We start from the raw sequence: 69,397 nt of genomic DNA on the forward strand, positions 1-69,397 counted from the left end.
TTATCGATCGGTCAGAATCATCTGAAAGTGGCACCTCTTAGTCTATTTGTCCCACCCGGCGGGAGCTCTTGGGCCCTGATGTCACAGAAACTCTCCAGCCCGTCACGCTCATTGAGCAAGACATACATTAAATGGTATTAATAGCGCTCCGCTTAATGGACCAATTCCCTCTGTTTATGTAAAGTGGAGTGCAAAGAGAGAAGGGAGTGGAAGACAGACAGAGAGAGAGAGAGAAAAGGGAGGGAGGGAATGAGATATGGTAAGATAGGGAGAGATATTTCTGAGTGGGAGACGTGCGAGTGGAAAAAGCACCTTATTAAATGACAAGCTTTTCCTGGTTTCTGCTAATTAATTGCGCGCTGCCAATGCCTGCTAATTTGCTGGAAAAAACGCAACCCATGAGCAAAAAAAAGGGAGAGGCTCCTGCTTGAACTTTGCCTCAGAGGCACCTAATTCACCTGCGACTGCAGCTGTGCCCCTCTCCCGGACTGCAACACGATTAAATTAGAGCGCCTGGGCCATCAATTTAATAAGCGCTGGAGCAGATCATTTGAATAAGGACAGTATTAGTATTCTAGCCAGGCGCAAGCAAGAGCAGCTGACCTTTTCCACCGTCGAGAAGATCCTTGAACACATCCAGCTGAATCAGAGAACACGGTAATAAGCCCGTCAATGTTTAACAGTGTCAAAATGAAGGGTTTTTTTTTTTTTTTTTGTGTGTGTGTGTGTGTGCGTGCCCCCTCTTCCTCAGCACATCAACCCCTCTTCCCATTGGTAGAGCCGGCTATTGTGGCCTATCAAGCCAGCAATTCAGAACATAGGGGTAGAAGAGTGGAAGGTGTGCGTGTGTGTGTGCGTGGGGGGGGGGGGGGGGCCTTGAGCCCACAAATGGGCTCAAGCCCATTTGTGGATGCGTGTGCATACCCACACATCCACGTGCACCCCGTGTATACTGTCTTCCCATATGTAGAATTGATTTATGTGCATGTCGGGGCGTGGACTTGATCAGCGCACATCAGAATACCCTGTGAGCTCCCACATAACAAATCAGACCCTGACCTTTGGCCCTAGCATCTTTAGCCGAGGATGCACACCTGGGGTGGAGCCTATTAAGCTCCATTTTGTCACAAACTGGAGCCGCTGTTGAACAGCGCCAGTGCGAATTGGCAGGATAGTGAAACATAAGTGGTAGTAATGCACTGGGTTGCGAGATAGATCATCGGCGGCGACAGTTATGATGCCTGTCGGGCGGAAGAGGGAAGAGATTTAACTAGCCTCTCGTCTGCATGGGAGGTCAACTGCACCAACATACGACTGTTTCCAAGTACCTGCTGCAGCAAAGGTAAATCACACCACAATGCCAAAGGTGTTGATTCTGCTCATTTTAGAGGAGCCAATTCCATCTGAATTATTTCACAAGACTTAAAACTCATGCTATTCAAGAATTCTCATTCTTCACGAGCAGCCGTGACTTTGCAGAAATGCCTCGAGGTGCAACGTATAGTAATCAATAAAGGGCAGCGAGAGCAACGCACCAGGCTCCAAGGCCAAGATGGAAAACAAGGTTTAGCGACTGGCCATATACGAGAGCCACAACCTGGGCTCAGTCCATGATTATAATAAACAAACAAGGACGCCGTCTCATTCACTCAACATGCAGCACTTAAACGCGAAGGACGAGAGATCCATAAATAATGGCGGGGGGGGGGGGGGGGGGTTAGACTCGAGGTAGGTTTGGCCTGGGAAACGGCCGGAGCTGTGTTTTTATGGGGCTGGTTGCAATGTTGATGAATATTTGCCGGTTCGGCGTCGTAGCTTAATGTCGGCCCACAATTTGTTGCAATTAGCCGCGTGATTTATAGGAACGCTGGTCTGAATGCATGGCAACAATTAACACGGCTTTCTCCGGGCTTTCTTATTAATGGGGTGTCGCAGCAGAAGAAGGTTTCAACTAAAGCGAGTACATCTGCAGGCCTCTGTGCGCGTGTGTGTGTGTGTGTGTGTGTGGCACCACCCGGACACAAAGATGGAGGGCAGATTCGCACGGTTCAGCATGAGCCACACGGGCAGGTTCACGCCGTCCCTTTTGCGTGTGTTTCTGTGTGTCCTCACACAGTCTGGTGCATTTTATTTGTATACACTAGATAATTTGACAAATCAAACATCGGTCTGCAAAATTTTGTTTTCTAATGGCGATAAAATTTATCACACATATATAATAATCAAAACAAATTGGTACTTTTTTCAGTGCACCAATTAAATCTAAAGTTAGGCTATAAAAATTTCATGAATGAAAAAAAAAAAGAGCATCATTAAATACAGTATATATGTGCACGCTGAATCAATTTTTTTTTCCACGTCTCATAAGCAGCATTTGGCATTTAAGTGTGCACTTTTTCAAAACTATACAACGAGACAAACAGTGAAAAAAGGCACCAACAGCTGTTCTGTCTGGCAATAACAGGGTTCAAGTGGAGCGATGTGCCCCTAAACGGCTAATAAACGGCACAAAATGAGCCTGCAATTAAATTTATACACTTGATTGCACTGCTGTCATGTCCACTACAGGCTTATCGAACACCTGGGATCTATTTCCTAATAGAACCTTAGGGAGAGTGGGAGAGAAAGAGAGAAGGGGGAAAAGGTTGGGGGGGTGGGGGGAGAAATGAACAAAGCAATCTTTTCTCCCTTGTATTTTTGGCTGCTTTCTCAGACGTTTGTCGACGATCCCCTTCAAACACGGCGAGGGTTTGTGAGGTCTTGAAAAGGAAAGACAAGAGGAGGGGGTCTTCAATGAACAATGCCGCACGGCTGTAGCAAATTACTTTTTCTTTATGCATTTAAATAGCAGTATTCATTAATAAGCAGTGTAGTGACACTCTAAGGTTTGTTTATGGACGTAATCAAAGGGGGCATTTAAAGAAAGAAGACCAATCTGTAGAGAAATACTGGCTCTCCTGATCTTACATGTCATACCTCTCTAATTTTCCAGCGCTTTGAACAATGGCACATTCGAACCGTGGCATGAACGTCTAATATGTTAACCAGTCCCGTCTCCTGAAGTTGCGTGCGTACGTCCATACATGATAATGACTAATGCGCTGCAAAATAACAGATTCTCTTCTGACCGACTCCGTAAGCGCTGACGCCGCGCTGCGATCACTCAACGCCCCGCTTCATCAGGCCAAAATGTGTCAGCACAGCAACTTAGAATACTTAATAAAACTTTATTCGACGGTGTTTTGACAAAACAGATTTCCCTGTGAAACTCTTTCGCGTCTAGTTACACTTACTGGATCCAACCAAACATTTAATGCCCTTTTCGGAGCTACAGATTCAAAGAACTGACAAAAATTAACAGAATATGTTTATTTTTGGGTATTTATTTTTTTCACTTTAAAACTGTTGTAATATTTTTTTAATACCAGAAACTTAACATTTTCAATACTGCAATTAGTAAAAAAAATCTAAAACCTGTAGATGGGCCGTGCCTGAAGGACAAACATTCAATTCTGTTAACAATAGAGGCGTTCATTGACTTTGATTTAAACTTTAAACACATATTTCCTCATCTGCAGTGAGACTTCGTCCTTCGTTCAATCTGCTAATTATGTAGGGGTAATTTCAGAGCGAATTGATAGGAAAAGTCACGTTTTGGAGACTGAGCCCACAATCTGTCTCTGACCAGCGCTAAGTCACATTAAATATGCGGCAGGGGGCCCAACAATAATTTTGCTAACCCTTTTTTAATTGTGGGGAGGGTCATTCACAATGCCCGGTAGAAAGCATTAACCGCTGAACTGCGACTGACAAGGGCAGACTTCCCACCAGCGAGAGGTACCTCACAAATCCCAGACTGGAACCCCCCCCAATATATTAAAACCTTTGTTTCAGTCAGAGCTGGTTCAACTTTTATAAAACAATAACCTTTAAATATCAGCCTCGTCCTGAATGTAAAAGTCGAGCTGTTACTATTGAGTGGGGACTTTGTGACGATTCACTGTTGGGAAGCAGCATCATAAATAATTCAGTTAGCTCCTTATTTGATCATGTTTGCTCATTTTGTGACCTTGTCAAGCAATTATTTGCCAATCTGTCTTTTTCTCTACTTACCTGGTTCACTGAGTGGCTAATGGCATTTTAACTTGGCCAAATTATGGGAGCCTTTTTCCCCCAAAAGTGGCCGCGACACAATTGGTTCAATATGTTTGACGCTTAAAATCTTAACCGGAGTAACTCCTGAAGGAATTTGCTGATTTTTCTTTAAAGAAAAAGAAAAAGGGACACATCATTCGAGGAGGCGGAAATGAAGAAATATACACTCTCCTCTCACACTTACTCTTGCCTTAAATTATCCTTCCTTGACAGCCAACTAACAATCATCATTACAGCTCAAACCGTTACTTGCGAGAATGGCCATAAATCTTGTTAAAATAACCCAAACCTTCTCTTGCGCCCCCCCCCCCCCCCCCCCCCCCACATGACGCAACCTGTCTGCGAGCGCACACACCATCTGTACATAGTTAGAGCCGTACGCACACAGACGGCAGCCAAACACTCCGAAAGTTGCCCGGTCCGTCTAACCTTACAAAGCAAACTAATTAACAGTAAAACGCAGAGGAGGAAGGAGCGCTATGAAAGCGTTTGCGATGGCTCTAATGAGGAGAGTAACGGCAGGAGGACGCTGTGGCTTTCGACTGAGGTCCAGTCGTCTAAGATCCACGTTATACGAGGGCTACTTAGCCCCGAGCCTCCGTCCCTGCACACGAGCCTTTAACAGCTTGGGGCAAGCATCTGGGAGCGCTACCTGTTTTACACTTTATTCTAAGATGCTGCAGATCAGCAGGCATTCATTGGTAGACTGGGTGCGGAATCTCGACGCACCTGTTGGGACTGAGCAACTTATTAGACGAAAAAAAATATATACATTTCCTTTGCATGACGAGGAGCCGGCATATTTGAGCCGTCGTTTCACCGTCCACGCCGACAAGACAAGTTGTTTTTTTGTGGGAAAGAGGACAACTCCTTGGAAAGTTAATTACGAGCAAACAAACCCGAGCTTCTCTCCTTCCATCCTCCCCTTTTCCTTTAATTGTTTCGGTCAGGTTTATGGTCGTATTCGGAGCGCTGCTCCCCGCTAGCCCTGCAGAAAAATTATCTTAGAAAAGGTGAAAAAAGAACAACAAGCTGTAAAGCATCATCGTCTTGCGCCAAAACGTTGAGAACCGTATCGTAATAATCGCCGTGGCAGCCACTTAAAAGAACTGCTCAGTTTTCCTAATAATAAAGTGAGCCGTCCATTTGTCCCTGAGAAAACGACTAATGAAGCACAGAATCAATTAGACGTCCCCTCGGAGGGCAGACTTTGTGCCGTTCCGTTGCACAACTCCGTTTCAATCCAAACATTACTCTGCATGATATTCCCTGATCTGGCCTGTGTTTGCTTTCTCACACTGTTTACTGCAACAATTCCAGGCCAACTTGAATTTGATTTCCCCCCCACTGAGAGTCCAAACACACTCCCGGCGTACGATCCGGAAGAAAAAGAGGCTGGAAAGGAGTAGCGGGGCAAACCATTCAATGCTTTCTAAAAGATCTCCATTACAAAAAGCAGTTTTTATTTCCACTTCCAACACGGACACATCTGATTAAATAAAAAGCATGTCAGAGGCAAATGGGATGACTAGTTTTCCTCTTGACGTATTATTTTTTCCCCACTTATCAAATGCGTGTCCCTGACCAGCCTCCCAACCAACCGCAACCTACCCAAATTCCTGCCTTTCATATATTAAAGAAAATCGGGAACGGATGGCAAGAGTCAGAGTGCCTCATTGGATCAATCCATCTATAGATGGGGTGGATTAATCTGTGGGCGTAAAAATGAGAGGCTCTGCCTTTTACATGAAGCGTTCCTTACGGCCATGTGTGAATAATCACGCAGAGGGCCTCAGAGGTGCCCTCGCCACCTTACACGGGGGTGGGTGCAAGGGCAGATGGAGGAGGTGCCGGTTGAAGCCGAGACATGAGGAGGAGGAGGTGTGGGGGCGTAAACGTTAGCACGTTGAGGATTGGATAGCCTCACAAGCTTGACTCATTAGCAGCTAATTGGCAGGGCTTTCCCCTCATCTTTTGTTCTGGGTAATGTTTGTTTCTTCTTTTTTTTTTTTAAAGCAGGAGGAGGAGGACGGCTGGTTACATATTCCAGGTGATCCGGGCTTCGCCGAGAAAAAGAAAGAGCCCGGATCGAAACAACAGAGCGTTTCTGTCCTACGATTGACCTCTAAAAGCGAAGCGAGTCAACCTGCTCGGCCAAATTAGCGCAAAGATCAAGGGGGGATAGCAAGAAAGAGAAAGAACAGTGGGTGAGAACACAGAAGAGTGGAAAGCAAGTGGGGGTTATCCCCCCCCCCTTTTTTTCCCACTCATTCACCTTTCTCAACTGGAAAATTGTAGAAAAACAACACAGCTAAACGGCAAATTATTACCAAAGCTCCCCTCAGCGCCGGTCCGGAGCAGACATATTGGAGTTGTCATGCGGGGGGGGGGGGCAATACTTTCCGGGCAGTAGTTTTGGGTATTGCACTCCTTGACAAACATTAAATAAGACAATAAAATACACAGGTAAAGGACTATTTCCCAAAAGGCAGAGGTGAGAAATGCGAAAAGGTCTCCATATGAACGAAGGCATCCTGGCGGTCCGGGTGAATTATACACTTATGGAAGCGGCAGAACCCGACCAAGACGGCGTTATTCGACGGTGAGAATCCTGCATGCGCCTGAAGGGGGTTTTTTCCACCATCACGACAGCCCGTACTTTTCCACCCCTTTGACTCGGCGGAGACGCGGCGACGCCCTGAATGCCAATAAGGATCGGGTAGATGGTCAGGTTAATCGTCCGTTCCAGTTACTTTAGAGAAAAAAAAGGTATTGAATTCCAGGTCCAAGTCATGCAGAGCAAACCAGGTCTGCTGTCGTATATTTTAATGGACGCCGTTAAACGAACAGAAGCGGCCGCACGTCTCTCGCCATAGACGTTCAGGGAGGGATTTTTTTTTTTACGATAAATCGGAGGAGAAACGGAAGGAACATTTTACTAACAGGTGCATGACAGCAGCCGCTATAGGGCGAGACGGGAAGTGTGCGTTCACCGTCGGTATCAGGCGAGCATCTGAGGTTCATTCATCTAATGAATTTTGGCGATCAGGCGGTGCATGCAGCCGGTAGAGATCTGGCAGCACTCTTTAAACTGCGGGAGACATCCCTCCATGTCTCTGCTATAAATATAGATATTTGAGGCAGACCATCAGCTGCCTCACAACATAATGTGATTTGGTTTAGCAGGACCGCATTCTGCTGTCAGAGCAACAGTTGGCAGTGGAAGTGCAGCTCTGATTCTGATGCGTACCGGCATTTATTGCCACCTGTCGCCTTAAAAATCGCAAAACATTTGAAAGAATGTTGGTGGTTTTTCTTCTCCAGAGGTTTGTGTTTGACTAAAGTTCCAGCAGCTGTTGCCGCTTTGTTTAGACGCTACGAATCAAACGAGGAAGTAATGAAACATTTCTTCCGTTACTTGCAGCAACGTGATTTGCACCGATACGCAAACTGAAGGAAGATTTCGGTCACGCAGCACACCCCTTCAGTCGGTCCAACCAATAGCATGCAGACAAAAACGCTGGGAACTGTGCAAAAGTAACACCGTGGCTTCAATTACAGCCGAGTTGAGGGTTCCTGTTTTATGTTAAGAGAGATGTCAGCAAGGAGGAGAGGGTTATGAAGACGGGTCACAGCCCTCGTATGCCGTTTAACACCTGACGACGCCGAAGCCTGACCGAGGTCCATAACTCACAGAAAAAGAAGAGGGAGTCAAAAGAAAAGACTCCCCAGCTTAGATCTCGCAATCTTTTTGGCTAGATCATACAAACTTTGTCTCACAATTATCAAAGAAATAACTGTTAAGTATATCCTGTGTAAATTTTATTCCAACATTTTAAGACATAAATCAAAGCAACCACCTCAAGACATCCAACTCCTAACGCCGTAGAGCGAAGCCTCCTGCGGAAAACAAGGGCGGGTCGCAACCGGCCGACACGAGTCCATGGCTTCACCCGACATCCAGCGATCAAGGGCCTCCAACTAAAACAGTACCGACACTGACCTCGCCGAGACCCAGCAAATCAAACAGTCCTAACAAGGCATTAGCAGGCACCTCTGTAGATCCTCCAAGTCCCAGCCCAGGTCTGAAGAAACACAGCTGCAGAGGGTGGAGGGCAAACTCGCAAGCAACGTGGCGCCCCTGGCTAAGCTCAAGGGCGCAGCTGGAAGTTCAAGATTTCAAAGTAATGGGGGGGAAGGGGGGGTAAAGAGTAAAAGGATGTTTTTTTTTTAAAAAAAAAAGGTATTTTTCTTTCTCCGAAAGCAAAACGTATTCTATCTCAAATTTTATCTTATTTTTGAAAAGGCCTTTTAAATGTTTTTTTTATGTATTGCATCCTTTTGTTGCCTTTAGCTCAGTTTGCCCTTTATGATACGTGTGCATGTGGGCGTGTGTGTGTGTGTGTGTGCGCATGCACACGTATGCATGGTGTTCATCGCTGTGTGACCGCCGGTGTCTGGAGGAGAGAGAAGCCTCATCTGTTACCGGCCCAGCTCGGCCGGCCCGCTGCATGAAGTAGAACGACAGGGTGTCACCGCCGACGACAGTGATGGATGCCCCAAATTCTGCAGGCAACTTGGGCAATTGGACACATTAACAACGGGCACCTGCTTTCCCCCCATACAAATCTATTAAAAGATAACAGCAACAGCGGCTCCCGTACTATTAGTAAATTATGACTCTGTCTGAGTAAGAGGCAAGCGTGGGCCTCCCTTCTCCCACCTGCCCTCCGCCCACTCCACTGTGCCACACGTTGTAATTCACAGTCTCATACTGCCACCCAGTGGCGGGGACTCATAATGGAGTCTAAAAATATGGAGTACCGGTAATATATTTTAACAGTCAAATAAGTTAGCAGAATTGACTCAGATGTAATTATTTCAAACCTGATAATGGTAATGGCCATATTACAATTACATATACATATTTTATTTTATTACATTCAGGAAAATAAAAAAATTATAATGAAATTATTATTGAGGCGAGTTGCATTCACTTGAGAAAGAAACGCCCCATTCTTCTGAATTAAGGGGTTACGTTTAACAACATTGTCCATCCGGAATCAATGAGATAATTTTCTCAATAAATCATAAAAAGAGAATGTCTATTTATATATACAATATTGGATACATTTCAATTCTGAAAACAATAATTTCTGAAATAATTATTTAAATATTCTGGAAAACATTTGCATGGAAAAATTACATTTTGGGCTTTTCCTAATCAATTGGTGGGGGAAATTTCTTTTACATTTTCACTTCATTAAAAATGAAAATCTGTCTGGCGTGTTTAAATGCTGTTGATAATTGTCGGTGACAAACTTAAATCAGCTTGTTGGATATGTGAGGGTGTGTGTGTGTCAGTTCTTCACCATTTTGCTCACCTCGTGGAATAAAGGAGACCACAGACCTTCTCAGCATGACATCATGACAAATCTCAGGCCTGAGCTCAGGTACGCCACATAAAAGAGGGTCACATAAATTTGAAATTTGCCATGTGGGTAAATACTTCTGTGTCTATGGTGGTGGTGTTGCAAGCCAGTCAAGAATAAACGGAGGACAAGACCAGTAAATACTTTTACAGCGGGCAATTTGTCAGGATGCGTAAACGTCTCCAATTCCCAACAGCACCGGCGTAAAATTTACAGTCACTCGGGAAGTGACAATGCACAAAAAAGGACCACTTTCTGCTCTCTGGCATCACCCCCCCCCCACCCCCCGACCACTAAAACCCTCCCATAAATCTCCCCCGGTTCCCCCAGATGTCTGCTGTTGTCAGATATCACGCCTTGACAATGCCTTCAACCGTCATTGTCTTGACAGAAATATGATATGTGAAACTGCAGTGTCACATCGCTTAACATGATTTAGCCTAAGCTAGCCTGTACCATTTTAATCAATCAAAAATGTCACCCCCCCCCCCCCCCCCCCCCCCCGTAATGATAGTGGAGCTATAGGATTCCAGTGTTGGAGTGATCTATAAGACTTATCTGGGCTACTGATTTATGACTACTGCCGGCTAATGCTCCAAGAGGAGCCCTCCTACATCCCCGTCGTCAGCGTTTCCAGCAAACTGGCGAATAAGGAGGCCGGTGTTACCTCATCGGCATGGAGGAGGGTACTTCAGATCCCGTCATACATGACATTGTGCGTGTTTTCAGCTAAGATGCATTGCAGTTGCTAACAGAGTCCAAGGATTCGGCTGCTTGCGCATCCTTTGATCCAGCGTCCCGCTAAGATAATGGTTCTGTAAAACGCTCTGAAGCCCGATTGGCTAGCAAATCAACATTAAGGTATTCACAGTATATCAGGCTGGTCACCACGGCGATCACATCCAAACATTACATTACATTCAGCAAGTCACAGCAAGTCACAGCATCGTGCCAGGAGGAAGCACGGCTCACGAACAATGACGGCGAATAACTGGCGAACAGGAAGCATCAAAGATTTACTTCCTTTATTATAAATGATGAAATAAATCTATTTCTATGAATGGCAGTGGAAGCCAAGATAACTGGGATGTCTACCTGTGACCGCAATGGAGTGACTGGACCCACACGCCAGCAGCTTCACCCTGCCCGGCCCACCCCGGGTGAACCCATCCAGACGGGCGTCCCCCGGACCGACATCGTCCAGGCCGCCATGTCCGGTCTGGCCGAGCTCCCCGTTTCCCCAGCAAAGCAGATCCATGCTCGCCTCGCACTGTACGTCCTGAGAACACAGAGCGATGGGACATGCAATAGGCTGTTGCATCATTTTGTTTGATTAATAAAGTAGACGTTTAGGAGACTCAAATTTCTGCAGCTCAGGCTCAGTCTTCCATTTCATCGTTCATTTACCAGGTTTAAACATTCCAGAAAGTTCTGATCGGGAATAATATCCGGATCCAGATCGCACTCGCTGTGCAAGTATAGATCCTTGGAGCATTTTAGCATGTCCAGATTGCTATTAAAAATCTAACGGACTGTTGTAGCTGGACACCGGATAGAAACCATATTCATGTGCTCAAGCATTTATAGTAGCGGCAAATTTTCCAGTGAAGAAATGGGTGCAGAAAAAAAAGAAACAATAAAAAAGAAAATATTTGTTCGCTGTAGATTTATTTAAACGTCATCCACTCAGTATTAAGCCTCCATAAAACCAATCGGAAGTATTTGCAAATGAATTGCGAATCAGACTCAGACCACCAATACTCTCCCGATTGTTTCAAAAAAGAACTGCAAATTAGAATGCAACCGTACACACACACAGAGAGACCTTTTGTGTGTGTGTGTGTGTGTGCACGCGCACCCAGACATATGCTCACGTTGTAGAAAACGTTGGCGGTGCAATCCCATCCGAATGATATTGGCATTTTTTTTACGAAAGAGCAAACCAATAAATAACCTATTAAAAAACTATAAGAGATCAATAGCTAATTTCTTTGCATTGATTACCACTCGGACATTTAACATGCACCCTGTGGCTACAATGTGTGTTCTGCGAGCTTAGATCCCCATTGGCCCTCGTGAGTATTAAAATTATCGATTCAGACAGAGGACTAAAAATGTCAAGATGTTCATTAATCTTAATAAAGACTGGATCTGACCAAGGAACCCCCCCCCCCCCCCAATGCAGGGATACAACCTATCCAACCAGGAGCACACACACACACACAGAGATTAATGAGCTTCCACTGAGGGCTGTGATTTAAGTCTTTCCCATTAATAGATCAATTACAAAAGAAGTCATTTTAGTACAGGGCTCAGTTTTACCTTAGCATGCTAGCTCCACGTCACATTTCACATTCTGCAGCGACCGATCGCCATCAGTTATTTGTTGATAAGTTTCAAAGAAATATTCCAAACGAAGCGGCGCAGCAGTAATGAGGCCTACATGCAGCCGCAGCTGCTGTTGCGCCGCAGATGGCCCACCGCAGCCCATAATGGACAAATGTTATCAGGCGCCGCCGCACAGCCAGCTTCAGCTCCGCTTTATGCAGATGAGTTTCAAAGCACGCAGGGTTGTCCTCGGCTTAATGAGGGCCCTAAGCCGGATTTGATTTGTTCACTTTTTTTTACACTCTTAATTACTTTCATATTTCTGCCAAAGTTACTCGTCCCCCACCCCCCTCCCTCTGATTGGCATTTGAGCTGCTGCCATCATTTTCTACAAAGGAAGAGATAGCAGCTCTCAATAAGTTATACCAAGAGACTTTTCAAACCAAACTCTATTATTCAAGAAAGAACATTTTGCAAAGCGTGCCACATTTGGCAGAATTGAGGAGTTGGACATTTTTGGTCAGGATTCCATTATGAATATCCTGGAAATGTTACACGGAAGAGGTAGAACGTGCATCGGATCCAGAATGACGTTGAGAAAAACTGACATTTTAACAATGAAAACTCCATTTATGGATCCCAAACTCTGTTAAAAATACACATCAACTCTGATTCACTTTTCATGGTTGGTGTATCAAGATACCAAAAACAGTTTAGAACCTTTTGGTGATGATCCAGATCACCAGGTGGACAGTGTAAATCTAATTAGGAGGGGAATGAGCTGCTCAGCAATTGGTCATCTATATGATGATGGAAACGCAAACACATTACACTTTCCTTCAGAAAGTATTTCCCCCTAAACTTGCTGTTGATATTCTTCTTCAGAAGTTTGGGCAGAAACTCAGAACAAATGCACAAACAAACCTCACATTGGTTGTAGCCCTGGCTTCAGTTCCCCCCCTCCTCCCCTAGCAGAACTCTCTGTATTGGCATGGTAACCATCGCCATAGCGCCGTCTGTTGACAGCGCACCACCTGACTGAGCCCAGGTCTTTGTGTAAATTAGGGCCAACTTTGAAACAGACAAAGAGTCTCTTAGCGACGTTAGCGGTGCACAAAAAAACAAACCCAGAGTCGAACAATGAACTGTCAGTCCGTCTGTTCAAACCAAAAGAGATCTCAAAAAGCCGAGGCGAGAGTTCCGTTTTTCTTTCTTTGAGGTTCTTGAGTTACGGAGGAACTATTTTATTATCATGAGGCCAAGTCAGGTATGGATCCAGATTCAGGTTCTTTTTCATATTTGTCAGCAAAATGGAAAAGAATGAAACTTTTACTTGGAGATAAAATAAAATAAAAAATAGCAGCACACAGAGAATTAAAATCTCTGCAGTTTAAAGCTAATCCAGTATGATTATTAACGACAATCCAGACCATCACCGAAAACCTAATAGATTGTTCCTGGCACTATAGCCCTCTAAAAAGTGCATTTAGTAAATCCAATCTGTAATCCTTGCTGACAGATAAACAAACAAAGCAACATTGTGAACATATTAAACTGCGTGACGTGCCTAAATAGGCTATGCAGAATGGCTTTAGACTCACTTTGACCTGAAATCGAGACCCCAAACGCTTCACTTACACTAATCAAGCCAATATTTTTAGGAGATGTTTATGATCATACGAACCGTTTCAAGTTCCTCACAGTAGCCCATTCCATTTTGAAAACCATTTAAATGTTCCAATTTGTTTTCTTTCCAATTGAAAATTCGAACTTAAGATGGCGGTGTTTTTCTTTTTTTTTTTTAATCAATTAAGATTACTTTAGGCACTAATAATCCATAATAATCAACCATGCACGTAAAGCTACGGCTAGGTGTGCGAGTAATAGACTGTAGAAAAAATAAATACATTTACTATCCATAAAAAAAAGACAGAAAGGTAAAGTTATAGGACTTGAATACAAAAGTCACTTGAATTAAAAAATAAACAAACGCCACAGTACCGCCACGCCCACGTTACGTCGCTGGGTTGCTGAATAAAAGGGTTAGTTTTTTAAAACATACACGTCAAACTGTATTATACCGGAGTAAAAAAACAAAACTTTAAAATGACTTACAGTCCACAGAGAAGCAGCCTACCGGTTCGGTCCAATGTGACGCCGCTCGGAATGGCTCCACCTCTGACAGGTGACTGTAATCAGAGGCCACGCCTCGGTTTCTACACACGTGTGTGAAATGTTCCTGATTGCATTAATGTAAACGTAAATCCGTTATAAAAGCACAAATCATAGCAAATCCCGACATGAAATTAAATGAGAGATTGGACAACTCCATATTGGAAGCTGCAGAGTTTTTGCTTCTTTCATACTTTCAATCAATTTCTGGAAAACAAAATGTCCCGCGGATGAATCCTAAAGCCTGCAATGATCCCACATTATTAAGCCTTAGTTTGAACAAAGTACAAAAGACATCCGACAAGCCAAGTAGTGACGTTGCAGTTCCTGTTTTGTACACTCGGTGTCAGTAGAGGTCTTTGATCAGACTTCACTGGGCGTGTTGGGAAACGCCCCAAGACAGAATACAAAACACCCCCCCCCCCACCCACGGATTTTTTTTTTTACATTTCCTTTTGAACTTCCGTGAACGTTTTAGATTTATATGCCCCCGTCGATATGAACATATTTAAACAACTAATTATCTCCGCCTATCAAAGATTACCCATAATTCCCAGCAAAACACGGACGTCACTTTGTACCCCCCCCCCCTCCCCGCCCCCTAGGTTCAAGAAAAATAACTCTTGCAGTCATATATTTATAAAACATTTTTCCTCTTGTCCAAAAATATGCAATAATATAATTGCATAAATAGACCCGCTTGCAGCCTCGCCCCCTCCCAGTCATGTGTACTGGCTTCACTGGGCAGGCTGGACGCGGACTTGTTCAGCCCCCTCCCCAGCCCAGGCGCGGTTGGGGCCATTTTTATTGCAAAACAAGACACAGCAACAAGAAACTACATCTATCCAATGTTTGTACTGCTGCTTTTGACGTAAAGCGTTCGTTCACTCTCCGACACGATGCCTTCGATCGAAAGCCTGACGATGACGTGCGACGCGCTGAACGAACGCGGGACGTTTTCCGAGGGGGACACTCTGACCGGCAGAGTAACGCTGGCCTTATTGAAGGAGACCCCGGTGGAGAGCCTGTGCGTCAAAGCCAAAGGAGACGCCAACGTGCACTGGTCGACCCGCAGGGGGGATCGAACCTACTCGTACAACTCGCACACGAGATACTTCAAAGTGAAGCAGTTTCTGATCGCGGAGAATGGCAAGGGTGAGACTTCCTGTTAGTGACGCGTGAATAAACATGTTGTAAAAGTCAAAGTACGCCGGGAGCATTAGTATTATTGTTATTATTATTATTATTATTATTATTATTATTAGATTCCTTTAGTGATATAAAGTGAAAATACAATTGTCTGATTGATTGTTAATTGTCATGTCAGACACTGTAATTCCCAGAGGAACCCACATCTACAAATTCACCATCAACATACCACATGGGTAAGTCGAAAGATATTCACATTTTAAAGCCATTTATTTTCATTTTTAAGTGTAAAAAAAGAGAGAGAGAGAGAGAGAGAGAGAGACGTGTAAGGCTGGCGAGTGTTTAATTGGGATTCGACATTAATCTGATTCTGCACGGTAGGAGCATGCCTTCATCCTTCAGGGGGGTTTATGGAAAGATCGTCTACATCCTGGAGGCGAAACTTTCCAGGAGCTGGAGAATTGATCGGACGGTGGAAAGGGAGCTCTGCTTTGTCACCAAGTCCTTTCCAAACCTTCAGGCTCTGATGGTTTGTGAAACACTGAAAGCCCTGAACTCTGACTTCATGGTTTATATGTCGCAGTGCTTTATGTCCGAGTCATTATTTGGAAGCAAGAGTCTTTACAATGATCTGCAGTACAGATTTAAAGGCAATTAAATCACGCCTAGCCTTGTCTGAATCATGGAACTGAAAGTAACTGTTCTCCCTGTTTGTTGAATTCTAGACCCGCCATGTGGGTTCAGCAGACAAAGAGATGGGTTTCTTCTCTAAAGGAAATGTGCACATGGATGTCATCGTTGACAGGAGAGCGTACGCCCCAGGTAGTACATTTCTTCTTCAAACAGGGTAGGTCCAAGTGATGAAAGGCGTTCCGTTGAGGCCGAGGCTTTTCTTTTCATAGTTTCATAACCGATATCTTGTAAATGAAATAAAAAAAAAGAGGGCGCTACATTTGTTTTTGTTTTTTTTCTTGCCTATTTTTCTGCCAATGAGAAAGAAAGAAATGACATATACAATTTTGATATATTATCACGGGAAAAACAGCTGCAGAGACGTGCATAGCCGTCTTTAATATTTAGACTCATTTATACATGTTCTGGGGCCCACTGCACATGGCGCATTTACGCCACATTGATCGTAATTTGTCCCTCTCTTTATAGGCGACGTTGTGGCGATTGTTGCAAAAATTAACAACTCCTCATCCAGTGAGATGAAGCCCAAATTCAGTTTGATCAAGGACGTGGTGTACCGGGCCCGGGGCAACACCAAACGCGAGGAGTGCGTCGTCCAAAAGATGGTTGACAACTGCATTCGGAGCCAAACGCAGAAGACGGTGAATTGCGCCATGAAGATTCCTCAGGATGTATGTCTGTCAATCCAGAACTGTGACATCATCTCAGTGGACTACCATTTAAAGGTAAGCAGCGGGGGGGGCGTCAGTGCACCATTGTATTTTGCTGCTTGATTTTAACCATTGTGTGCTAATGCTAATGTAGCATCGCCTGCTAACACAACCACGTTTTGCTCCCAGGTCTATCTGGACATCAGCTTAGCTTCCGATCCAAAGGTTGTTTTCCCCGTGACCATTTTCCCACCCGACCTGGCTCCCGGCCCTCAGCCAGGTGGGGCTGCGGGTCCCTATCCATCAGGGGCCTTTGGGGGCCAAAGCAGCAGCAGCGACTTCGCTCCCCCAGCAATGGCTATGGCTCCGTATCCAGCAGGTGCCTTTGGGGGACAAAGCAGCAGCAGCAGCAGCTTCGCCCCCCCTGCAGGGGATGTGGGCCCCTATCCTTACAGACACCCAGGGGCCCAAAGTAGTTCAGCGCCCCCGCCTCAGTACCCCGCTCAGCCAGCACACGTCAGCGGGGGCTACAATAACGCGATGCCTCGGCAGGCGTCTCCGTACGGATATCCACTTTCATCATCGTCGTCGTCGGTGCTTCACCCTCCACCCACTGCCCCGAGATTTCACGCGCCGCCGTCCACCCCAGAGGTTAACCCCCCCCCGTATTTTCCACTGTCGAGCATATCCGCAACAGCTCCGGCGTACAACGTGTTGCCTTCAGCGCCGGACTTCCTGTCTCAGACGGATGAAGCTCCTCCGGCATATTCACTTCTTTTCCCGTCTTCGGCTAACCCCGATGGTAACAAATAGAACGTGTTGAATTACTTCATGTTTGCTTTAATATTCAGTCACCCAACATGTGTCTTTAGCACTTATTTTGCGTCGTTGAATATGTGAATTTAAAATTTTGAAATGTATTGGTTGCAAAATGTGCTTTTTGTATGTAATATATATATATATATAAATGTATATAATATATGTGTGCAGTAGTTGTTACATGCCTTGTTTCACTCAAGTGTCCTGTAGAGTAGACCGTAGGTCATTTCAGTATTCTGATGTAAACCTGCTCTCTCTAACTCGCTCTTTTTTAATGCTAACTCTTGAGTTGTTTTTGTATCAAGAAAATAAAACTATTTTCTGCAACTACAGCAATCGACTAAAAGGCCAAAGATATATTTTCTCTACTTTTTCAATTCTGTCGAGTTTAAAGGTAAACAGGCTGTTACTGTCTTATTTTACGCGCAGGATTTGCCCAACTCTCAATTTGCCAGTCTTTCATTTCAATAAAGAATGATTTGAACGAGCGTTTCTGAATCTCTCTCTGTAATTCATGGCTCTGTGATTACACCTAGTTTTTTTGGGAATACCTTACCTATCAATCAATCAATCAATATTTTATTTGAATCATTTATGGATCATTTTCTGGCTGTCCTCACAGTGATCTGCAGGTTAGATCAGAAGTGAGAGTAAAGTCCCTCCCAGCCTTTTGTAATAACGGTACAGTTTGAACTGTAAGTGTCGAGGATTAAAAGCAACCGTCCTTCCTGTTTCATCAATTCATCACGCCATGTGGCTTCAGTAGAAAAAAGGATGTTCTCTAAAGGAAATTGCCATATGTTTGACAGGGGAGCTTCCGTCCTAGGTAGTAAATGTCCTCTTCAAACATGGTCGGCTCAAGTTCAAGGTGGGTGGGCATCCGACAAGCCGCCTCCGAAGGAAGTCACTCATTCCTGTATTTGTCTTCTTAATCACTTTTCATTTTAGATTTAAATAACGACATTTTCTTATCAAAATCTGTTCAATGGTGTCATCTTGCATTTTTGGTCTTTTTTGGGGGGGTCAAATAAATCCCTGAATAACCTAATCTGTTACTTGCCAAGATAATTTAACTCTTTGAGTGCCATTCACGTCTAAAGAGGGTTTTATATAACATTCACTGCCAACCCTGACATTGATACCTGCCTCTCTTCAACGGCCAATAACTCCAGAATGAACTAGAAAACGACAATCAGAGATTGCAGACCCCGCCTCCAAAAGACTATTCGATCTTGTGAGACAGTAAACAGGGCTTCCGGATCAGAGGGGCCAAACCTGCTCTAGCTTGCTGCTCCGGAACGTACTACAAGACTCCTTCTGGACTCTTTTTCCCATCATGCCATTCGTGTCCCTCCCTCTTAAAGTGGCAGTTTACAGCACAGGCACAATTCCAGATGTAAAAATAATTCTAGAATCTGGATCCAGATCCAGATCAACGCCATTCTCGGGGAGGACCGAGCCACGGACAGAACCTTGCTTGTGTAAAAATTTCAAGTCGATTGGGTTACTAGTTTTTGAGTTATGCGCTCGGACAGACAAACAAACAAACAAACAGACAGACAAACAAACGCACCCAATTGCAATACCCTCGCCTCCTCTTCGGCGAGGGTAAAAATGTTGGGAACAGACTTTTTTTTTCCTGATAAAAAAAGATACTTTTCTCTTTCATTCTGGTAGGTTTGGTGTTTGCATAGTCATCAAAAATAATATTTACTATAAATACAAATGTGCAACAACTGGGGCACTCGGCATATAGCTGAGCTGACAATGTTTGGCACTCAATGAGTTAAGAGCACCTTTCTTCTTTTTGCACCCTGGGCAGTGCTGGTTGGCTTTGTTTGAACTGTCTGTCACCCAAACGTTTTTATTAAGATGTTGAATGAAGGCAAAATTATTTTAAATGATCAAATAAACGCAGCTCATTATCTGACTCATGTGGCATTAAAACTCTCGCATGCTTCTTTCATGTCGCTGCAGCAACATGTGAAGCAGTAACTATGACTCATCGACCAGTGTGAGGTCAGCACATGCATGACTGTTTATATCTTTCTCCTTGACTTTCCCCAAAGTTATTTTTCAATGTTCAACAAGAATATCTGCCGTGTCTCCGTTAAATTGCAACCATTTTTAATTTAAAAAGAAATTGTTGCTTCATCTTTCTGAATTTTATCCAAACAAGCATCACATATCAAACAGGAGTGATTCTACTAGTTCTGCTGTGCTAGTAGTAGCAGTGGTTGCTCCTCATCCTCATTTCTCCTGTTTCTGCTTTTTAACTCTGCTCTTGTCGGCCTCCCGTTTGTCACCAACCAAACCATTAAGTTTACAACACGCCGGAGGCAGACCTGAGCTTTCGGCATTTTTCCTGTTTACCTAAACTAAGCTGAACTCTGGGTTTTACCTGCCTGCCACGCCTATTTACCTGCTTGTCTGCAGTGCAGCTCCTTCTACCCACTCCACTCCAGCATGAACTTTGGCCTAGCACGCCAACCCTACATCTCACCAATTCACTTGTCACCTTAACCCTGTAATGTCAAGTGCATCATGTTTCATGCATGAGTTTGAGACCTCCACATCATTAAGTTTAATATAAAAAAAATCCCTGAATGTATACAATCAGGTACATGCATTTGTATTAAAGATGGTATTCAATTGTTTAATTTGGTCCTGTTTTTATTACCAGGAGGTTCAGTAAACTCACATTTTTTCCCGGTACTTATTTCCTGGTTTCAGTCACAGCATGGAGGATTTGCTCCCCTCTTTCCCCACTCCCAAGGACGACCAATGCCACACAGCTGCGGTCCAACAAAATACACTTTATTTAACACTCAACAAAGGAAAGAAGGTAGCAATATAGGCTCCAGGGTGGGCGTGGCCCAAAACAACAAACAAAACAATCTACCCTCCATAACTAACTTACCTATCCAAAATAAAAGAAAATGAAAACACAGGTCACTCACCTGACGCCCTATAAATAAAGAGGCGAACAAAGGGTTTAACAAAAAAGAGCTACCCATACGGCTACCGGGACTGCTGAACAAGCGTCACAATTACTCTCAAACCAACGTCACAATTACTCAAACTAACATCACAATTACTCATATTTAACACAGGTCAACAAAGCGCGGTGCGGTTGGGGTAGGGCCAAGAAAAGTGATACAAGAGCTCAGGCAGCGACCATTTAATACCAGCACCGCCAATCAGCAGCCAGCACCTGGAGAAAGAAAAACACGCTAAGGGTGGCAGCACCACCCTCAGGCAGGGAGGAACAACAGAACAGAACAGCAGAATCACAAATAAATGACCCGGGGTCATAACCCCCACCCCCACCACCAAAGATCAAACATCATTGCTCAGGTCCTCTCGACAGAGTCTCTGCTGAGGATCTCTGTGACAGCTGATGGTGCTGCTCTATGTGTGGAAGGTGTAGCTGGAGGCTCTGAGCCATCTGGGGCTAACAAGGAAAATGCATTAAATATGACGTAAAACAGGCAATAATTTATTTTATGATAATCATTGAATGTGGTCAAATTCACCTCAGGGATAGGAGGATTAAGGCAGTTGGTTTCTTCAAAATAATTTAAGAATTACCTTTTGGTTAACTTGAAATGACCTCCTTTAATTTAATACATTTGTGTCTCCACGAATCATTAGATGAAAAAACACTTTTGTATTCTGAATTCTACCTTAAGTTTTAATATCAGAATAATACTATTCTCTAATAACACTAATAACACTTATAGACAGGCCTAAATAATAATGAACATTTCGCGTGCCTTTCTTTTAACTGTATAAAATGAGAGGTGGGTTACTTTAGTCAAAATTAAATATGCGCGTGCATGCGGGAATATTAATAAGTATGCTTTATTAGAATAACATGTATATTCACTCATCGGGCGGAGCCGAGGCTGAATATATTTACGCGAAGCGCCATCCATGCGTCACGATCCGAAAAGCTTGTCAGCGTGCGTAAACGCGGATGTTTGAACCAGCGCACTCAGAGCCGGAGCCGCGTCTCAAATAATGTCTCCGATACAAGACTTAAAACTGACTTATACGATTCCCAACAACAGGAAAACCCTTTCTGAAGGAGATACCATCCGGGGATCCGTCACCTTTTCTTTGACCAAGCGCGTTAAAGTGAAGCGCATTGTGGTGAAAGTCAAGGGGGATGCGCGCGTCGAGTGGACGGAGGGCGGCGGAGATGAGGAAACTTCTTACAGCGGGCACAGAAGATATTTCAAATTAAAAGAAAATTTAGTGCCAGAAGGTAGGGGCGAAAGTAACGGGATGTCTCTGTGTTTATTTCTTTATCTTAATAATTGGACGAAATTGATGTTTAAATTATTGACTTGTTGAAATTTGAGGATCAGTGACTGCTTGCATTGTAAAGTGAAGCGTTGTACATTGTTACTGTTACTTATTTACATAATCTATAATCTATAATAAATAATAAATAGACAAATAGGATCAATGCACGAAACACAGACAAAATTCACCTGGGTGAATATTATCGACATAATTATATGCTAATTATAGGGTAATTTGTTAAATCTCCAAACAAGAAAAGTATTTCACATATCTACTCGTGTTCTTGATTTACCTCAAAAGAGATCAAAATGTCATATATTAAAAAAGAGTCCAAAATGTTCTGTCTGGTGTTAATCCTTCTCACTTTGTTCCTCAGGTGCTGAACTTCACAAAGGAAGCCATCACTTTAAATTCAAGCTTAAAATCCCTGAAGAGTAAACGAGAATTTCTACCATTAAAAAACGTTAAATTCTGCAGCATTGGTGGCTTTCAGGACAAACTGTATTCACGGGCCGCTTGTGTTTTGCAGGGACATGCCGCCTTCTTTTAAGGGGCCACATGGGAAGATTGTCTACATGCTTGAAGCAAAGATTTCCAGGAGCTGGTGGTTGCCTTCATTGATGCAAGAAGAGCTCAATTTTACACCAAAGTCTTCTTTGCTTCACAACCAAGTGATGGTGGGTGGGACATTGTGGGGAATTAAAGATATATATATATATATATATGGGATTATATATACTCTTTTTCCACAAGTTAACGCAGTTCCAAGACTCTTATATGCAAATATCTGCGACTGTCTTTGGTCAAAATAGCAAACAGATGCTGCAGGACTTACGACTGTTGTGGAAGACAAGATATGTATAAAAATAAGTCACATGATTCAGAGACAGTGGAGTGGCGAGTGAAAAAAAAAAAACATCACGAGCTTTTTGTGAACATGAAGCCTGCCAAGGAGCAAATATGAACAGTGCACTGTGTCAGAAGGGAGGAGGCAGCGATGTAGAGCCACAGTAATCAGAGATTTTATGAGAAGTGTGATATGCAATTTGAAAAATGGTGTAAAGTACAAACATCTACTTACGAGTGTGTCACGTCCCACACCTGTCAGTGCTGAAAATGATTTGATCAACACAATCACATCTTGAATATAGTCAGTGAGGATTCATTTTAGACGTTAAAGAGTTCACTTTTTGTGCACAAGAATCACCAAATCCAAAGGTTAATAGCGAGGCGGCTGTGTTTTCTCCTGGACTTTGTTGTGCAGCCATGAAGTGGATATGAATTCATGTTTGTCTATGTGATTTCTTCTAGTGTCCCCACACGGGTTCAGTGCGTAAAGAGTTTGGGGTTTTCTCCAAAGGACAGATCCGTCTGACTGCCACTGTCGACAAAAAGGTTTGCTCGCAAGGTAAAGTTACCAGAGATCACAAGCATCACAGTCACGGCAAAAAAGCACCGTGTGTTGTTGGATGAAAGCACAACTTTACAGCTTTTGCTCTTTGCTTTATTACTCTTGGTTTATGTTCAGGTTATAATTACAGCATGTCTGTCACATCTGAATTTGTCTATAAATTGTAAATGGTTTGCTTGAATTTTTTTAGGGTGAATTATATGATTGTTTTTTTTCTACAGGTGACACTTTATCCATTGTTGTCAAAATCAGCAATTTCTACTCCCAAAAAATTAGACCCAAATTCAGTTTGCTGCAGAAAACCGTCTTCAGGGCCAGAACCTCCACTAAAACACACGAACAAAGCCTTTGCACCATGGTCGGGGATACGATCAAAGGGAATACAGAAGACACCGTTTCCTGCCGCATGAGGATTCCGATTGACGCAGTTCTCACTGTCCATAATTGCGACATAATTTCAGTTGACCATTACCTGAAGGTATGTGATATTAACACTTATGTCTTGTCCATTCTAATCCATGTGCTGTATGTAACTCACCAGGCGTATGTAGAGTGTTTGCTATAAACCTGCAAAGTGCTGCAAAGTTATGGAAATGCAAAAATGCCTGGGAACAGAAAAACAGGTTCCTAGACTAACACTGACTTTCTCGAAATTATGTACTGATTATGTACTTTGATGCAGATACTGTTTCTGCTATCAGAATGTTGATATTCCTCTGGCTCTGGGAAACAACCGCCTCCGAGCTACTCGCTAATGGTGCAAAGCTACAGCAGAAGTGGTGCAATGAGTAGTTGAATGGTCATTTTTCAAAAAGCTTTCATCTCGGTAGAATTTACTCACTAATATATTTATTTATTTATTTATTTTTTCAGGTGTATCTGGACGTCAGTTTTGGCTTTGACCCAATTGTGATCTTTCCACTGATCATTGTTCCTTTAAGGTGTGTTACTCGTAAACCTGGTAAGAATGTGGGGCCTTGTCCAGCTGGACCTGTCGGGCCCCCAAGTTACAGTGACTTACCTCCCCCTGCCTTCCCTCCTGAACCTTATCCCACATCCGGAGTTCCAGGATATTATGGATACCCAGCTCCGGATCCCACACAATATGCAAACACAGCAAGTGGTTTCAGCAATCAGTGGCAACAACTGGTCACACCACCCTGTTTATTTAATGCAGCTTTCCCACCACCGCCTCCTACTGCCCCGTCTCTGTTTCAGGAAGCACCTCCGACTTATGAATCTCTTTTTCCTGATTTAAATTACACAAATGATTTCTCTGAGCCGGATGAAAACAGCGAGCTTCAACGAGAAAATAAATAATATTGAAAATGTGGACTGCCGATTATGACATTTGAGTTTTTATTTATTTATTGTTGCTCTATCCTTTGTGCTATAATGTTAATATCTATATGTTCATGCAAATGCACAATACATTATTGCACTTTATCTTCATCTGGCTTTCTTCTATAGCCAAGCTTGAAGGTGGAGGTGGTGGCATGAGAGAAACAAGCAAGATAGGTTTTGAAAGCAAAAAGTCCCAAATCATTCCCCCCGAAACAGAGGAGGTTACCCCCACCTTGCTGCTCTGGGCTACTGGGAAATGTATAAGAGTTTGGTCCTTCGACAATCAAGACGATTAAATAAATATGTCACACTTCATAATCACAAACATAACAGCCGTTTCAAATACACAAGGCGTGGCGAGAACCTTTATCTTGGAGATAAATAAAGTCCTTGTGTGGCTCTATCTTATTGACTTGCTTCTAAAATCGGGAATTATAATATCATCAAGAGGCCATTTATTTACTCATCACAATTTACAACCAGCCATTGCTTGCCCTTTTACTCAACTTCTACTTTATGCTGGCACCTGGTGTGACAATTAATAATAATAAAAAAAAACTCACATGTTTTACAGGTTTATAAAAAGTACTGCATAGCAAACAAAAGAAGATTTCTTCTTGGTTGAGAAATACTTACATTTCTTGTTGGAACATGTGGCTGAGATAAATCCAGTACAGTCTCTGACATGCTTAGTGGTGCACGGAGAAAAACATCACGTGATCGAACTGGCCCCAAACTTTGTCCCGTTCCTCACAGTAACAAGTGAGCAGTCCTTTGCAGGAGGGAACATTGTTCTCTCCTTTTAACAGATTTATGTTCTTTGAAGCTAATTGGTAGTCCATGGAGATTCAGTGCACTGGGAGTAAACACATTCCCTTGCCTTCCATAGTGATGAACAATATGTGCATGACTGCCATGTGTGAGTCACACATTAGCTAATAAATAAATAATCAAATGTGCTGGCGACGCATTCGGGGTGTACCCCGGCTCTCACCCATAGCAAGCTGGGATATTATCCAGCAAATCCCGTGACCTGAAAGGATGAGGAGGAGGAGGAGGAGGAGGTGACTGGAGTCCCGCCCACTTGCACTTGCTCCTGTTGCTGCCTGGAGGCATCCAAACCGTGCCGGATGGGGGTTCTCAGTCCGTCACCGTCGACATGGGAAGAAGGCTGTGGTGTGTCTGCGTGCTCATTCTGGTCGTTTTCAAAGGTAAAGGAAAAAAGAAACACGTTGTTCTAATTTGCCGAGTCACGTTTAAATGGAGCTGCTCGACCGCCGACATTCTTTCTCTCTTTCTGCCTGTAGCTTCAGCTGCTCAAACAATGGCAGCTAGTTGCATAACTTTATATGCCAGTCTAGGGTTAGGGATGAATTCTGTTATGTCATGTTATAAAAACAGCTATAAGAATTTCCTAAATTTTAATAAGGGAGTTTTGGGCTTAAGTGGTGTCGTTGTTTTATCATGAAGTGTTGGAGCCTTTCTACTGAGAGGGGACGTAGCCTCAGCATCTCAACAAGCACTCCCTGTTGCCTAGGAGACGGAGATGCCGCTGGCGCGTGTTGATGTTTGGGGCGGGGCTTCCAGCGGCATTCCCAGGTAACAGGGAGTGCAAGTTGAGATGCCGACACTAAATATGTTCTCCTTATGCGTTTGCGAGTTCCCACAGTCCAAACTTATGCAATAGGTGAACCGGTGATTCCATAATTGATTGGAGTGAATGTGTCAGTAAATTACTTTACCTCTCCCCCCCATACCCTCCACAGATGTGTCTGGCCTAACGATTCAGAACAAACTGCTGGGTAAATGTCTGCAGGTGCAGGAAGGAACCAATGGAAGGAGAGTTTCTCTGGCCGACTGCGCCCCACATTCAGCCTTACAGGAATGGCAGTGGCTCCCGGAGAGCTTGGCTCTCAGCAGTCAGCACACTGGGGAGTGTCTGACTGCATCAGGAGAACAGTATGAAGGTGTCCACCTGAAGACCTGCATCTTCAGCGCTGCTGCTGGAATGATGGACGTCGGTCGGGGCAGAGAGGCCGGCAGCCAGGCTTGGATGTGTTCCAGGAAAGGTCATCTCACTTTGAAAGGAAGAGGGCTTCACCTTAGTGCAACACAAGAATCCACTTTGGTCTTCCTTTCAAGGGAACATAAGCAGGTATAAAGACTTGAGAAAAAATCAGAACACCCTACGTGATATTGCATTTGGTTTTTCTTAATTCTAAGAATACCGGTAGTTAAATTCAAAGATCACTAATTTCTCTAATTTCTTTGTGCTCACCTTTTTTAGCAGGGCGGCAGGTGGCAGGCACTTGACAATAAGACATTGTGCTATGGGAGAGACCGCAGAGATAACCAAAACCAACCTCTCCACCACCTGGGGAAGCAGGAACCTGGAGTTTTCTCAAGTGCCACATCTGATGTACAAAGAAAGACTGAACCATGTAAGTATTACCAAGTATTATTATCCTGAATGTCTTCCTATAGTATTAGTTTCTAATAAAAGGGACACATTTCTCGTGATTGGTCAGTGGCTTTGCTAACTTAAACTCCCAACAACAATGATATTAGCACTAAAACATATCTGACAAAAAACAAAGAATTAGTTGTCAATAACAGGAAAGCATTTGTTAGCCTGTTATTTTTTAGCTTCTTTTTTGTTGATAATCAGCTAGCATGGTTCATGAATCCAGCAGGATATCCTCTTTCCACTCTGTATGGTGTGCTCAGATTATGTTCTGTATCTGATACCAGCTGTATGATATATTTTGCCGCAGCTTGTTTATTAGATTACAACGTGCCTGCTTTCAGGCTGAGGAGCTAATCTAGTTAAGTGCTCTGTTAACCAATCGACATTTTCCTCCTCTTGGAGCACCATCAGCCACTCCATGAAACAGCGACGCTCATTTATGGTACCGATACATCAGGCTGCCCGTACATCAGCTTCTATCCTAACGAATGAACATGCACAAATACAACCATCAGGATCTCGGTATCCATTTTTGAAACCTTTTTGAAAAACATGAAGGCACAATAAATGAATAAACCGTCACTGTAGACAAATAAGCTTCTGAACCAGATCTCGATCAGACAGTTCATGCAGTGTGCTACGCCTTAGCCCGAGGGAATGAACCGTCTATCAACTATTGATTCTCCCATCATAAAATGTTCTGGTCTTTGCTTCTGGCTGATTTGTCCTTTGCTTGTTTTTTGTTTCTTTATCCAGTTGAAAGTATTAAGGGTGTTGCGGTCACAGAAATATATCCACTCATGGGTGACCCTCTCTCACCCCTGAGCACCAAATCCCCTGCAGATCCCACCATGATATTCTTCAGTGTGGGCTATGGTAGGTTTTGTCAACTGAAATCAATCAGAGATTGAATGTACCCTCTGCATGGTGAGACTTATTTGTGGAAATGTTCAACTCCACAGTCATTCAGTGTTACTTTTTCAACCCCGCCACTAGGTGGGGATGAATGAGTAACAGAAACCTTCATGCTCGGTTTGTTGTGATGTTTGTAAAGGAGCTTCAAGAGGCATTTTTTAACTGCAGGCCCGAGTCATCACATAAATCAAACTTAATGCAGGAACGAGAGTCATAGCTTAAAAGCGAAAGTAAGTTGAGCTGTGGTTTGTGTGAAATGAACGACGTGTTACTTGATGTGTATCTGCATGTGTTTGTGTACATGTGGTTAGGGATGGGCTGGAAGATAACCATGCTGGTTCTGAGCTCTTTGGCTCTGTTCCTGGGTACTGTCATTATTATCCTCAATGTTTACTCTAACAGGTGAGTGTCATTCGTTTATGTAGGCTTACTATGGAGGCGATAATTTGTCAATTTATGAGCACTACAAGAGCAAAGAACTGACCGTTAGCAGCATCTTAAATCCAATAATATTTTTTATATGTAATTTTATTATTGATTTTATGCGTTTTGAAGCTTGATCTAAAGAATAAAGTACATTTTAAGCACCATTCTAATCTCTGTTGATGTTTGAAGGGCATTTGGCCACATTTTGATGTCACAGAATGACTAATTAACAACAAAATAAGTTGCCATAGAGGCAGGTAAGACACTTGGCATTAAAGACCCAAATCAACCAACCCCTACAAATTCATTTTAAAACATAGATTTTTAAAATAAAATCTGAAAGAAATCATAATTTGATGAAGAGAGTGTGCGGAGTAGAGCATGAATCGCTGGGCTCCTGTACGAGGCTGAATATTCAACGTCTGCTTACCATGTGTCTGCCTACCATGTGTCTGCCTACCATGTGCTGCTGACTCTGAGCCAGAAGGAAGAAGGTGGTGTGTGTTCTGAAGTCGTATACTCCGAGACCAGAGCTGAAAGTTGCCGGGTCCCCAGCTCCCAGCGAAAGAGCCCCCCTGACAGAACACGCCATGCGCCTCCTGCACTCCTCCCCCACGTTACAGCGAGGAGAGATCTTGATCGAGTGGAAGGACGGCACCGTTACCCCACTGTACGAGGCCTGAAGGTTGTGGTTCATGTGAGTTTTGACGTGGGTGCGTTTGTGCAAGCGTGTAAAAGAGTTTTCTGTTGTGTAGACAAAAAAAAAAACGTTTTCTTTTGAGTTTTATCAAAACAACAATAAGCAAATTTTACGCTCGGCTATTTCATCAAAAGGAACGTTCAGGGATTGATATCCGATGGATTTTTGAGGCTCAGCTGCCACATGAACATAAAAGGCACTGTGAAAGGTCAGCGTAACAAAGTCCCGACTTCAGACGCTGAGGGATCACTTATTGAATGAAAGGACTGATATTAATGCTTCAGCATTCAGACATCTTTCACTGTGAGTGCCCTGCCAGAGCTTCTCAAAGCACCCAATAACGTTTGCCTTTGGTCGGATAAAAACTAGCATTGTTAGCTAAACCGTCTCAGCCTTGGAGTCAGCCTAGGTCACCCTTTACAAGGGCTGCACAATATATTGTTTCAGCATCAACTTTCACTTAAGCCACAGGCAGTATTCATATATGTTCAATGTAATGTTGTGCCAAATAACATCGGGACTCACACGCTTAATATTAAGATTTATAGACCAATTTAGGGAAATATTGCAGCTAAGACTTAACTTCATTGTGGTGTGTTGCTAAAAACACTGCTTCTATATCAATACAGTACTATTTGGTGTGTATTTTACCTCGTAACCATGTAGTTCGGATTAGATAAGATAAGACAAACTTTATTGATCCCTCTGTCATGGGCCGAGGCAGGAAAAAACCCAAACGCACGACAGATCCGAAGGGACAGGCAAAGGGAAGGTCCAAAAAACAGGCAGGGGTCACAAACCAGGACATCCAAACAGCCAAGCAGACAGATCCCAAGGGGCAGGCGAAGAGGCAGAGTCCAGGAATCAGGCAGGGTCGGTACACGGGAGGTCGGTCTGAATTGCTGGAGAGTAGGACGCATCACTGACAATCGGGCAGAGAGCAGAGGACTGAGCTGGGTATAAATAGTGTCCGGACAGATGACATGCAGGTGATGGCCGGAGCACAGGTAATGGGAATGAACTGATTGGCAGGAGCACAGGAGAGGGGAAGGCAGAAAGAGAGAGTGGGGGAAATGACACCGGCCCGCCTCAAGGTGTGACACCCTCGGTGGGGAAAGTTTACCATCACAGCGGCTCAAAAAGACAATATACAGGGAAATTAAGTCAAACATTAATTATGAATATGATGGTTATATTTTCCATGATATTATCCACAATCTGTACAACTAAAGTGCATGACAAATCTAAACTTTTGGACAGTGTAGACATCAGATAAGAAAACCGTTCTTTAAATAGGAACGATTAGAAGTATAGAGAGTACAGAATGTATTCCAGTACATTTACGTTTCTAATGCCCTTTCCTTTAAGCAAACAGCTGCTTTTAACACGACTTTTTCTGTGGCTTGGCGTTTGCATTTCTATTATTTTGATCCCTCCACATCGATAAAGGCTCATCAGCCTGGATGGAGATAGCTTTGTCAGCTGTCATTTACGTTTTGTTTTTGTTTCTAAATGTGCTTCCAGCAATTTGTGGAAAATGTACTTGTTTGTTTTTACCAGAGTTGTTTTTGTAAACTATTAACCCGTAATAAACTGGGACACAAACAATCGACTTCTCCCATATTAATAACTCCGTAGCGACGAATTTGCAGCGATGAAGCACGTACCAGCGTTTGTTTTTCACAAGCCGCCTTTCCAACATTTGAATAGGAGGATGGGGCTCGCAGGCCGACAAAAGCACCGTGTCGTAATCACGCCAGATAATTCACAGTGACGTGACGCAGTGATCGCAGATAAGTCTGTTGAAGATGGAAGATGAAAGGTGGTGATGAGAGTTCCAGAGAACTTAAGTCTTACCCTGTGGCACGGAAACATCCCAGCAGGAGGCGTCTACAACAGGGAAACAAAAGGATGGTTTCCTGTTTTTGGGAAAGGCCTGCGTTTTATGTGCCAGGGTCTTTGCCTTTGTACAAACCGCTGCCAGAAAGCTCACTTTCTCTGATGTATATAAGTCCTGATATCACATGCATTTTTAAAGCCCGGCCTGTAATGTGTTCTTTAAATACATGTTTTAGCATTTTGCCTCGGAGAAAGTAACAGAGCTAGCACCCAATAACTCCTGCCTTGCACTAATGAGCGGGTGCAAAGTTTAACGAGGAGCACACAGCACCCTGGAAACATCAGCATGGGCAGCATCCCACGCCCTTCCAAAACATCCGCATGCCTGAAGGAATAAAGATGGGGGGTTTGTTTGTTTTTCATTTTGATTTGATTCCTACACTGCAATTGTTTAATATTGATTAGCCCATAAGCCATATCAGTAGGATACTGCTTTTATGGTTTTTATTTTCATGTTATGTTCTGATTTGGATTTTTTTTTAATGCTTGTGACTGTAAAGCTTCAGACTAAACTTCTTTGAATCATACAGCCTCTTGTATCTCAATACCTTTGACATCAAACATGAAAGACGACTTAGCATAGCATTGTGTAAATAACGCGAAGCTCCTCTATGTGGTTGGATGAGTCTTCCTGCAGGTGAGGCAGACGCATTTTGGGAGCAGCACCTGTATGACTAAGAGGTGTGACTGAGAGAGGCCTAACTCACCAGACTCAATACCTGGTGGATCATAATATCTGGTTTCACAGGATCTTTGGCTTGGACCATTTCGAAAATGCTTTACTTGTGTCTCTGATTTGTTTTCAGCTCTGAATAAGTGATCGATGCGCTGAACTTATAGAATAGATATCTAGCTAGCTATGTATTTTATTGTGGTGGGGGCTCTCTAAAAAGACCAAATGTCACAGATATGTAGAGCAGGTTTATATGACTTTAAATATGCTGACAGCGCCCAATGCAAGCCCAATAAAGTGAAAATGAAACAAACTTCACATGAAATCTCAAGCATATTCTACCTTCTAGATAGAAACCCTGTCTGCCAAGACTATAATGCTAAGTGATGTGACTCTCAACTCAACTTTATTCATTAAGCACTTTAAAACAACCGTAGATGACAAAAAGTGCTGCACATGGGCAGATTAAAACATAAATAAATGGAACATAAGAACAATAACTTAAACGTAGGAAACACAAGTAAAGAACAAATAAAGAATACACCTACGTCCACATTGTCGTGCCGGAGGGAAAACACAAGAGGAAGAAACGGAGATGCATTCAAAGTAGCCCATATTTATGAGCATCCTCCATATCTTTAAAGTTTGCATAGGCAAAATATTCCCATCTAAAACTTCTCTCCAGTTGTCATTCCTTTTAAATCTGCCATGAATAATTGTTTATTTTTGACTGGATATGAAGCATTAAGCTCCTGAAGGTCACTGCAGCTTCAGAGGAAACGCTGCTGTTATCACACATGGGCCGCACATGATCCCAACTCTTCCCTCGGGTGTTTCATGCTTCAATAAAAAAAACAGACCGTTCGGGTCCCAGTCGAAAGCAGACGCTCGGATCAGCCGTGAGAGATGCAGTTTATTGCTCTGCAAAACATTAAACATCCCTCTTTCGTTCTGTCTTTACATCTCTCCTTCTTTGTGTTGGCTTCTCCCACATGGCATGTTTTTCCCAGTAAAAGCGAGTCTGAAGTCAAGCCAGGTGCAAATGTTTAGATGGAACTCTGGCATGGTTGCCCTCGCCTCGGGGAAATAATGGCGATTTTACAGGTATGCTCAGTGCCGGTTCCTGTTTAAAGGAATTTACTTTGTGTGATAAATGCTATATAGGTTTTGCTGGAGGTATGCAAGCCTACTCCCAAAGTGCATTCTAGCAGACATATTGTTTTTAATGCTTGTCCTTCTTTGTAATAAGGAAAAGGATAGCTCTAAAATTGCTCCTTGATGCAGGTTTCCTCAAAGACAGTGAATGTTTTGAGCTGGACAAACACCAAGTAGTAGGACGTTTCCATCCAACTGACCTCTGCAGCAGGAAAAACCAGGGTTGATGTTACTCAAGCTCTGGTCTGCGGCTACGGAGGTATGCTCGAGGATGACGTGTGTCCTCGATAGTAGCTTTGTAAAACACTGCTCTGTGCTGCGTAATGATGAAGAACCTTTGCCTTTGCGGGCCGCAATGTAATCTAGCGCCGCCCTTAAAGGAGACATCTTATGAAAAACTCACTTTTATGGTGCATTTGGGTCATTGCCAACCCCAAAACCAGCAAAATAAACCATTTGCGTACTTTTGTAATAATCTACTGAAACGCGTCTGGCAGACATCTCTCCCTGTGATGTCACAGAGGAGGAACGTGCACATGCATGCACATTCGCTGTGTGCACGCAATGAACGTAGTTTCTGTTTTCAGAGGCTTTTCTGACAGAGCTGTTTGAGACAGAAAAGAGGGACGCTGTCCTGTCCTATTTTGACCAGAGTCTGTCACAGATATTTCATACAAGTGTCTGAGAACTGTGTTAACTTGTGGAAAAAGAGTATAATATGGTCGGGCTACGCTGCTGCGATGATCTCGAGAATTTCGGAAGCGCGTTTGTAAAAACACATCTTGCCAACAATGTGCTGCTTTTGAACTCTTGCATGCACTCAATCCACTTTTGTTGTGGTCTCGAGAAACATTTGTGACAGACGGAATGAACGGCAAGACAATAACACAAGCTGCACTTCTGCAATGTAAAAAAAAAGAGCCTTTATTGTATCAGTACAAAAGCATTTCCCCTCAACATACATGCAAAGAGGTGCAATCAGCATTACAAGGTTAACGTGCTTTTTGCTTAATATGTTGTTAATATGTACAGTTCTGTACACAGAAGAAGATAATTAAATATATATGAAATATCGCAATAATTGTCATCTTGCCGAATAATACCGTGTTAGCTCTTTTTCCAGGGCTAAATGATTTTTTATTTTTAAAGAGATAGCTGCTTTCAGATGGCAGCGTTGTTTCTTCCCCACCACATGTCAGCTCTAAATAACAGAGCTGTTTTAACTTCAACATTTCCTGTCAAATTACAAACAAAATTCCTAGAAATGAGCACTTTAAACACATTTGTCTTGATAGATCTCTATCAGTCTGTAACTCTGTAAATAAAACTCCATTCAACTAAAGTACACAATACTGTTAAAACAGAAGTGCTACAGACACCACGATCCAAATGTTCACTTTCATTATAAGAATTAATGTAATTCTGTGGTTCTGAACGTGCGTTTTTTTTTCTCCTCCTCTGCTCTTACTCGTGACTGTTACTCTACAATATAATACAAATAGATGATATTGAAAAGAGCGGTCTGTTCTCACAAGAAATATGTAAAGAAATATCCAGACCAGCTGTAACCGGAAGGAGAAATGCTGGTTGTGCTCAAGTGCCATTTTCAATGCCTCATGAGACACTCAGTATGCTTCTTTGGTGTTTTTGGGGCTGTCGTTGGCGGTGACGTTCGTGAGTTGGACGTTTTCTTCCTCTGCGCGCTTCTGATCGCGCACTTCTCCCTCCACGTGGAAGCCAACCATGAACTGGTAGATCATCACACCAATGATGGCGCCCAGAAAGGGTGCAAAAATGGGCACCAGGAACCAACCTCTTCTAGCCCTGAAAGGAGGTGTACAATGTTCATTAAGCAAAACATGGCTTTAAAGTTTTTCGAGAATCGAGAAGCTCTTCAAATCTGTGTAGCTTACGTGAAAACGTCACTGCCCCACCCAGCTATGGCGGTAAAAATGCGTGGCCCGAGGTCTCTGGCAGGGTTGACGGCATAGCCGGAGTTAAAGCCCATAGACAAGCCGATGACCAGAACCACGAAGCCCACGGTGAAGGCCTCCAGGCCCTGGGGGATGGGGTTGTTGTACGGATCCACAATGGCCAGAATACAAACAATGAGTGCTGCTGTGCCAATGATCTATTTTGAATAAAAGTGCACGTCAGGGATAGTTGTCATATTTGTGAAGTAAAAAGAAAGTGTGTGATAAATCCCACATAAAAAAAAAGAAATAACTTACTTGATCAAAGAAGCCATTGAGGATGGTGAGATGTTTTCCAGGGTAGGTGGCGAAGATGCCGGCCGTGGCATTGGGTCCGGTCACGTGGAAGTTTCCAGGATGGTCCCACAGAGCGTCTGGAGGAATGCAAACAACAAATAAGAGCATGAAACCGTTTATTCTTTCATATGCTTTTACACGCTTCTATAATTGATTTTTGATTTGACTCCTCGTCTTACCGTAGTACATGGCAAAAATGATAGCGGCACCGAAAAATGCACCAATTGTCTGAAAGAGGAAGTACATGGGGAACTTCCTCCACCTCTCCCTCCCAAGCAGACACAGGGAAAAGGTCACTGCAGGGTTGAGATGGCCGCCTGCAAAATACACGTGGTGATCAATGTCGACAGAAGGCACACATTTATGTGTGCAAGCAGCGCACAGTGTGTGTGTGTGTGTGTGTGTGTGTGTGTGTGTGTGCGTGCTTAACCCTGCAAATTAAATATATCTGGGAAAAGCACTGATCTCAATATACTTATTGCAATAAATAAGAACAAGCAAGGAAAAGCTTTGCTCACCTGATACCTGGCCGCACACCAGGATGCCTAAAGTGGCGGCGAATCCGAAAGCAAAGTTGACAGTGAGGAACAGGCCATGGGAACCGCTGCTCAACACCTGCTGGGCCACAGCACCGCAACCAAACATCTGGAGAAAGAGGAGAAAATATTACACCCTGTTTACCGCCCCCCCCCCCCCCCCCCCAAAAAAAAAACATCTTGAGATGCACACATCCAATCAACGTCAGCTTTTCTGAACAAAACAAAGACCTATTAAATGAGCTCTACGGTGTCCGTAGGGACACAGTAGACACGGAGGGACAGTAGACTCCATGCACAGCTCAGTGTTGCCTTTGATTGGGGAAGGACTTAAAAAGACTTAAAAATAAGTTAAAAGTTAACCGACTCCTTAAAAATAGAAGGGCTGTGCCGCCTACAGCTGCAGCGCCAGCAGGCGCCGTGCTGTGCATTCTGCATGCTGGTGTACGTATATGTCTATAGCCACTCTATATCTGTGGTTCACGCTGAGACTGCTGCGCTTTAAGCCCCTTAATGAGGACACATTTCAGGCCGCAGGACTCGGGACTTGAGGTTAGCCTAAAGGGAACCGCACTCAGAGGGCCTGGCGCCTGCGGGGAGTTCGTCATCAAGGGTTGTCTAAACTCTTTTCCAGCCCTGAGGAGGCTATTAGAGAGAGAGAGAAAATCAACCCGTGTTAGAACTGTGTCTGTGACGATAAAGTTTTTTTCTTAATGTCAGAGGCATTGGATGACAAATGATGGGCCATTAGCAAGAACGTGCCGATCCTTGCTTGGATCACATTCCCCCCGGAGAGGCCTCATTTAAATGCAACACGGAACGCCGGGAGCAGCTGTGGAAGAATTCCAGCGTCTACCTGTGTCGCTGGCATAATGTAGTTCTTTTAACTGCGCCTTCCTCAGCAACATGGGTCGAACTTGAGTCAGCTGCTCACACAGACGCTTCAAGCTTTTAACACAGTCGGGAAGCTTGTTTAGGAGCCGAGCAACTGCTGACCTGGAATCAGTCGGGGGATTTCCCACTCAATGATCCGGCCACGACCTTTTGACCCGAGACCCAAAGATCAATGCATGCCAACAGATTCCCATTTGCACAACCCGCTACTCATCCCTCAAAGCCATCGCACGGTGGCAGCCGGTGAGTTCTTTGATTAACTTTGCCAAGAGGAGACGTCGCTATCGAGTAGAGGAAGTTAAACAATGTCAGGAATGACGTACTAATTAATGCACCAATGTTATGTAGCCAATCCTTGTCCTTGCTGCCATCGACATGTGTCACCTGCAGACCGACCGGGCCACACCCTCCTGTCGTCACAGAACATGTAAAACTCTCTTTGGTATCTGTTTAGATATTTAAGCTATTAGAACGACTAGCTGCTTGTTGAGCGAGAACAAAACAGCAGTTACCGGGATAAAAACCGTCTCCTCATGCTTCATTTGTTCCTGAATCTAAAGTCAGCACAGATGCTGCGATTGTTAAACCATTAAAAGAGGCCTTAAATGTCCGGCTAAGCTTGTTTTTGTACTTTTAAAACACTTTTTTTTACAATGTGGCCAGACCGCTTCCTGTCAGATCCAGCTCTAACAATATTTGGTGACAAGAAATTATCCAATCAGATTTCGTCTTTGTGTGTCAAGAAAATATCTGGTAAAGACAAACCAACATCAAATGACCTGTTTAAACTTGCTAAAGTCGTTAAATGCCTGTGATTCCGAGATATTATTTGCCGTCTATATCAGTGTGTTCTTTTCCACACATGAGCGATAATGGGATGCCACGCGGTTCGTCTCCAGGATCCTAGATCTCACGTCAAAGCAAATATTTTGGTAAAGAAGATTTGGCCTGCGAGGCGCTGACACCCTGTTTGCTCTCAGCTCTGTTTGCAGACACGAGCGACACTCCTGTCCAACCCAAGGAGTGTCATGGAAGTGAATTAAAAGGGGTTCTAACCCATTCACTGCTCTTCAAACATGGCAACATAGAAATGCTTTTCAATTAGTATTCAATTGTGACTGATTGATCATAGTTCAACATCAAAAGAAAATGTGACAGTTGGTATGTTTCATTCTAAATATCCTATTTCATTCTGGTGGACATCTTCAAAGTGAAATCACCTACCACAAGGATGAGGGTCCCGAGGCACTCGGCCATGGCCTGGCGAAGCAGCATGTTGCGGATCTGGAAGAACTGAGAGAGCTTCTCCAAGTACACCTTCTGTCGGCCCATGTTTGCTTCCTCGATGATGATGATGATGATGATGATGATGATGATGAGAGAAGACACCGTCTGCAGGAGGGTTTTCCTGTCTGATTGTGAAGCTGGGAGGACCGGCTCCTCTTATAGAGCCCAGATGGACCCAGACTGGACCAGTGCCAGGGCCTGACTTCAGCCCCGCCCACCTCGCCACGCCGCCCTGCAGGTCCCAGCGTGATTCACCCTCTGGTTTCCTCATCGACTCTCTCTCTCAGACTTTCTCTCACACACACTTTTTTATTTTTCTGTGCCTGCAAACTCCGTCAGAATTTTGTTTAAACGTTCCAATTTTTATTTAGCTTTTTTCTTCTTCCAGATGTTATTGTTTCCTCTTTAAAATCATTATGATAAAAGTCTGTCTGTACTTCTTTTATTGTAAATTCAGCAGACATTTAACGCGTTAATGTCTGGGATCAACAGAATAAGTCCATTTTGCCATCATTACCTGCCTTAGATCAGGAAAATCAGGAATAATATATCTTGTGGTTGGAAAGGCCTCCAGGAAAATGTGCAGCATCTGCTAGTCCAACAAACTAAGAATTTTATTTCACCTGAGATGAAACCAAATTGAACTCTGAGATTGTTCTTTAACGATATCAAACGCCTCAGACATTTTGTTCCCCAGGAAAGGAGAAATAAATCACAGGCACCCTGTAATGCAGCCCTTACTTGTTCACACACACACACACACACATTCCTCGCTCCTCTCCTCATTTTCTCTCACCTGTTCTTTTGTGCCCCGTCTGAAACTTCATCAGCGAGTCTATTGTCGAATATCAATAGAGGTGTGTGAACATTTCCAGTTTTAAAAGCCCACGGGCCGCCCTTCTCTCAGCCAGAATCCGGATACGGTTTCTTAGTTCTGCCTGGTGCTCTTTTGTTCCGTTTGGGTTGACCCTGTTCTGTTGTGACAGTGGACTAGATTATGAAATGAGACTATACAGGCCTTTACGTGAGTTCAACTGCCCCTTTAACTCATATGCATGTCCTTATAGTGGAAAAAATTCCACTCCACTGCTCCGAATGTGATCATTAAAAAAAAACTGTGAGAATAACAAATTATCAAATGATGAATAAGTATGCGATTTCTTTAGTCAGTTAAAAAAAAAAAACCCCAGGCGATCTGACTCATGTCAGTCGCAGCACTGGCGTCAAACGTACGTGTGTGACGTCACGGTGTTGCACAATCGCTCACAGCTGACAAAGAGGGCGGGAAGAGGCGTGAAGAAAGACGTGTGCATGGAAGGAGGCTGAAATTTGGGTTTGCCTTTGTTTGTTTTTCTTAAATATGGGAATTCAAGTTGAAATAAGTCAAATAAAAGTATGTAGATGAGAAGGTCGCAGGTACATTTTGAATTTAATGTTATTTCTCCGATCCACGCCCCTTCCTGGGGGGCTCTTCCCACGGTCAAGCGACCTGCTGATCACCTGGGCTGCATTATCTTTGCACTAACATGTTGCCTTTAAACGCTTTTATTGTCTTACAGTTGCAGTCTCAACTCTTCAGGCTTCTGGAGGCTACCTCACCTGGGGGGTTGCACGTGCCCGCCAGACGCACGCAGCAGTTCCCCACCGGGTGGGCATGCAGGTGAGGAGAGTGTCAAACAGCACAGTTTTGCACACTGACAGAGATTTCATTAGGGATATGAATACTGATAATCGATTCCATGTCTTCCATTCATTGATCTTGCAATAAGAATTTTTTCTTTTTAATATTTATTTTATGATTGAAGACTATTGAAGTTGCTTCACACCTGTGAAAGCTGGTGGGGAAACAGTAACAAGAAATTTGCGTAAAGCCGTCGTGTCGGGTCTTGACATTGTCTAATACGCATCACGCACATTTGTGATTCTCTGCTACAATATCCCCCCCCCCCCCCCCCCCAACACACACACACACAAACACACACACACACGACCTTAGTAATCCATATTCCAGATAAGATGTTTTGCAATTGTGTGGTGAATCACACGAGGGTTGTTTGCGCCGACACGTTTGTGACAACCCGGAACACAGAAATCCAGATGGAGATCTGTGACTGATGGTTGCGTAAATGTGGCATCGATGAAGATTCTCATGATGTTAAATAAACATAAAAATATCGACTCTTTCGATCACAGAGGTCACAAGAAAAATGTCCAATTTGACATAAGATGTGGGAAATGTAACTTAATTTTAATGATGGCATTTCAAGTGCAGACAAACATGCGCTATTCATCCGCCTCAAATGAAAGTATGTAGATGAGAAGGTCGCAGGTACATTTTGAATTTAATGTTATTTCTCCAATCCACGCCCCTTCCTGGGGGGCTCTTCCCACGGTCAAGCGACCTGCTGATCACCTGGGCTGCATTATCTTTGCACTAACACGTTGCCTTTAAACGCTTTTATTGTCTTACAGTTCCAGTCTCAACTCTTCAGGCTTCTGGAGGCTACCTCACCTGGGGGGTGCACGTGCCCGCCAGACGCACGCAGCAGTTCCCCACCGGGTGGGCATGCAGGTGAGGAGAGTGTCAAACAGCACAGTTTTGCACACTGACAGAGATTTCATTAGGGATATGAATACTGATAATCGATTCCATGTCTTCCATTCATTGATCTTGCAATAAGAATTTTTTCTTTTTAATATTTATTTTATGATTGAAGACTATTGAAGTTGCTTCACACCTGTGAAAGCTGGTGGGGAAACAGTAACAAGAAATTTGCGTAAAGCCGTCGTGTCGGGTCTTGACATTGTCTAATACGCATCACGCACATTTGTGATTCTCTGCTACAATATCCCCCCCCCCCCCCCCCCCCAACACACACACACACAAACACACACACACACGACCTTAGTAATCCATATTCCAGATAAGATGTTTTGCAATTGTGTGGTGAATCACACGAGGGTTGTTTGCGCCGACACGTTTGTGACAACCCGGAACACAGAAATCCAGATGGAGATCTGTGACTGATGGTTGCGTAAATGTGGCATCGATGAAGATTCTCATGATGTTAAATAAACATAAAAATATCGACTCTTTCGATCACAGAGGTCACAAGAAAAACGTCCAATTTGACATAAGACGTGGGAAATGTAACTTAATTTTAATGATGGCATTTTAAGTGCAGACAAACATGCGCTATTCATCCGCCACCGCCACCTCCAGCTTCAGCGTGATTCAAAAATGCAACCATAATTTCCACAGGTCCGCTACACAATTCCTGGAAGATGGAAATAGTTCGACCGTAACCCGACCGATCAGCGTATGGATACCCCCCCCCGTTTGATTAAAGTTGCATTATTTATAGTGGCAAGAGCAAAGTAACAAACCTCCCGGGTTAATGAAGTATCTTGGCAAACGAGAAGCATCCACCCTTTGGAATCTCATAGTTTGTGATTAAAATCTTTTCGTTGGACAGAAAGGGAAAACAAAAAGATCCACAACCTTTGTTACCTAAAGCGTTTCTCATCCAGTACATTTCCACTTTCTCTATAATCACGCCGAGCCGTAAAACAACAACACACGTCTGTCAACAGCTGGAGACGCGTAAACATTCTGCGTCACCGCAGGATCCACCAGAGAATCTTTACGAGCCGCATTACTCCCCATGCTGAGCAACATGGCTTTCTGCTGAGCTTGAGACAATGTCCTGTTGATAACATGTTTTCCTGTTATAAAACTCGGTTCATTTCATATCTGAGACTCATTATATTCCGTCGTATATTCCTTCTGCAAGTGAATGCCATTTAGAAACTAAAAATTAAATTCACTCAAAGCTCGAAACACTTGTTTAAGCCTATTTTACCGCTACTGAGTTTATAACACGTTACAGGGCCAATCGTTCCATCTCTCTTCCTGCACTAATCACAAGAGTCACCTGCAGCTCAGACTTGATTGTGCTTTTATTTATGGGCAGCAGCCCATAACTGGACTGGAAGGGATTGCCCTGCAACAAGCGGCCTCAGTCTCATGAAAAAAACCTCCTTCTGCTCCAGGTTATCAGATTAGACCTCTAATCCACATCCATTACAACCAGAGGTTTGATGAGTGGAGGCAACTTTACTTTACATAAATGCAGCTCCAACAAGCTGACCGGGAGCAAGACCGGAGAGCATGGTGGGAGACTGGGAGAGAGAAATTTAGGGAGAAAGCGAGGACAGCGCGACTTCCTTCGGTGCAGACCTTACTCCAGTCGGACACGACTCGTGCTCGGGTCTTTGCTGGGGTGGGGGCATCATGGTAGACAGTCAGCTGGAACTGGAAGGAGGCAGTGGCAGCGAGCATGGCGGGGCTCTTACACTTTAGATGATGTTTTAGTTTCGCACACCAACAGTTGGACGTTATGTGACCGCTCTCATTTACTGCTTCTTTGTGTGTTTTTTTTGGCAAGAGATGTCGAAAAGACATCTGTGGTTTTTGAAGAAATAACTTGATTAAATTCTGAAGCAGGATTAAGCATGAAGTTGGAATCACTTTCACTTCCAACCAATTCCAATCAAAATAACAAATATCCTGACATGAACGACTCGTGTTGCTCTGATCTCACAGGGAGAAATACTGCCCATGTGTAGACCCTGAGACATTCAAATAGACTTCATGCGCTCTATGTTTGAAAGACAGTAAGATCACCATGATGGAAAACGTCATCCGTCGTAACCATCGGATGACAAAGACGTGATTAGATACGCCGGCAGCAGGCTTCAAGGGCTACTTAATTTGCAATAAGGCTGCTATCGACTCAAAAAGAGCAGGTTTGGGTTTATTAGACAACAGTCAACAACACAACATTATGAACATGATAATGAACTCATGTTTGCATCGCTTTGCTTTGAAGTCAGCTTTAAAACGCAACTCTCCTGATGAAAAAGCCAAAGTGTAATAAGCTCAAACACAAACGTTGAGACTCTAGAACGACCACTTTTCAGGACTGGCCTCCACCGATCTGACCAAACCCTTTCCGATGACCCGGAAGTCTTCCAGTATAGCTTCCACGTTGGGAGAAGAACTCGCTTGGTCTCCGTCCGCCGCGACGTTCCGAGCGGACGCCTGTGAAGTCTGCGATGCACGACGGGAGAAAAACGCAGACATGGAAGCTTTTATCAGGCTGCGTCATAACCGAAATCAGGCTCAACCACATTTACCATCCATCTTTCATCAGTTTAACTAAACCCGCATCTGACTCGGTCCCAGGGGGCTAATGTTAAGCGGGGACAGAAGCAACTTACCTTAAAGGGAATCGGAACGAAGGCCTTTGGTTTCCATAAAACTGCGATCACTGTCCCACCGTAGGGGTCACAGAAGAAGAGGGCTAGGTCTCCAAAAGCATCCTGAAAATAAACGAGGCGTGGTTTTGTTTGTTTTGCTGTTTAATTGTTCATTATTGGGATGCAGTCCAAGAAATAGCGCAGCTTCCTCCCAACATCCCTAAAAAGAGGAGACTCACCCTGAGCTCTGTTAGGTAGAGGGTCACGGGGTTGTAGTCGATGACGGGCAGGAATCCCCCCGACTGGGCCACGCACCCCGCCGTGGCGCCCCTGCTGAAGGTGACGGTGGGAGGGTCTACTGCCTGGCTGAGCAAGGGCACCTGCTTGGGGTTCAGGTGGATCAACACATCGTAGACGTCCAAAGGAGGACGCAAGACCACCTTCACAGGCAGAAATTCAATATCCAATCAGAACGCATACGGACAGGATTGTTTTACAACAAAATGTGTGTGAATGAGAACTCTTCACCAACCCGGACGTCCTGTATCTGGCCGCCATCCATCAGCTGACGCTCCAGTACCTTGAGACTCTCCGCCGCCAGCAGCACCACACGCTGCAGCATCTGAAGACGCACGGCCCAAACAGAACATGTGAACTGCAACCGGAAGACTTCTGCAGATCATGATGTGTAAAATAAGCAGAGAATGATGCTGTGATCTGGCTTTGATGCCAGCACATTCTGCCCCCTAGTGGACATTCAGGGATAATAAACAGCCACCAAAACACCGAGCTGAGATCATCGACTCCAGTTAGATTGTTGTTTTAAATGTCTTTTCAGTTGTCAGCAAGAAACCCGATGATGCAAAAAGGCCAAAATGACGCCTCTGACAGGACGTCACGGAGCTTCAAGTTCCTGCTCGCCGCCGCCGTATAAAGCCGGATGCTGGGAGAGGCTCGGAGTTGTGGAGCGAGTGAGGCGGCTGAACACAGGAAGCTAATCTGGGTCAGCTACGCACCATGACAAACTGGTGTGTGCGTCTTTTCTGCACAGTCCTGTGTGCGACTGGAGTCTTTCACAGCTACGCTGACCTCCAAATGGGGCAATATAAAACGCAACGTTTACCTCATTTCACCAAGACAAAGGACGACAACGAAGAGCAACTGGTGAGCGACAAATTAAAACCTCAAGTTGCTGCTACAAACACTTGTTGCCGTTTTAGTGACTAAACCAGTAACGGTATGAACAACTCCCTCTCCAGATCAACGATTTACACAAAGTTTTGGAGAGACTTCAGAACAATAGTTTTCCACCTCTTCAAAATAAATACGGCTACCTGCCTGAGGTACATCCCACAGATCCTCCATTTTCTTCTGGGACATTCACTGTCCATATATTGCCTTGACTGGTTTCAACATCGTTTCAGTGTCATGCAGGAGAGCAATGTGCGCTAAGAAGAGGCGCCAGGATCGGGAAACTGTGTGACTGCTCTCTGCCGAGAACATGCAACTCTTTTCTGCATCGCTGTTTGTGATTCTCCGTGTTAAGTGTCCAGCAGTTTATTTGAAGACGGAGTTGAAGTACTTCACTATGCAATTACTGTAATAGCTACTTAATTCTTAAATTCCGTCTTCTCTTCATTTATTAAACGGGTTTTTGTGTGACCCGAGTGTTTGCGTTTGATTGTCCACCGACCTGCACACTCGGTCCTCTCTTTGTCCACATAGACAGAGTTTTGTCTTTAGGCGTCGCTATAAACATGACGGGCAGAGACTCCCTGGAGGCCATGAAGTCATTCTTGATCTCCGTGTGGTCAGCAGCTACACGGGACAAGGAGGACAACAATTATACGAGCAGGATGTCCAAGCGTGCTGGTTCGGTACATGGAAAGGTCAGACGGAAAAGGTGTGTGTGTGTGTGTGTTCTTACCTGTGAGCTGGTTGTTGAGGTTGACTATCAGCGGGTTGTTCCTCCAGTCGAAGGAGGAGAGCAGCCGAAGGAAACGAAGGAAGCCCACCTGAGGAGAACTGGAAGGGACAAATAAATTCACTGACTGACCTACTGGACGAACAAAACAAAGGGAGTTTAAAAAAACAACAACAATCAGATTTAAAAGGTAATTAGTTACCCGGGAGGAGTAAAGGGTGAAGGCTGCAGGAAAAGCGACGCCACCAGCAGGTCTGCCGCGTCCTCTGTAATGTCATCGCTGAAGAAATGCGCCCCCAGCCAGCGTTTGGCCAGACGACACACTGCCCCAAAACACGAGTGCTGCTGCTGAAGCCTGCCGACAGGAGGGAGGAAAATAAGCGAGGGAGAGGAAGGAAAAGGAAAGACTCAGAGAGCCAATAGGAACCCTGAAGCCAGGAACGTTACCCATGCAAAATGCTCGTAAGCAGAGGCCTGTAAATGGTCGCCATCTCCAGAGCCTGAGCCTCGTCGTTGTCCCGGACAACCAGTAACCCCTCTGCACTCACGCTCTCCCTCAGAACCTGAGGCTCGCGATGATACGCCACCTGGACTCGGAACGCCAGCCCATCCTGGACATACAGAGGGGTATAAAACAGCGTAAACAAGCAGCGCGACTTCACAGCCATGCACAGCATGTCCACGCACGCGAACCTTCCAGACATCCACGTGTGTGGGGCAGGGCCTGCACGCGTAATCATGGTGCTTCTTGAGCAACTCTCCCAAGCGGATGTGAAAGGCGGCTCGGATGTGGCGGATGGCGAGGCGGTCGTGAGGCCACTTTCCACTTCCCTCCATGTGACAAATGACTGCAAGAAAAACGCCATCTCCATTATTATGGTGTTAGCTATAATGTAGAATAAATAAGAGGTGAAAACCTTTCTAATCTGGTTGTGGTGGTTAAAACACTAACTAGCCTGTGATTGGTGTGATGTACGCAGCGCAGGGTTTCTCTTCCTTTGGCAACAATGACTTGGAAAACCGCTCTTTGTCAAAGAAGGAATAGTCCAGCTTCAGTGGCAGAGGAGGAAAGACCTGCGAGGCGCAGCACAACGAAGTCAAGGTCAGAGCTCACTCCAGTGAAGATAAGTACGCATCACAAAGCGGGGCCATTACCTGTGTGTACCTGAGTGCAGGGTGGGCTCCTTGCACCGCAGTGATGGACAGAGGCAAGCCTTCTAGTCGCCACAGTTTCCTACTCAAGTCATCGTAGGACTGAACCACAAGCAAACTCTCCTCTTCTCCAGTACTCGGCACCTGACGAGATCGGCACAAGTCAAACACAAGCATGGAGCTATTTATGTTCATTCTGTAATGAAAACAACGAGGCTTCAGGTATTCGTAAACATGTATTTATGAAAGAAGAAGCAATAATACAAAAATATAAGCCAATAAAATGGATGGGTGAATGAAGGGATAGATTTAAAACCCGAATATTTATGTTGTTCTGAGACACACAATTTTAGAGAAACAACAACAGAATGCTTGTTTAGTTTCTATTATATCTGATTGAATGAAGACATTCATTAATATTTTATAAGAAACAAAATATGGATGACACAAACTAATCAATTTGATTTAAACAAAAAATAGTATAGTTGAATTCCTTGAAATTATGACATTAGCATTATGTTTGTTCATATCAAACAAACACATAAAACAAAATAAGACAAGTATTTTTACTTGTCATTTAAAGATACAAATAAAGTACCGGGTTTCATTAAAAGAATGCAATTAAAACACATGCATTTTATTTCAATTTGATGATTATTAAAAATCAATCAAAATTAAATCGCTCTTATTTACCTCACTTCTATAAAATAAATAAAGCTTTACCTCACTTCCTGTTCTGATGACATCATCCACAATCGCCCCAGTGTATCGTATACAGGACTCGGGAATATCCGCGTGCCTATTAGATAAACAAAAATAGACTTAAATGAAATCGTACCGACACTTAAATTCGCGGAACATCGTTTAATGAAGACAAAAAAAGTCAAAACATCCAAATTGTTTATTTAATTCCATTTTAAAAACGTTTTTGCCTCTAAAGAGGTGTCTCTGCCGTCTTTATCAGAGGATGGACAAACGTTTGCCGCGATGCGCACGCGGCTGAACCCGCAGCACGCCGACATGATCTTTGCCAACAGAAATGCCTGATGCGCCGCGCGTTACGCGGACGCACAGTTGACTTCCTCTGCTAACGATGGAAAAAAGGTTAAGATTTAAGAGGACATGAGGTGATTGATTAACTCAAACTCAACGCAAACCCACCAAATGGATATTTATACAACCCCCCCCAGCATACGTACAGCTGAAGCAGGTGTGTGATGATCTGCTGGGGCACCAGCTGCTTCTGGTGCATGCTCTTTCCGTCCCACAGCACAGCCTCCGTGATGGCGCCGTCCTGGAAGCGTCGGAGCTCTGAACGAGGGCCCCACAGCCGACGAAACTCCGCCGCCTGTCGTCGATTGAGAAGCAGCGTAGCACAAATAAGTGGAGAACGTCTCATACAAGCTGGTCTCGCGGGGTCGACTCCTATGCAGAGAGTGATTGTGATCCAACACTCGTTCAAGCTACTTTTCATGCTCTTAAAGTCAAGTAAAATGACTTCATATCTTCAACCCTTGCAGGATGAATGTAGAATAAATAACGACGCAGGCCAAGCGGACAGGGAGAGAGGAGCGGTTACCTTGGGGCCGTCTGCAGGCGGGCCTCTTTCCAGCACCGAGGTTGCCACGTCTGGACGTAAGAGCAAACCGAAGGAGAGCGGAGGTTGGGCTTTGTGTTTCGGGGCGTCGCTCTCCACAGACCACTGTTGTGTAACGAAACAAAGCATGTCGAGATCCCACATAGTGAAGCATTTCCTTTCACAATTAAGCACTGAAATAAAAAGCAGCTTGACCGCCCCCACCTCTGGGCTGGGGGAGAGGGAGTGGGTGAGGAGGTGGATCCTTTGGCCCAGTCCTTGCTGAAGCAATGACAGAACATAGGGAAGCACGGTCTGGATGTAATTTCCGCTGTGGTCCATCAGCTCAGAGAGGAGGTTCAGTTTCTTGCAGCTAAACTGAAGCTTCACCGGCTCACATAACCTGCGTGGAGACGGAAAACCACGCGTCAGAAATTCTGCTTTGCTTGCAAATGATCCAGAAGCGGAATGAGCTTAGCATTTGTTGCATCAGCTGCTAATAAACAGCCGTACTGGAACACGTGGTCGCTCGTCCTTATCATGGGTTTGGGGGTCATAAGGAGGCCGTGGAAGCCGTCCACCGTAGGGTTGTCCCAGAACTCCATGGACACTGTCGCCTCGTGCTGCAGCTGAGAAGTGGTTTAAGAACGGTGAGTTCTCAGCAGTGAGAAGCACAGCTTCACCACACACACACACACACACATTTATTCATTCACCTGCTTGTAGGTACAAGCGGTCATGTCGGCACACATGTTCAGATGTCCCGAAGGGTCAACAAACACGACCTGGAAAGCGCTATGGAACTCTGGTAGAGATGGCTGGAGCAAACAAACAAAAACCCGGACATTAAGGGGATGAGATCAAAGAAAGTGAAGATTTTATACATTTAAACGGCCACTCACCGCTGTAGAATCAGGAGCTCTGGCTAAGCTAATTCCATTCACCGTCAGGTCTGTGGATGCTGAGGGTGAAGAACAGAGTTTGGGGCATTAAACTCGTCATAAAAATCTATAAAAGTACTGTTTAGCGGCTTTTTCAGTTTCTTACCCAGGAAGTTCAAGCTGTTTCTCAGGAGATGATAGGCTGTCATGGTGTTACCGATCCTGTGGGTGGTCAGCAGGTAGGCCAGCAGCATCGATGCCAAGAAGCCGTTAAAACAGCCGGCGCCCTAATAACGGGCCGGGAGGACAAGACAGAGGTTAACCGAGACGTATCACAAAGACAACAGCATTTCAAAATCATCCTACCTGGTCGAGCTCCCTCTGATGGAGCCAGACTTTAAGCAGAGCCACCCCGTCGGCAAACGCCGAGCACTGTGAGCTGACGGCGGAAAGAAACTGGAGGTGAGCTCTGGGCAATAAATCCCCCAGAATGGAGCTGTTGTAATGTGGCGTGGGAGGCTCGCTGCGCCCTGGGAAACAAAGAGACAGAAAAGATCTTTAGAAAATGCTCATCAGATTGAACTCCGGCCGTAAGACGAAGCTGCTTTTCTATGACGGCACGTTTACTCCTGGATGACATTCCTTGCACCTCTGCTTACCAGGCGTCGAGGTCTGCAGTCCGGCGTACCACTCTGTCCGGATGTTGTTCCTCTGGAAGTGGAAGCGACTGGGTTTGAAGAACCCAGGAGGCAGGCAGGCGTGAACACGCACGGTGAAGCCGGAGTCTTCGCCTGAAAGATACGACACGTCTCAATCGAAAGGAACAGAGCCCGAGATCAATAAATCAGAAACAAAAAAAAAGGGTTGAAAGTAGATACCCGGAGGAGTGAGAAGCAGAACGGGTCTGAGTCGATCGCCGTGGAGACAGGAATAACGCATGGTCCCAATATCAGAAGACGACACGAGGTGCTGGGCCAAGCCTGCCAGGTAGAGCGCCCTCTTCCTCGGATATCTCTGGTTCAAGACGTCCTTCGGGTGGAGCACATCCTAATAACGGGAACACGAGCAGACGGCAGCGTCTCTTACCTACAGGCTGGATTGTGATTATTACTTTGACAAGAACACAAAAGCTCTTATGAGACTGTGTGATGTGAGGACAGAAATAAAACGGGGCGGGCGACTCACAGCTGGAATAGTGACGGCCAGGTCCACCGCGACTCGCGGTTTGGTGCAGGTGCCCAGGGGGTAGCTGCCGATCAGGTCCACAGAAGCAGGCGGAGCCATGTGGAACCTGCCCTTTGTTGTTTTGGGCACCAGGAGGAAAGGCACCTTAACGGCACCCGACAGCCACGACAGGTCGCTCACCTGAAGGCAGCGAGGTTAAATAGAAGATGGAGCTACAGCTTTGTGCGCGTGTGAGGCTTAGTGGGACTCGAGTGTCACGCACCTCAACCTCCGGCGAGCCTGGCACGCCCTCGATCAGCTCGGTGACCGTCTCGACAAAGGCGTTTATTTGGCGTTTCCTGCGCTCACTCAGGGCGACCTCCTTCAGCAGCTCCTCCATCTGTCGTCGGTGAGAGACGACAGACATTTGCAAGGGAATGTGCGAAAGCTGGTACGGTTAAAAACCTGCATAAAAACGCGCATGTCGGGTTGAATGTGAAATTTGACCTGTCACGAAGTCGCCTGCAGAACCTCACCTGCATCTTGAGCAGGCTGCAGTGAAACAGGCTTTCCGCCTCCTTCAGCCGGTTCAGCTCCTCTGCGGATGGAGGTCTGTACAGGTCGCTCCGGGACAGCTTCACCGGGTGGTATACCACCTCCTCCTCCCCCTCCTCCTCGCCGGGTCGGCTCCTTTTGGGTTTGACGAGAGTCTCATCTTCCTCCTTAAGAGAGGAGTCAGAGGGATTCACCTGTAAAATAAAAACAAAACAAGTAGCTATATATCCTCGAATTCTTAATAGGCCAATTGTAATGAATTAGTAATAACGGGATGTAAAAACTAACGTATATTCACTTGGCTTGGGATAGTTATACAAACACACATGACATCGTATCACTGATGTAAACGTAGAGCAAATGCTAAATTACAGGCGAAGCAGCCGTGTACCCGTGAGTAGAACTACCTAAGCTAGGCTAGGCTAAGCTAAGCTAAAGTTAAATGTCGTCCGTCTTACCCCTCCCGGGTCCTGGATCACCGCCTGCTTCTTCTTCTTCATCTCTCTTCCAAGTCAAAAATGTGCGAAGTAGGATAATTCTGAAGTTTAATAGTCACCGCTTTGTAGCCATAGAGCTTCCACATGTGCAATGGATGGGCTCCTTCTTCTTCGTTGGTTGCCTTTCTTCTTCTGCTATTATTAGCGGTTGGCAAAAAGCTCATACGTGTATTACCGCCACCTATTGGACTGGAGTGTGCAGCAATATATTAATATAAACCATTCTATCCTCGTAACACTTGAGTAATCAGAGCTATTATTGTTAATACTCTTATTATTCGAGTTTATATATATATATATATATATATATATTTGGAATACATGATGTCACAGTTTCTTCCCTGCTGCCATGAGATGGACATCAAGACTGTAAACAGCTGCATGTATATTCTGTCTATATATGTATAAGCTAGTTAATATATTATTTTCAGGTCACAATTCAAAATAACGTTGTTTTTGCATATCATCAGGATAGTTATGAATCTGGAACTAAATTTGAAATGAAAAACCTTGATGAGAACCCCTGGTTTGAGTGTCAATCGTTAATAAATGACATACACACACTTGATAAAGAAATATTTGTTTTATAATCATACAGTGCATCTAACCATCCCACTGCAATAGAAATTAGAAGTTGTTAAGGGAAAAAATGAGCGAGTTAGAATCTTTTCAAAACAGGTATATTTAACTTTTCCACAATTTCAACTTCATTTGCTTATAACACACGTTCTTTTATCAGAAGGATAATTTACTTTCATTTGCATGCAATTGTTCTTTAAATTAAACTACAAATGTCATCATTTGCCCCATCCTTTCGGCTGAAATAGTGGGGTGACTTGAGGTGGTGGACCTCCGGTGACCTGCTCAACTGAATACAGTGGCACAACCTCATCACATGGCATCACTCTCAGTTTAGTAGACAGAGCAGGACATTTCACTTCCAACAAGTTTATGTCAACTTCCTGGGGATCCAGGAGAACAACATCCTCGGACAACTCCATTTTGTCCAGGCTCACCGGCCCGGAGGACAACATTCCGACCACGTGATTTGCCTTCCCCGGCTGGTTCTCAAAGCTGGTTGGTGGTTTCTTGGAGGCTGCTTTAACATCAGATATCTGCTTTTTGCGTCTTTGTTCCAGTGTGGACCGCCCACTCGGCTTCTTGGGGTTTGTTCTTGTGTATTTATTATCCAAAATCTCATATTGTGGCAAGATTTGGTGCCGAGGTAGGCAGGAAGGATCAAGTCTTGGTATGGACTGGTGGTCCTTATGTTGATATAATGATCCAGATGTACGGTGAAAATCAGAGCACCTTGTATTTTTATGCTGGATCTTCACATCCATTTTTTCTGTTGAACAGGATAAGGGTGGCAGGATTGTGCCTTGAGCAGGCCTCGGAGGAAACGGCTGCCTCTTCTTTTGGTAAACCTTTGGTAAGGGGCACGGACTAGGTGCTTTATAGCGCTTTTCCATCAAAGGCTTCCCAGGACTTGTTTCTTTTTCAGAATGCTTTGGAGGGCGGCGTGTTTGGACCACGACATTACATTTCTGGTTGATTTCAGGGGCTGTTTGTTGTGACGTCTGGCCAATATCAACTTCCTGTGGGAAACAAATATAGAGACACATATTTACTGGATAAACACAGCCACTCTCTTTAAATGTGAAGAAATCATTTTCAGTGGAAGCATATCACAGGTACCTTTTGTGACACAGTTTGAGGGGTAACGTTTACAACAGGCAAACATCCTTGAGCCCAGGGTTCCGGAGCCGTTGGCACAGGTTCAGAGTCTTCAGTTTTAGATGCTTCCTCTGGTTCATCTCCTTCATCAAGGCACAAAAGTTCCTGCTCGAGACGTTGAGTGAGGTAGCTTATGGCCCAGGATGCCGAGAAAGGTATTAGCTTGATGGAAAAGATGGGCAACATCAAGGATATTATATGACGATGATAAAAAAATAGATGAAAGCGAGACAATTTAAATGTTATGATTTTCAAATTTCAGGAAAACAAAACAAAAAAACACATTGTAAATATTACCTGTTTTTTAATGTACGCGTTTAAGCATCCCTCCATGACCTTTCTCATCAGTTCCTCCATGATCTCCCCCACTGTCTCATCTGTATCCTCCTGAACCACGATGTCCATCCATTGGGCCTGAGTTAAGCGAATAGGGGTCAGATCGTCCACTTCCGGTTCCTGTGTCGGAGGTGGTGTCACCTGGAAAGATGACCGACTTCTTCCCTTGTCAGCTCGGGACTTGGATGCAGAGCGGGGCATCTTGGATCAGACGCTAGTGTATTACTATATAGAAACACAAATAAATGAATCAGAAAACTACATATATTTAGAAGGCGGCATATATGATGGCATGTACAATATATTTACTTTACTAGAAATACAACGAACTATTTAAAATGCAACAGAATCAGACGACGAGCTGAATTAGCTAAACGCGGTTAAAATGCTAACCATAACAAACATTCGACTGTACCCACATCAACCGTGCATAAGTTAATTTCTATTTTAATAATCAAAATCGTTTGGAAACGTCTCTAACCCTCACCTCAAACGCGTCCTCACATACGGTTGCCCGGCAACGCAATGATGACGTAATACGTAGATTGACGTTGTCTCTATGGTTGCGGAGGACGCGAAGGTACTCCCGTAGCTAACTGCATCTAGCTAAGCCAACTTTTCCGTTGTAGTTACGCGTACTAATCTATTACGACAGACCAAACAACATTAAATGTATTCTGTAATCTAAGACTGTTTGTAATATATCACACCGAAGGAACGGTGGCCTCTTTTCTTTCGGCGGCGTCGTCTTTTGGGCTCACGATCCTAGCTTGCAGCGTTAGCATCTGCTCGTAAACAACAATATAGATCTAAGACGGACTCGCTTTTAAGAGAAGACGGCTCGATGTATCACAAAGAAAAGAGTATCCCGATGAAAAGCAGCGCGTCGGCGCTGTACAACAACCTCAGCGTGCTGCGCATCGCCCCGCGGCGCCTCACCCACTTCACGGTGGTTCATGCTAACGTGGTTAGCATGGTCAGCGCCACCTGGGACGGCCTCAATTCCTCCCACCGGCAGCTGCAGTCCAAGGAGCCCAACGTGGCGACGAGCACGTCGCTCATCACGCAGGTTAAAACACAACACCGATCCGTTTGATTTATCATGTTTAAAAAGTCAATAATTTATTTAATGTAATGTCAGTAACCACAGAGATACTTTTCTTCCATTGGTGATCTCTGTCAGGCCTAGAAAGGTTTTTAAATGTATTTATATTTGGGATCACTGTCTTACTGCCCAACACTGGAGATCTGCAGGATATTTTAACCTCATTTTTTTGTGCATCTTACTTTGGCTACAGCGTTGAAAGCAAAGTCTGTGTTTTCTTGTGACAGGCTGCGTTTTGTCCTCTGCCCTCCCGTGAACTTCTGGTGCTGACCTCCCAGAAAGGCATCCAGGTAAATCTGCGTCTGCTCTTCTGCCATCTTTGTCGGGCTGTCGGCACACGGTTTGTGCTACCTCTTGTAAACGCGTTTGTGTATTTATGCTGATATAAATCCCTCGTTTCAGATGTATGAATCTGACGGCTCCATCATGGTGTACTGGCACGCCCTCGATACTCCGGACACACCTACAGGTAAACTTTACCAAACTGTTTTCCTGCACTTAATTGCAATCCAGATACGGAACTATCAGAACAGCTGGCATGCAAGCTTTGAACTGACTGTGTTACATGATGCAGTACAAAAGTATGTAACAAGAGAATATGACACAAGTTTAATTTGTTGTTCCTGGAAATGTGATGCATCCTGATAAAACAATGAAAATGTCCGCATCTATAAATCTTTTTCGTACTGAATTCTGCTCCAGCTCAGGTCGTGTTTGCTCGAGGGATAACGGCAGTGCGGGAGAATTATATATGCGTGGGTAAGCACTAACTCTCGCGCTAACTGTCGTACTGGTGTACAAAACACTGTGTTAGGCAGTCTCTCACCTCTTCATCACTCTCTTTCTCCAGGTGTTTCATCGGGTGCAGTTCTAGTATTTGACATTCCCAGTAAAGGCAGCGATATCACTCTGTCTGAGGTCCTGGAGGAGCATAAGGAGGCCATCGCTGACATGGCCTCAGAGTGCTCCGACAGCCAGGTAGGGCTGTGTTTGCGTCATCTCCTGGTCTGCCTGAATAAATAATGACAGGCTGCTGCATAAAACACTTTTTATGATCCCTTCTGATCTGTCGCTCTTTCCCTCCTCTCAGGACTGTATAGCTGATCTGGTCAGTGCGGATGACATGGGCAACCTGTGTGTGTGGAAATCCGCAGAGGAGTTCCAGCTGCTCAACAAAATTGGTGGCTATGAGTAAGACCGTTCTCTGCGCTCTTTCTTTGTTTGCGCTCCTCGCTCTGATTTGCTCTCCATGATCTTTCCCCCTTATTCCCCGACGGTCATCATCCTCCATCTTACTCACTGCTCCCTAGCATGAGCTGCTCATCTGTCAAGCTGTGGAAGGGCACGGTGGTGGCGGGCTACGGCACAGGTCAGATCCGTGTCTACGAGGCGGTGACGGGAATTCTTCATGCTGAGGTCAACGCCCACGCTCGCTGGATATACTCGCTGGACATTGCTCCTATTTCTGGGCTGGTGAGTCGTATAAACCGAACGGACAAGACAAGTCATTTGGCATTTGAAGTGGCTCGGTTCAAATGGCAAAAGATAGAAACCGGGGATTTTCTAGTTTAGTGACGTAGCTGCATTTATTTAGCTTTAAATGTTTTTTTTTTACCATATTATTGTGTGCTTTAGCTTCTTTCTGCGGCTGAGGACTCTCTCGTCAGGGTTTGGCACCTGACAGTGGCCGCAGAGACGAACACTGTGGAGGTAACTGGTCTTGATTTCAGGACACAAATCATGTTTTCTTAAAGAATACAAAATAAATGTTCCTCTGTAATTTTTCTCTCTTACTTTTGATGAGACCTTGACCCTTTGTGTTCTTTGTTTTCTCTTAGGTTGCCCATTTGCACAATGAGTGTGTGACGGATACACAAATCTGTGGCGCCAAGTTCTGTGACGGGGAAGGTTATGCCTTTGCAGTGACAGGCTATGACCTCAGTGAGATTATCCGCTACACACAGTCATAGGATTTTGCTTTCATTGGTTGAATATGGATTTTATACGATGTTTGAGATTATGAGTTGAAAGGCTTGTTGTTTTTTATAGCAAGACTTGTATTGTGATTTTTCCTGTCTCTAAATCTACAAAGGTTAGAAAGAAATGAACAGATAAATAATGGCTAGTAAAATGTTCCATTTTCCATGTATAGTTTCTATACAAATCTTTGTCAGAATAACTTTTTAAATAATAAAATAGATGGTTATTCTTTTTGAGATAATTATTGTAGTGAACTGTACCAGTTAACATTTTTATGAAGAGAGCTGTTGTTGTACCACTTCACGAATCTACCAGCAGGTGTCGCGCTAGAGTATATTGTAATACTAACAGTATACAGTAGAGGGCAGTCGGTGTTCTCTAAAAGGCGTGCCAACATTTACGTGAGACGGTAAACACGGGCTAAATATAGAATGTCATTTTTTTAATTATTATTTTGATTTTGTATATATTGTTTAAAATTGTTTTGTCAAATACATCAAAAGTTGTGATGACGTCATGAATGGAAAACAATACATAAACTTGGTGTAAATCTAGATAAAGTAGCGGATTCTTGGATTTCTTTCCACTATCCTCAATGTGTGTGTGTGTGGGGGGGGGGGAGACATTTAAATGTGATGATATCTCCTGGGAGTGTGACAGAAGCACGAAAGCATTTATCAACCTGTTCAATGCCATAAAACCATTTTGAGTTACTGTGCAATAAAGAGTTCAAAAAGGTGAAATAAACTTGAATCGATCGTTTCTACCACCATGCCGTTTTGTGTCAGGCATGGGGTGGGGTGGGGTGGGGCGCGCACTGGCTGGGGAGGGTGAGAGGAAGGCCGAGTTGTCCCATGAGGTCCCGAATGAAACGACATGGAGGTTATACGTAACTGAACAGGAACAGTTGGAAGGAGGCAAAAGCGAAGGGCTGAGGAGAATAAAAAAACAACGATATCACACTAACAAGTCATTTATTTCTCGACTACGTCAGTCGTTCTGTGAGACTCGTCCCAAACGCCACCCTGGGGCCTCTTTGGTGTCTCACAGACAGCTGAACACACAGTGCCGGGGAGATCCGACCTCGATGCCACGTGTTCTCGGATATGGGATCCATAGCGACTGCGTACGGCCGCCCGCGCGTGTGTGTGTACGTGCGAGTCGAGCAGTAATGCTATTAGAGCATCGAGCTCCTCCTAACATTCCCCCGTAGGCGCTTAAAAAATCTTTTATTAATGGGAGTGACTGACAAAAATAGATTTAGCAAGACCTTCGATGTGAGGCCCCACGTGGTCCGACGTGTCGCTTTAATAAAGCCACGGGCTGTCCAGCTCTTAAGTACGGTGGCCGGGACGTTCAAAACACATTTACAAATCCCCATACAAATTTGCATTTCCCTGATACAAAATGTACATTTCAGAAAACCATTTTACAGAAAGGGAACGTCCCAAATCCGGGGTTGACCCGGAAGTGAGCGGGTCAGTTTGAGTCCCTTAAGTACCGTACGGACTTCAGGGATGAGTTAAGATCCGCATTCCTTATGTTTGTAGTGGGCAAGCGACACGACGCTTCGCTAAACACAACAACCAGCCCGGTATCGACCGAGCCCAGATTGTAAAATGCCTCAGTCTGATCTGCCGTAGCCTCCTTTGTTAGCGGGCGTGGCGGTGTCTGGGTTGTAGCCGGGTGTTTTTGCTGTTTGTGTGTTGCTACATTACGCTCTAGAGGAATTAGATATTTATTTCCTGCTCTGTCAGCAAAACTACTGGTGGAGTTAAAATGAAAGTTTTGGTGATTTCTGATCATTGGAATGCGGCCCAACGGCTTCAACCGCACTTTGTTGAAATTTGTTAAGACTCACAATCCAAGTCTGTTATTTTACAATCTAAATGTGTTACCTTGCATAATATCCCATTTAGAGTCACACGGCTCGCTTGCCACTTTAAAAGGAGACAACCCCCCCCCCCAAGGACGCGAACGCCATCTGGAGCCTTGACAGACCGCTGTCTAAAAGAGACACGGTCCGTGGACGTCCAGCCGTGAACTCCGTCCGTCACGCTGACAGCGGGGAGGTCATCTAGTCTGCTTGAAGCTTTGTCCCCAAAAAATCCAGTTTCACTGTGTTCTTGGTGCGTCATAGGGAGAGAGCTGTGTCTCATGTTAACCCCCCATAACGGAGGAAGCCGTGTCTCATGTTAACCCCCCATAACGGAGGAAGCTGTGTCTCATGTTAACCCCCCATAACGGAGGAAGCCGTGTCTCATGTTAACCCCCCATAACGGAGGAAGCCGTGTCTCATGTTAACCCCCCCATAACGGAGGAAGCCGTGTCTCATGTTAACCCCCCCATAACGGAGGAAGCCGTGTCTCATGTTAACCCCCCCATAACGGAGGAAGCCGTGTCTCATGTTAACCCCCCATAACGGAGGAAGCCGTGTCTCATGTTAACCCCCCATAACGGAGGAAGCTGTGTCTCATGTTAACCCCCCATAACGGAGGAAGCTGTGTCTCATGTTAACCCCCCCATAACGGAGGAAGCCGTGTCTCATGTTAACCCCCCATAACGGAGGAAGCCGTGTCTCATGTTAACCCCCCATAACGGAGGAAGCTGTGTCTCATGTTAACCCCCCATAACGGAGGAAGCTGTGTCTCATGTTAACCCCCCCCATAACGGAGGAAGCCGTGTCTCATGTTAACCCCCCATAACGGAGGAAGCCGTGTCTCATGTTAACCCCCCATAACGGAGGAAGCCGTGTCTCATGTTAACCCCCCCCATAACGGAGGAAGCCGTGTCTCATGTTAACCCCCCCATAACGGAGGAAGCTGTGTCTCATGTTAACCCCCCATAACGGAGGAAGCCGTGTCTCATGTTAACCCCCCATAACGGAGGAAGCCGTGTCTCATGTTAACCCCCCATAACGGAGGAAGCCGTGTCTCATGTTAACCCCCCCATAACGGAGGAAGCTGTGTCTCATGTTAACCCCCCCCATAACGGAGGAAGCCGTGTCTCATGTTAACCCCCCATAACGGAGGAAGCCGTGTCTCATGTTAACCCCCCATAGGTGGAAAACTCAAGAAATGCACACAGGGTCGACCTCATACCAGGGCACTGCACAACAGTCATTTGTGCGCACACACACACACACACACACACACACACAGCCCAACGTCATCAGCCCTCTAACAAGACTTAAGTGCATTAGATTAGAATAAAATAAACATGATCAGACCCTGCCATCTGCTGGGGGGTGGCATGGTTGCCTAGCACTGGGCACTGTTTGGACTGTCTGATGTTAGAAAGCGTCTTAATGAGGGTGTGTGTGTGTGTCTGTCCAGCCATTTATACAGAATCCACCATCCAATGGAGGATGAACTTATTTTTCAGACACTCCTCCAAACCAAGAAAGCCTTGGATTTTAATCTGTGTGTCTGCATCTGGTTGTGTGTGTGTTTTTGTGTGTGTGCGTGTGTGTATGCATGTTTTTAATGTGTGTCTATAAAGTCATGACAACATTACCTGTCTTAAAGGGGACTTGTATCTGGTTCTGAGGTGAACAAGCCAACCTATCGTGGGGAATTTGTGACGCACTGTAGACTCTCTCTCTCTTTTTTCAGCTTGAAATCAAAATAGGAAAGATTCGAAAAAATTGTTTCTCTCAGCGCAGGAAAAATCAAACTTTTGTGTTGTTGCTGTTTCTAACATTATTCCACTGTCACTTGAACAGTTTGACAGCAGAAAACTAGAATAGACTTAAACCCCCCCCCCCCCCTCCACACACGCACAGAGAGATAAACACCGCTCTTGTTGCCTCCAGCTGAGAGAGTCGTGGAGTTTCAAAATAGAGTCACAGCCATGATAACAGCAACATCCTGGCAACCCGTATCGGCGTGCGCCGTCAACGAGGCTGTTAATAGGGCTAATATGAAAGAGATGAATGGGCGTCCTCAGGCCGCGGCCCGACTTCTAATCACATCAACGCTCCCATGGAACACCGGGGTGTGTGTGTGTGTGTGTGTGTGTGTGTGTGCTTTTTGTTTCCACCTCTGGAAATTTGCATGTACTTTTGTCTCAGAGAAAGAATCAACCGGGGAGATATGCAGGCAGTTTGGCATTCACCACAGTGCGCGCGCACACACACACACACACACACACACGCACACGACACAGATGCAGAAAGCAGATCACAAAAAAACAATTAATTTTGGTGTCAAGAGCATTAAAAAAGAAAATGAATCACGCTGTTTCTTTCCTGCGAGGATCTGCACCAACGAGTCAGAGGAGGTAGTGTCCTCAGGACGGGACTCGGCAGTCCACCCACACCTGAAAGACACGGGACACTCCTTTGAGGACAGTAACGTCCAGGTCTTAGCCAGGGAAGACCGGTGGTTTGAGAGAGGAGTTAAAGAAGCCTTTTTTGTCCAACTGGAGAAACCAGCAGTGCTCCTAATCTCTTTGTATATCCACTATGTAAAGACAATAAAGGCTTTCTATTCTATTCTATTCTATCCATGAACAGAGGAGATGGATTAAGACCTCTGTCCCCAAAATCCACAACCTGGCTGCAGCTCAACAAAGCAGCTCACCTGAGGGTGGTGGAGGGAGGGGGGGGTGACCTTTCACCTTTTGAGTATTAACGATAGTAGTTTGGGTCCTTTCTTATACTTTTCTGCTCCAACGGGGGTTTAAGCGTCTTAGACTTAGTACACACCTCATCCACACGTCTAAACTCCCGTCTCTCTGACAGGATGCAATAAATGATGTGATTAAATGGAATAAGCAGTTGGACCTCCATGACCCCCCCCCCCCCACACACACACACACACACACACCACACACACACACACAGTGACCCACTCAGGCGAACCGCTACGTATCCGAAAGACGTTCAAAGTTCCAGCTTTGGCCGTGGACTGACCGACCAGGAAGTCATTCTTAACACGCTGATGATGCATCAAAGGAGACTTAAGGGCTCAGACCTTTCATAAATATACGTGATCCTGAATTACCAGTAGTTTTCATGAACAGCGATGATAAAGATTTGTCCCAGCTCATGAATATGAAGCCCTCTGGACAGAATGTCCCAACCGCCACGTTCCCGCTGCACGTCATAAGTCACGCAAACAAGAGGAGGGAGGCAATCAGATCAAATCAGACATAGCTCAGAGGTTGTCTGGAGAACGCAGCCAGCGGATGTCAGGGCAGAGGTATATAGCTTTGCTCGTCCCTGTTTCCATGGCGACCCGAATGTGCTGCCGGTGCAGTGACGGCATTCGGGAGCATCTCGCTGCGTCCGCGCTGACATGAGCCGTGCGTGCTGATGCCGAGCCGACAGCGGCGAGCATACGCCAGCGTCTATTCATAGAAGATAAGTGACGCGAGAGTGGGCCAAGGAGGCCAGGTGCACAGAACCGGGATCAGTGCCCGTCCAGCTACCCGGATGGGTACATGGAGGGCTTTTGCCATCCTTCCTTTGATCTCTGCGACACCTGGCACTCAGTCGGCGTGAAACACGACACGACTCCCAGCTTTGATTCCAGGTCTCCTACAGCTTCCACATTTGCAAAGGGAATATATGACCCTGGACAACATGCCAATAAACTATCATGAATACATAAAATGAATAAAGATATCTTATAGTTGATGACGTGAGTTCCTCGGTCGGAGCTCACAGTAGAGTATTCTACGTATATTACATGTAATACGAAATATTTAAACACTACATTATTTCTTATATATTTGGGGAGATTGACATCGAATGCAGGCGGCATGGTGGCGTAGTGGTTAGCACTGTGTGAAGGTGCTGGGTTTGAATCCTATCTATGTGTGCAGAATTTGTACGTTCTCCCCGTGTGTCCGATAGATCCGGCAGCGACTCTGAGGCGCATTGACATTGTGGTCATCCGATGGACGGTGTCAAAGGTCATCGTGGCTCCTGACGCGCCGCTGCAGAAGCTGCTGAGTGAAATTGACCTGAGCGGGACAAAGATCGCCCCGGCCGTCTGTGTGTGTTTGGTTTTTGTCTCGCTTGTTTGCGCGTGTGCGTCTGTGGTGAAGGCCGCGCGCTTTTTATTTGTTTGCGGCGATCCAGCCGACGCAGGCCTTTCACACCCCTGAGATCAGCAGTTTACCCCTCAGGAGGGAGAGACCAACAGAGAGAAAGAGCGAGTGAGGTGCGAACCGTCTGGATGGATGCCCCCCCCATTATTCCTCTTTTGTGCCCCGGAGGTGGCATCAATAGCAGCACAGCAGCAATGGAAAAACGCTGCACAAGACACTTTGAGATAAAGGCTCGGTAGAAAACACGAAAGGCTCAAATGAGAGCCAAAAAAAAAAGAAGCGGACCGACTGCATGTGAACACACACGCCATCATGTGACCTTCAGTGTGTGTCAGCAGAACTCATGGCCTGTTTGGTCTGGTGTGTGTGTGTGCGTCCATGTGCGTCTGTGATGACTCCCATGCCTCTGGTTGCCTAGCACCGAGTTTAGGAGCAAACCTGGGCAGGTTGCTCCGTTCCCTCGGCCCAGGATCCGTCCCGTGGAGTACGGAGACTGGCTGCAGCCTCTCGCTGGCTTGACATTTCTGCTTTTGCCAAGTTCGACAACTTCATTTAATTAAAACACCAATAAAAAGCTCAGAGGGCCCAAATGAACACCTTGACATTGTGATTGGAACATTATTGGGTCGGAGCTTCAAGCTGACAGGAGAATGTGGTGTTAAATACTCCCATTAGTGCTGACATGATGCCAGGAACTCATTCCAGAAGCGGTGCCATGGTTTCACCGGGCATCGCTTTGTGTGATCTAAACAATGAATCCTCCTTTGATCCATGTCTATCTATGGACATTAAGAACCGAGACTAACAACGGCTGTTGGCAGCGTCCCGGCTGAGGGTGAGGACACACTGCAAAAATGTTTGACAAGACTATTTCATCCACCAAAACAGTTTCAAAATGATTTGGGTGGTGGGAAGACAGCAGTGTGACTCCACCTTTGAGCTACAGGTAAGATCAGGTGTCTTCCTGTGAGGGTTATGGATACACATTCCGTGATGAAGAATTCCGTAACTGTATTTAGTGTCATTTTCAGTAAAACACATATTTGAAGTTTAAAGTTTCTATTTTCTTTTAAAAAGGTGACCCCCCCCCCCCCCCTTCCCCCTGACAAATAAACCGACCAATCAATAATCGGACACACGCAAAAACATGGAGGTGATTAATCAGAGCCAGAAGGGATATATCCCCCCCCCCCCCCCCTCACCTATTGTTGCAATAGTGAAGGTAAAGAACGTCTGCGTCATGAAAACCGACAAATGAATTAAAGACAGCGTGACGCGTCGCTTTCAGAGCCGAGTCTTTCCACCTTGTGAATGGATGAGGGTGTGGCTCTTGCTGACTAGCAATGAGGATGTCGTCACTGCGCTCGCCGACAGACGATGGCGCGCTGTGGGCGAAGTCTGGTCCAGAGTGAGACAGTACCGGGCTCTACCAGAGAGAGGGAGAGACATCCAGAGAAGGAGAGGAGAGGAGAGGAGAAATACAGACAGGCAGCGGCGTCAGATCCACGAGGACCAAACTTCTGGCGATACATTTGGTGAGATAGATTAAAAAAAGAAAAAGAAAATAAATTGAAGCTTTTTATTTCCAGATTCTGTTTTGACAAGAGAAGTAGCGCATCAATGGGAAACATCTGGTCCAGACGAGGATGGATTTGTTACGCGTGATTCTGCTGTAAATGCATGCGTGCAGGGTAAAAAAAAAATCCCTGGGGGGGGGGGGGGGGCTTCCCCTTGTCACAGCAGCACTGCTGCGTGGAAACAAACAGAGAGACAAAAGAAAGTCGAAGCGAAGGTCCATCTCCTTCTGGTAGGTGTGACGACAACAACAAAGAGATGTGGGGGGGGGGGGGGGGGGGCACTCGCATCAGGACCATAGGCGGACAACAGAGGACAGATCCCAGCCACAATTGCGGGGTGTTGCGCGCGCTCGCGTGTGCGTAAAGGGTCGGGGTCTTCAAACAAGAGCACGGCGGCAGGCTTTTAACAATATGCAACAGTCTGCCTCCCTCAAAAGTCGGGAGCGTCATTCTTCACCGAAACACGCGCGCGCTTAGAAACAAAGCGGACAACGCGAGGACGTCCAAATCGGGACCGAACCGGAGCGAGCGTTTAAAACCGCGTGACTTGCGATTCGGTGCTGTCATCCAGAGGAAGTGAACGCGGCGTGCGTGTTGTGCCTTCCTTGCAGCTGAATGGGGAGAGGCGAGAGGCGAGCGCGCTGCATGCCCAGAATAAACGGAGGAGAGGAGCGGAGCGGAGAGGAGCGCGCTGCATGCCCAGAATAAACGGTGGTGAGGAGCGGAGAGGAGCGGAGCGCGCTGCATGCCCAGAATAAACGGAGGAGCAGAGAGGAGCGGAGAGGAGCGGAGCGCGCTGCATGCCCAGAATAAACGGAGGAGCGGAGAGGAGCGGAGAGGAGCGGAGCGGAGCGCGCTGCCCAGAATAAACGGAGGAGCGGAGCGGAGCGCGCTGCCCAGAATAAACGGTGGTGAGGAGCGGAGCGGAGAGGAGCAAAGCGATTCCGGAGGCGATTATCGTTCAAAGGTAGGAGCCGCGGGGATTATCTCACTCGGGTTGAACTTGTGATGCAGACTCTAAATGTTGGCAAGGCGACCCCCCCCCCCCGTGGGTATTTACACGCAGAAAGCAGAGTTTGCAAAAATAAAAAAATAGGACGTTTGGTTTCAGTTTTGCCGATAATCAACATTAGTTCTAAAAGTTTTACATCTTTAACGTCTCCTCTACGGGCCAGTAATCCCAATCAGATGAGGACTTGGATAAACTTTTTATTTCTTTATTTATTTCACAGACAGTGAGGGGTGAACGCATATCTGTGCAATCACAGTAACAATGGCTGCCACGGGCCCATTACTGCAGCCCGAGTCCAGAGACTCGACCCAAACCCCGCTGAGCCACCGTCCAGCAATCAGCCCCCCCAGGAGTTCAACATTCCCCTTTTTATTTTTGCTCCTTCCCTTCCTGCACTGAGGGGAGAACAGATGGTGGTGGGGGGGGGGGGTCTGACATCAGTTCCTCTCCACTGTCCCACTCTCTGTTTTTCGATCAGCTGTGGAATCTGAAATTTAAGAAGCAAGCGTCTTTGTGTGAGTTGAGCAATATTGCGCAAACAAATTTCATGAAGGGTGTGTGAGATGGGGGGAGCGAAAGAGAGAGAGATAGAGAGAGAGAGAGAAGTCACTGCAGGTCCCTTCTGGTCGTCTCTTTTTGGATTCCACTTTGGTTGTTTTTTAAACAAGCAGAGAATATGAGCAAGAGCAGAAAGCAGAGGAGAGAAGACGGAGCGAAAGTTAAGGAATGACGAAGAGAAGAGAAGAGAAGAGAAGAGAAGAGAAGAGAAGAAAAGAGCAATGAGGGAAAACTGAACTGCGTAGAGAGCTTTGAAGGAAAAGGAATGCAGATCCCGAGGAAGAGGGACATGAAGGGGGGAGCAGAGCAGAGCAGACTGAAGGAGTGAGAAAGTCAGAGAGGAAGTCAGAGAAAATATCAGCTGCTCGACTGTTCACGTGCTGAATGAGAGGCCAGCGGCAGCCGGTTTCCTGAAGCCCCTTTTCACCGCGCACATTTCCCCCGTTAAAAGTTCCAACTGAAAAAACGTGCACTTATCGTTTTGCCCCCCCCCCCCCCCCCTGTATGTGGCTGTGGCTGATTGTGATGAGCGTGAGTCTGCAGCTGTCTAAATTACAGTGAGCAAACAAATGGCGTAAATTATCCGGCCCACTTGGCAATAACTGCAATATGGTTGTAAAAAGCAAACACGCGTGACTGCAAGATGATGGCGCATCATCCGAACAAACTGTGCGTTTATTTGCCGTGACTTGATTTCACCAATGCAGGAGGCGGGACACACACGCTTTGCGAGGCCACATCAGCGTGTGAGGGAACGTGTGTGTGCTTGTGTGTTTGGGAGTCTTGGATAAGAGAGTGTTGCATCCCTGGTGAGGAAAGGAAGCGGCCGGGCAGAAGCAAGGGGGCGGCAAGAAGAGATAAGAAGAGAGAGGGTGCATCCGTGTAGAGACCATGGTTGTGTGTGTGTGTGTGTGTGTGTGTGTGTGTGTGTGTGTCTGTCAGCACGTGATTTTTGAGGTGCAGATTTTGCCATCCGATCCCTGGATAGCTCTCCCTTTAGCATCCGGTCCTCTCGTTTGCGGTGGACAGCCGATCTTCCCAAAGTCACATGAGTGAGACGAGGTTAACTTGCTACTCATGTGCTGCGAGGAATTCGTCTGAGGTTGCGTAAAGATAGTTCCTCGTGTGGTTTGCGATACCTGCTCGGTTGGATGGGTGTGTGTGTGTGTGTGTTGTCTCAAGTCAGAGCTGTTGTGAGAGAAACGCCCAAAGGGTGCCGTCCCGGCCCATCGGGGTCAGACTGGTTTCAGTTGTTGGCCAAGCTAACAAAGCCACAGGTATTTTCCTCAAGGCGTTCCCCCCGCCGCATGCAGGTTTTCTTTTTAAATACGACCATGCATTGTTTGCGACTTCCCCCACGTAATTGCAGCAAAGTGTTTGAGCTCCCTTTGGCTTGTTTCTCCTGCGTCTGGTACCGACCGATCGGTGGCCGCGTCTCTTTTCCCTTGATCTATACATACAGTCAAAGAAAACCCCAACCCCAAATGGTGACTCGGACCACTCCTGTAAACGGTTAAAGTGTTTTTTTTTGTTTTTTTAAGTTGTACTTCTATCTATTTATATCATAAAAATCATTTTGTAAATCGCTTGTGGTCATCGCGAGGATAGACGACCTTTGGCCTGGAAAGAAAAAATCGCTCTCTTTGTCTCTCGCTGGAATGCATTCCTCTCATCTTACCATAAATATGAAATCAATATCATCCTTATTGCTGCTATTAAGTGTCGTGTCCTTCTCAGTATTGACGCAACCGAGTTACGCAGAAATGCGAACTTCCTGTGTGCCGTTAGGCGCCATCGTGGTTCTAATGATTCACTGTTAAATCATCTTTTACTCGCCCCTCGACGCAGCGATCAGTAATACAGCTGGGGCAAAACAAAGGGGGTTTAAAAAACCTGAAACGTGACCTCAGTTCTGTCTCATCAGAACTTTTCTCTGCACTGAATGATCTCCATTCACAAGTGGTTCGGATTAGCCGGGATCAACAGTAATGCACCGCCCGAAAGAGCTTCCACCCCGCTGCCACTTTGCCTCGTTCAGACGATTAAAGCCGGCGTGGCGGCGCCGCAGCTTGGCAACCGAACGGCATGCGGTCGCGCAACAACAGGCCTCGATGCAGCGGCGCGGAAACAATCGGACACCGGTATAGATTTTTCCATTGCACTATTTTAGGATGTCCACTGCTGCAACGGTGGACCAACTGTCTCTATGGCTTTGCTGCAAACAGATGTTGACTTCCAGATTCAAACAGCATGCAGGACGTTGCATTCCGCGGCAGCCTGATAACAATCGCTTCTTGACATTTGAGGATTTTTTGGGGTTTTGAGAGGATGTTTTGACCATTCAGGGTTATTAAAAAACATCTTGAAACCTCATCGGATAAAAAACAAACAAACAAAACTTTTGTTTGTGCAACACAATACAAGGAACTCCAACCAACATAGCTCCATAAATGGATAAAAAAAAAACATGCAGGCTATTCATGAGGAATAACAGGGCCTTCCTGTTATTCCTCAGCTCCGTGTCATCTCGTTTATTTGTCTGTCTGAGTCGCAGTGATTTTCTGTTTTTGCTGTTCTTTCCTTCCCTCCTGTTTCCTCCTCTCTATTTCGGAATCTGCGATCAACAGCGTGTTTTAAATAGATGCAGACTGATGCTGGAATTTGTAGCACACAGCATGTAGATGCTTTCACAACCCACACGGACAACATTCACACGCCACACGGATAGGATTCGAACTCGCCACCTCGCTGTGAGGCGACAGCGCTAACCACTACGCCACCCACTAATAAAGTGGAGATGTTTACAGATGTTAATATTTACTTCACTCCGAGTCGTGTTTGTTGATCTTCCTTCCTCGCCGTCCGACTGTCACCTGGCAACAGGTGGCTGAACGAAAGTCACTCTTACACCGGATTGAAAGCCGATTTCTGCCTTTTTTTGTAAATCATTTTAATGTCATTATATCTTCAACCCTTAATCGATTAAAACACTCGCTATGTTTAACAGGCCACGTCGTAAAACCGGTGATGATGGGTTTGGAGCCTCTGCTCCACAGTGTCTCGTGTTGCTGTCCTGACTGCGTGCGGCGTGATTTCACCAGAGCTCCATGCCAGACTGCAGTCCAGAGGTGTTTGGCTTGGCTTGGCTTCCTGTTTAATCAAGTGTTTTCTTCATTCCTCACTGACCTGTGCCGAGGCCAAGCTTCAGTGTTTTCCCTTTACGGTCGCCGTCCCATCGGTCAGACCGCTGCGCCACAGCATTCCCTTTTTTTATATGCTTTGAATGTATTTATGAGCGTTCTTTAGCTTGAATGAACACATTTTTCTTTCCTTTCCGTTGCTTGAGAGCTCGATTTGCTCTCCCTCACACTTTTCCTGTTTGCCATTTCGACCCCAAATCCTCAAGCGGAATTTGAGGTGTCCGAAGTCCGGTCTGAGTTTCCAACATTCCCAACATCACCACAGGGAGAAATGTTGCAACAGAATATCGCTGGTGGATTAAGTTAACTTCAAACTGACGTTGAACCTATCGTGTACTTGGGAATAAGCGCTATTTGAGAAGTCTGTTCTGACATGTCGGCTGAAAAGCAGATTCATACCAGACAGCTATTGTGACACACGGCGTACTGCATTTGCTCACCGTGGGTAACGTCGGACCGCCTGACTACAGCTGTTTGCTAAATGTGCGCTAAGATAACATTCACGTTTTCCACAGGGATTTCTGCCCACAGGATCACGCCAGACTTCCAGTCTCTATGTTTCCCACCCACATCTTTATTTCCTGTCTCATTCCACAACCCGAGCGTCGCCAGGCCCTTGACCGGAGCACGTACTTAATCTTCATTCCTTTAATGCTCTCAGAACTGTGCATCCTGTGAATATACCAAACGCCTAAGTGATCCTGGCAGGCAGAGGATACTACATAATGTGTACCGTTATGAGCAAACTGGCCGCAGCCATTTGCAGTACATGTTGGTGTATAAGGATAGTTTAGTGCATAGATATAAATTATCATTCACAGTTTGGTTTATACATTTGTAGCGTGATTTGAGACCCAAATATTAAAGAGTTTTGTGTAAATATTCAAGCAGGAGAAGTACCGTATTTTTTGGATTATACGTCGCTCCGGATTGTAGGTCGCACCAGCCAAAAAATGCATAATTAAGAAGAAAAAACCATATATAGGTCGCACTGGAGTATAAGTCGCATTTTTGGGGAAAATTTATTTGATAAAATCCAACACCAAACAACATATAGTACAAAGAACATGCTAACACGTTTACCAAAATATCAGGTTTTACTCAGAATCACGAAATCCAAGGAAATCTTCATCCTCGG

At 45.1% G+C, this 69,397-nt stretch overlaps 6 protein-coding genes across 7 annotated transcripts; 3 read left to right on the plus strand and 3 right to left on the minus strand.

Moving 5' to 3' along the window:
- The first annotated feature begins 14,986 nt into the window (after positions 1–14,986).
- Positions 14,987–17,880, plus strand: LOC137893211 (arrestin domain-containing protein 3-like). The gene is made up of 6 exons (XM_068738660.1): positions 14,987–15,242; positions 15,415–15,472; positions 15,618–15,765; positions 15,962–16,058; positions 16,398–16,654; positions 16,769–17,880. The coding sequence occupies exons 1-6, from the start codon at positions 14,987–14,989 to the stop codon at positions 17,390–17,392; spliced, it is 1,440 nt and encodes a 479-aa protein (XP_068594761.1). The 3' UTR covers positions 17,393–17,880.
- A 3,522-nt stretch (positions 17,881–21,402) lies between these two features.
- On the plus strand, positions 21,403–24,449 carry LOC137893199 (arrestin domain-containing protein 3-like). Of its 2 annotated transcripts, none has more exons than XM_068738648.1 (6): positions 21,403–21,668; positions 22,086–22,143; positions 22,239–22,386; positions 23,021–23,117; positions 23,342–23,598; positions 23,994–24,449. In XM_068738648.1, the coding sequence occupies exons 1-6, from the start codon at positions 21,422–21,424 to the stop codon at positions 24,438–24,440; spliced, it is 1,254 nt and encodes a 417-aa protein (XP_068594749.1). In that variant the 5' UTR covers positions 21,403–21,421; the 3' UTR covers positions 24,441–24,449. The 2 variants fall into 2 exon arrangements, with proteins under 2 accessions (XP_068594749.1, XP_068594750.1); XM_068738649.1 differs by having other exon boundaries at positions 24,062–24,215.
- Positions 24,450–33,605: 9,156 nt separating this feature from the next.
- LOC137917915 (aquaporin-3-like) lies at positions 33,606–37,827 on the minus strand. The gene is made up of 6 exons (XM_068760648.1): positions 37,624–37,827; positions 35,488–35,614; positions 35,149–35,286; positions 34,931–35,046; positions 34,613–34,830; positions 33,606–34,523 (listed from the first exon to the last, which is right to left on the minus strand). Exons 1-6 carry the CDS (start codon positions 37,729–37,731, stop codon positions 34,325–34,327), a joined length of 906 nt encoding a protein of 301 aa, XP_068616749.1. The 5' UTR covers positions 37,732–37,827; the 3' UTR covers positions 33,606–34,324.
- A 4,679-nt stretch (positions 37,828–42,506) lies between these two features.
- On the minus strand, positions 42,507–50,700 carry nol6 (nucleolar protein 6 (RNA-associated)). Its single transcript, XM_068760759.1, has 26 exons — positions 50,659–50,700; positions 50,182–50,394; positions 49,929–50,045; positions 49,667–49,846; positions 49,360–49,528; positions 49,141–49,272; positions 48,848–49,011; positions 48,648–48,768; positions 48,503–48,561; positions 48,317–48,418; positions 48,114–48,229; positions 47,826–48,003; positions 47,604–47,726; positions 47,224–47,372; positions 46,748–46,823; positions 46,028–46,168; positions 45,829–45,946; positions 45,566–45,720; positions 45,320–45,483; positions 45,075–45,227; positions 44,876–44,973; positions 44,642–44,766; positions 43,481–43,570; positions 43,188–43,388; positions 42,970–43,071; positions 42,507–42,799 (listed from the first exon to the last, which is right to left on the minus strand). The coding sequence occupies exons 1-26, from the start codon at positions 50,698–50,700 to the stop codon at positions 42,650–42,652; spliced, it is 3,438 nt and encodes a 1,145-aa protein (XP_068616860.1). The 3' UTR covers positions 42,507–42,649.
- Positions 50,701–51,312: 612 nt separating this feature from the next.
- LOC137918018 (uncharacterized protein C2orf81 homolog) lies at positions 51,313–52,971 on the minus strand. The gene is made up of 3 exons (XM_068760760.1): positions 52,732–52,971; positions 52,429–52,596; positions 51,313–51,962 (listed from the first exon to the last, which is right to left on the minus strand). The coding sequence occupies exons 1-3, from the start codon at positions 52,969–52,971 to the stop codon at positions 51,495–51,497; spliced, it is 876 nt and encodes a 291-aa protein (XP_068616861.1). The 3' UTR covers positions 51,313–51,494.
- A 643-nt stretch (positions 52,972–53,614) lies between these two features.
- Positions 53,615–55,845, plus strand: wdr54 (WD repeat domain 54). The gene is made up of 9 exons (XM_068738695.1): positions 53,615–53,839; positions 54,103–54,165; positions 54,278–54,344; positions 54,578–54,634; positions 54,726–54,853; positions 54,966–55,066; positions 55,186–55,348; positions 55,511–55,585; positions 55,714–55,845. Exons 1-9 carry the CDS (start codon positions 53,615–53,617, stop codon positions 55,843–55,845), a joined length of 1,011 nt encoding a protein of 336 aa, XP_068594796.1.
- The last annotated feature ends 13,552 nt before the right edge of the window (positions 55,846–69,397 follow it).

Source organism: Brachionichthys hirsutus, chromosome 4, assembly GCF_040956055.1.
Source record: "Brachionichthys hirsutus isolate HB-005 chromosome 4, CSIRO-AGI_Bhir_v1, whole genome shotgun sequence".
Lineage (NCBI taxonomy): Eukaryota > Metazoa > Chordata > Actinopteri > Lophiiformes > Brachionichthyidae > Brachionichthys > Brachionichthys hirsutus.

What these genes read in the sequence shown, in the direction of transcription:
- LOC137893211 (XM_068738660.1), top strand. Translation starts at nt 14,987, where the DNA reads ATGCCTTCGATCGAAAGCCTGACGATGACGTGCGACGCGCTGAACGAA. An exon ending in ACCATCAACATACCACATGG is followed by an intron (nt 15,473 to 15,617) that starts GTAAGTCGAAAG and finishes TCTGCACGGTAG; the next exon opens with GAGCATGCCTTCATCCTTCA. An exon ending in CAGTGGACTACCATTTAAAG is followed by an intron (nt 16,655 to 16,768) that starts GTAAGCAGCGGG and finishes TTTTGCTCCCAG; the next exon opens with GTCTATCTGGACATCAGCTT.
- LOC137893199 (XM_068738648.1), top strand. Translation starts at nt 21,422, where the DNA reads ATGTCTCCGATACAAGACTTAAAACTGACTTATACGATTCCCAACAAC. An exon ending in AAGCTTAAAATCCCTGAAGA is followed by an intron (nt 22,144 to 22,238) that starts GTAAACGAGAAT and finishes TGTGTTTTGCAG; the next exon opens with GGACATGCCGCCTTCTTTTA. An exon ending in CAAAAAGGTTTGCTCGCAAG is followed by an intron (nt 23,118 to 23,341) that starts GTAAAGTTACCA and finishes TTTTTTCTACAG; the next exon opens with GTGACACTTTATCCATTGTT.
- LOC137917915 (XM_068760648.1), bottom strand. Translation starts at nt 37,731, where the DNA reads ATGGGCCGACAGAAGGTGTACTTGGAGAAGCTCTCTCAGTTCTTCCAG. An exon ending in TCAATGGCTTCTTTGATCAA is followed by an intron (nt 34,831 to 34,930) that starts GTAAGTTATTTC and finishes TATTCAAAATAG; the next exon opens with ATCATTGGCACAGCAGCACT. An exon ending in TGGGGCAGTGACGTTTTCAC is followed by an intron (nt 34,524 to 34,612) that starts GTAAGCTACACA and finishes ACCTCCTTTCAG; the next exon opens with GGCTAGAAGAGGTTGGTTCC.
- nol6 (XM_068760759.1), bottom strand. Translation starts at nt 50,700, where the DNA reads ATGAAGAAGAAGAAGCAGGCGGTGATCCAGGACCCGGGAGGG. An exon ending in GCAGCCTGCTCAAGATGCAG is followed by an intron (nt 50,046 to 50,181) that starts GTGAGGTTCTGC and finishes CACCGACGACAG; the next exon opens with ATGGAGGAGCTGCTGAAGGA. An exon ending in CAGGCTCGCCGGAGGTTGAG is followed by an intron (nt 49,847 to 49,928) that starts GTGCGTGACACT and finishes CGCTGCCTTCAG; the next exon opens with GTGAGCGACCTGTCGTGGCT.
- LOC137918018 (XM_068760760.1), bottom strand. Translation starts at nt 52,971, where the DNA reads ATGCCCCGCTCTGCATCCAAGTCCCGAGCTGACAAGGGAAGAAGTCGG. An exon ending in ACGCGTACATTAAAAAACAG is followed by an intron (nt 52,597 to 52,731) that starts GTAATATTTACA and finishes TTTTCCATCAAG; the next exon opens with CTAATACCTTTCTCGGCATC. An exon ending in CTCAAGGATGTTTGCCTGTT is followed by an intron (nt 51,963 to 52,428) that starts GTAAACGTTACC and finishes TATCAACATAAG; the next exon opens with GACCACCAGTCCATACCAAG.
- wdr54 (XM_068738695.1), top strand. Translation starts at nt 53,615, where the DNA reads ATGTATCACAAAGAAAAGAGTATCCCGATGAAAAGCAGCGCGTCGGCG. An exon ending in TACTCCGGACACACCTACAG is followed by an intron (nt 54,345 to 54,577) that starts GTAAACTTTACC and finishes ATTCTGCTCCAG; the next exon opens with CTCAGGTCGTGTTTGCTCGA. An exon ending in TTGCTCCTATTTCTGGGCTG is followed by an intron (nt 55,349 to 55,510) that starts GTGAGTCGTATA and finishes TGTGTGCTTTAG; the next exon opens with CTTCTTTCTGCGGCTGAGGA.